General features: G+C 44.0%; 3 protein-coding genes across 3 annotated transcripts in view; 2 read left to right on the forward strand and 1 right to left on the reverse strand.

Annotated features, from left to right (window-relative positions):
• The first annotated feature begins 3367 nt into the window (after positions 1-3367).
• LOC121520530 (tissue factor-like) lies at positions 3368-25934 on the forward strand. Its single transcript, XM_041804023.1, has 7 exons — positions 3368-3550; positions 14707-14815; positions 18430-18519; positions 20196-20296; positions 22368-22546; positions 22808-22976; positions 25270-25934. Exons 1-7 carry the CDS (start codon positions 3484-3486, stop codon positions 25419-25421), a joined length of 867 nt encoding a protein of 288 aa, XP_041659957.1. The 5' UTR covers positions 3368-3483; the 3' UTR covers positions 25422-25934.
• A 13711-nt stretch (positions 25935-39645) lies between these two features.
• Positions 39646-64440, reverse strand: LOC121519842. The gene is made up of 10 exons (XM_041802871.1): positions 64237-64440; positions 51653-51814; positions 51018-51215; positions 49998-50156; positions 48756-48836; positions 48505-48664; positions 43447-43491; positions 42847-43314; positions 40871-42246; positions 39646-39844 (listed from the first exon to the last, which is right to left on the reverse strand). Exons 1-10 carry the CDS (start codon positions 64438-64440, stop codon positions 39797-39799), a joined length of 2901 nt encoding a protein of 966 aa, XP_041658805.1. The 3' UTR covers positions 39646-39796.
• A 4305-nt stretch (positions 64441-68745) lies between these two features.
• The window catches only part of LOC121519843 (glutamate decarboxylase 1-like), a 35203-nt gene continuing 31859 nt past the window's right edge, over positions 68746-72089 (forward strand). The window contains exon 1 of the mRNA XM_041802872.1: positions 68746-68767. Within this exon, the coding sequence (XP_041658806.1) occupies positions 68746-68767 (22 nt within the window). The remainder of the gene's footprint in view (positions 68768-72089) is intronic.

The raw sequence follows: 72089 nt of genomic DNA on the forward strand, positions 1-72089 counted from the left end.
ACATTTTGCCACATTTAACCCATTTTTGCAACCCTTTTGCCACTTTTCTGCCAATTTTGCCATTGTTCAGCTGTTTTTACTCCTTCTTTACCACTTTATTGCAACTTTAACTCTTTTTGCCACTTTACTGCCACTTATGATCTTTTTTGTGAACTTTTTGACACATTCAACCCAGTTCTGCCACATTTTTGACAGTTGTCACCCACTTTTGCCTTTGTTTGACCACTTTTTTTTTGCCTAATTTTGCCCTTTTTTTAATCACATTTAACCCATTTAAACACTTTTTTTAACAACATGTCAGCCTTTAGGCCGCTTGTAACCCATTTTTTGCCACTATTTGGCAACTTTCGACAAGTTCTTGCTCATTTTAAGCCATTATTTGGCCACTTTTTTTTTTTTTTTTACCAATTTTTGCCCATTTCTTACTTTTTTCTCCACTTTTTGCCCAATTTTGCCATCTCCATGATCTCCCCAGAAAGCTCTCCCCTTTATCTCACCCTCCAGGCCACCTTCACTGTAACATTATTTAAAAAGTCTATTTTGTAACGATTTAGATATGGTGTCCCTTGAGATTTTGGCTTAACTTTAGGTGTGCCTTGGGCAAATAAAGTTTGAAAACCACTGGTATAGCCCATACAACAATGTATGAGTAGACAACACAAGTACACTCGGTGCAAAGACCTGTGAGCTCTGCAGCTCCTCCAGTCTGCTGCTGGACAGAAGAACCTTCAGTACTTAGAGACAGCCGTGAGAACAGACAGGTAGGGCTGAGTCAGAGAGAACAGTAATGACATGATGATTAAAGAAAACTAACCTAACACATGACTGAAGGGAGGAGTTTAAAACAACTAAAGACTGTCTGAGTATAAAACCTGGACTTAGAAACTGAGTGGCCCAGAAGGTCATCATAATGAAACAGTCAGTATGATATGATGAATACACTGGATCAGCAGGGATTGAACTAAAGCGGGCTGGTCTGAGCCATGAAGCTCTGGGTTCTGATCTCTGTTGTTTGTGAGCTGAGGTCCAGAGAACACCCATGTGACTGTGATTATAACCAGCAGGTTTCTCCTAAATGACACGCTCTGTTCCCACAGTCTCTCTGACAGGGTTTCTCTGGAAAGAGGCTGTATAATGTTCTCTGAAGAACCCTGACTAACCCTTAAAATCCCACGTCTTTACCTTTACCAGCGCTGTTATGAGCAGTAATTATTTCCTGGTTAATTCCACAGACCCCCGCCTTCGGCTCTTTTTATAACTGCAGCATTCTTTGGCTTCTTTCCCTGCTAACTGAAAACAGATGTTGAACGAAAGAGTTTCACAATTCCTCAACTTAAAGCAAACAAACAGGACAAATAAACACCAATATTATGTTAACATCCTGTTCTCAGACACTAGAGTCACAGAAACGCTCTGTTTGGTTCATCATCAGACCTGCTGATATCTGAGAGTTTCATTGGTCAGCAGGCTGAAGCAGAAACACTGAAGATCAGGTCTTCACCTGCTGCTACGAATAATAAGCAAAGGAGGCTCCATGCTAATTCACCTCATGCCGTTGACTTTATATTAATCACACAACAGTTAACGTTAGTGTGAGCTGTGAACGCACCCTCAGGACTGTTCAGTTCAATCAAAAATAAACCGCTGAAATATGGATCACCTGAGAACAGTTAAACCAACCAACAAACCCAACAACTAACCAAACCACCAATCAATCAATCAATCAATCAATCAATCTATCAATCTATCCATCCATCCATCCATCCATCCATCCATCCATCCATTCATCTATCCATCCATCCATCCATCCATCCATCCATCCATCCATCCATCTATCTATCTATCTATCTATCTATCTATCTATCTATCTATCTATCTATCTATCTATCAACCAACCAATCATCAGTGAACCAATCAATCACCAACAGTATGAACAAAACAAAACAAGTGCATGAACACAAATAAAATGAAATCCAGTGAAATTAAATTAAGGTTTAATAATAACGAAGGACAACGGTGAGTCTTTCCACGAGTCTTCTCCAGGGCAGTCGAACTACATCAGGTCCAGGTCTATCTGTTGCTGATTGATAGTGTTCATGTGATCAATGTTTGGCTTCCATATCCTGATGACCCCCTTTAGAACCACCAGGGTCTAAATGATGATCCCCTTTAGAACTACCAGGGTCTAAATGATGACCCCCTTTAGAACCACCAGGGTCTAAATGATGACCCCCTTTAGAACCACCAGGGTCTAAATGATGACCCCCTTTACAACTACCAGGGTCTAAATGATGATCCCCTTTAGAACCACCAGGGTCTAAATGATGATCCCCTTTAGAACTACCAGGGTCTAAATGATGACCCCCTTTACAACCACCAGGGTCTAAATGATGACCCCCTTTAGAACCACCAGGGTCTAAATGATGACCCCCTTTAGAACCACCAGGGTCTAAATGATGACCCCCTTTACAACCACCAGGGTCTAAATGATGATCCCCTTTAGAACTACCAGGGTCTAAATGATGACCCCCTTTAGAACTACCAGGGTCTAAATGATGACCCCCTTTAGAACCACCAGGGTCTAAATGATGATCCCCTTTACAACTACCAGGGTCTAAATGATGACCCCCTTTAGAACCACCAGGGTCTAAATGATGACCCCCTTTAGAACCACCAGGGTCTAAATGATGATCCCCTTTACAACTACCAGGGTCTAAATGATGACCCCCTTTAGAACCACCAGGGTCTAAATGATGACCCCCTTTAGAACTACCAGGGTCTAAATGATGACCCCCTTTAGAACCACCAGGGTCTAAATGATGATCCCCTTTACAACTACCAGGGTCTAAATGATGACCCCCTTTACAACCACCAGGGTCTAAATGATGATCCCCTTTAGAACCACCAGGGTCTAAATGATGACCCCCTTTAGAACTACCAGGGTCTAAATGATGATCCCCTTTAAAACTTCATCATTTTTGGACTGTTTAAATCAGTTTTACTGTGGTTGTCGAGGTTTTCTGCTGAACTTGACCCTGGTCTTGAGTTTTATTTCTTGTTTCCTTGACTACGGATTGAATGGGTCCCAAGTGGGCCAGTCCCAGCCTGTGTGACCCCCATGCAGAGAGGTTTTTTCTCCACAGACCTGCAGAGGCAGAGCTAGAGTTTTTTTCTATCTGCTCTCTCTGACTAACACTCGAACAGACTGTCTCTCTGCAGCACGGGGCCTTCATGTTCTCAGAGAAGGGGGCGGGACCAAACATGAGCTATAGAGGCTTTATTCAGCATGCAGGAATGTGGGCGGGTTCAGCGGGGAGCTGAGCAGAACCTTAAACAGTCCCCCATCCCGGACTGAAACATCCCGCTGTGGATAGAGGGACTGAACAACAGTTTAAGGACTCGGACTCCTCCAGAGACCAGAAACTGTCTACAGGACTAAAGGAGAACTGATCCAGGACTGAAGGAGTACGGATCAACACTGACATGGCATCTGTGAGAACTTTCCTGTGTCTGGGTCTGAGTCTGAGCGCTGGAATCATCAAAGCTGCAGGTAGGACCTCAGAGGAGTAGGGTAGGACTACATGAAGATACTCTGATATGGGGGGTAGGGGTTGGCAGGGTTAGGAAGGGTTGGTTTGATCTTTATTTATCTTAAACATGTTAGACATTTTATTTAAACAAAGACAAAAAAATAGCCATGATCAAATCAGACTTCATAAACCAGGCGGAACAACCATGGCAGAGGTGGAATAAAGATTCTATAAAGTCTTATCTGATAGGAGAACATAGAAAGGATGGAGTGATGGATCTGTGGAGGTATAAATGTTAGAGCTAACAGCTGCAGAGAGATTTAATGAGTTAATTTATAACACCACCACCCAGCAACCACAGCATGAGTCAGTCTGGCTATATAAACATCCCTGTTTTATTAGAGAGATCTTCATCCAAGAGTCCAGATCACAATCAAAGTTTAAGTCCACATAGGAGGACTTTATTAGATCAACATTTATCAGCATAGAGAGGAACAGGGACCATAATATATGTGGAGGATTTAAGGCAAATATAGGATGAAACATGGGCTAGTAGGAGAGCTACATGTCTAATAAGTGCATCATAAAAAAGACACAATAATGTCTGATGATAAATTACGGGGTCAACAGAAGTACTGAGCCTCCTTTTATTGATTTTATAAATCAGTCATGGTCAATATCATTTGGCATTTTTTGACAAAAAACAAAAACAAAGAAAGCAAAACCAGATTTCTACGAAGTAACGTCAATGAAATAAAAACGTGTAATGTAAAATCAGTGACTGCATAAACATTCACCTCTTTAAAGTGACTGGTCTAATCCAGCAGAGGTCCGGACAGTTGGTGTCAGTAGTCTCACAGTTAGAGGTTGTAGTTTAAAGACACCTGTGTCTGGAAGGTCCAATCACTGGTTCATAAGTATTCCTGGCTACTATTACACCATGGAGACAAAAGAACACTCAGAGAAAAGGTAATTGAAAAGTCTAAGTCAGAGGATGGAGACAGAAACATCTCCAAGACTCTGAACATCCCCCAGAGTTCAGTTAAATCCATCATGAAGAAATGAAGGAATATGTCACGTGTAAATCTGCCTAGATCAGACCTTCCTCACTAACTGAGTGGGCGTGCAAGAATGAGACTAGTGAGAGAGAGCACCAAGACACCTATGACTACTCTGAGGGAGTTTCAAGCTTCAGCAGCTGAGATGGGAGAGACTCTGCAGACAACAACTGTTGGCCGGGTTCTTCACCAGTCAGAGCTTTATGGGAGAGTGGCAAAGAGAAAGACACTGATGAAGAAAACTGGGGATACTCCTCAGCAGCATCATGCTGCGGGGATGCTTCTCAGCTGCATCACACTGTGGGGATGCTTCTGAGTAGCATCATGCCATAGGGAAGCTCCTCAGCAGCAACATGCTGTGGGGATGCTTCTCAGCAGCATCATGCTGTGGGGATGCTCCTCAGCAGCATCACGCTGTGGGGATGCTTCTGAGCAGCATCATGCTGTGGGGATGCTTCTGAGTAGCATCATGCCATAGGGATGCTCCTCAGCAGCATCATGCCGTAGGGATGCTCCTCAGCAGCATCATGCTGTGGGAATGCTTCTCAGCAGCATCATGCTGTGGGGATGCTTCTGAGCAGCATCATGCTGTGGGGATGCTTCTGAGTAGCATCATGCCATAGGGCAGCTCCTCAGCAGCATCATGCCGTAGGGATGTTCCTAAGCAGCATCATGCCGTAGGGATGCTCCTCAGCAGCATCACGCTGTGGGGATGCTTCTGAGTAGCATCATGCCATAGGGAAGCTCCTCAGCAGCAACATGCTGTGGGGATGCTTCTCAGCAGCATCATGCTGTGGGGATGCTCCTCAGCAGCATCATGCTGTGGGGATGCTTCTGAGCAGCATCATGCTGTGGGGATGCTTCTGAGTAGCATCATGCCATAGGGAAGCTCCTCAGCAGCATCATGCCGTAGGGATGCTCCTCAGCAGCATCATGCTGTGGGAATGCTTCTCAGCAGCATCATGCTGTGGGGATGCTTCTGAGCAGCATCATGCTGTGGGGATGCTTCTGAGTAGCATCATGCCATAGGGCAGCTCCTCAGCAGCATCATGCCGTAGGGATGTTCCTAAGCAGCATCATGCCGTAGGGATGCTCCTCAGCAGCATCATGCTGTGGGGATGCTTCTCAGCAGCATCATGCCGTGGGGATGCTTCTCAGCAGCATCATGCCGTGGGGATGCTCCTCAGCAGCATCATGCCGTGGGGATGCTCCTGAGTAGCATCATGCCGTGGGGATGCTCCTCAGCAGCATCATGCCGTAGGGATGCTCCTCAGCAGCATCATGCCGTAGGGATGCTCCTCAGCAGCATCATGCTGTGGGAATGCTTCTCAGCAGCATCATGCTGTGGGGATGCTTCTGAGCAGCATCATGCTGTGGGGATGCTTCTGAGTAGCATCATGCCATAGGGCAGCTCCTCAGCAGCATCATGCAGTAGGGATGCTCCTAAGCAGCATCATGCCGTGGGGATGCTCCTCAGCAGCATCATGCTGTGGGGATGCTTCTCAGCAGCATCATGCTGTGGGGATGCTTCTGAGCAGCATCATGCCGTAGGGATGCTCCTCAGCAGCATCATGCCGTAGGGATGCTTCTCAGCAGCATCATGCCGTGGGGATGCTCCTCAGCAGCATCATGCCGTGGGGATGCTCCTCAGCAGCATCATGCTGTGGGGATGCTCCTCAGCAGCATCATGCCGTGGGGATGCTCCTCAGCATCATCACACCGTGGGGATGCTCCTCAGCAGCATCATGCTGTGGGGATGCTCTTCAGCAGCGTCACACTGTGGGGATGCTCCTCAGCAGCATCATGCTGTGGGGATGCTTCTGAGCAGCATCATGCTGTGGGGATGCTTCTGAGCAGCATCATGCTGTGGGGAAGCTCCTCAGCAGCATCATGCCGTAGGGATGCTCCTCAGCAGCATCATGCTGTGGGGATGCTTCTCAGCAGCATCATGCTGTGGGGATGCTTCTCAGCAGCATCATGCCGTGGGGATGCTCCTCAGCAGCATCATGCCGTGGGGATGCTCCTCAGCAGCATCATGCCGTAGGGATGTTCCTAAGCAGCATCATGCCGTAGGGATGCTCCTCAGCAGCATCATGCTGTGGGGATGCTTCTCAGCAGCATCATGCCGTGGGGATGCTTCTCAGCAGCATCATGCCATGGGGCTGCTCCTCAGCAGCATCATGAGTTGGGGATGATCCTCAGGAGCATCATGCCGTGGGGATGCTCCTCAGCAGCATCATGCCATAGGGATGCTCCTCAGCAGCATCATGCCGTAGGGATGCTCCTCAGCAGCATCATGCCGTAGGGATGCTCCTCAGCAGCATCATGCTGTGGGAATGCTTCTCAGCAGCATCATGCTGTGGGGATGCTTCTGAGCAGCATCATGCTGTGGGGATGCTTCTGAGTAGCATCATGCCATAGGGCAGCTCCTCAGCAGCATCATGCAGTAGGGATGCTCCTAAGCAGCATCATGCCGTGGGGATGCTCCTCAGCAGCATCATGCTGTGGGGATGCTTCTCAGCAGCATCATGCTGTGGGGATGCTTCTGAGCAGCATCATGCCGTAGGGATGCTCCTCAGCAGCATCATGCCGTAGGGATGCTTCTCAGCAGCATCATGCCGTGGGGATGCTCCTCAGCAGCATCATGCCGTGGGGATGCTCCTCAGCAGCATCATGCTGTGGGGATGCTCCTCAGCAGCATCATGCCGTGGGGATGCTCCTCAGCATCATCACACCGTGGGGATGCTCCTCAGCAGCATCATGCTGTGGGGATGCTCTTCAGCAGCGTCACACTGTGGGGATGCTCCTCAGCAGCATCATGCTGTGGGGATGCTTCTGAGCAGCATCATGCTGTGGGGATGCTTCTCAGCAGCATCATGCTGTGGGGAAGCTCCTCAGCAGCATCATGCCGTAGGGATGCTCCTCAGCAGCATCATGCGGTCGGGATGCTGCTGAGAAGCGTCAGACTGTGGGATGCTCCTGAGCAGCATCATGCCATAGGGATGCTACTCAGCAGCATCACGCCGCCGGGATGCTCCTCAGCAGCATCATGCTGTGGGGATGCGCCTCAGCAGCATCATGCCGTGGGGATGCTCCTCAGCAGCATCATGCCGTGGGGATGCTCCTCAGCAGCATCATGCCGTGGGGATGCTCCTCAGCAGCGTCACACTGTGGGGATGCTTCTCAGCAGCATCATGCTGTGGGGATGCTCCTCAGCAGCATCATGCCGTAGGGAAGCTCCTCAGCAGCATCATGCTGTGGGGATGCTTCTCAGCAGCATCATGCCGTGGGGATGCTTCTCAGCAGCATCATGCCGTGGGGATGCTCCTCAGCAGCATCATGCCGTGGGGATGCTCCTGAGTAGCATCATGCCGTGGGGATGCTCCTCAGCAGCATCATGCCATAGGGATGCTCCTCAGCAGCATCATGCCGTAGGGATGCTCCTCAGCAGCATCATGCCGTAGGGATGCTCCTCAGCAGCATCATGCTGTGGGAATGCTTCTCAGCAGCATCATGCTGTGGGGATGCTTCTGAGCAGCATCATGCTGTGGGGATGCTTCTGAGTAGCATCATGCCATAGGGCAGCTCCTCAGCAGCATCATGCAGTAGGGATGCTCCTAAGCAGCATCATGCCTTTGGGATGCTCCTCAGCAGCATCATGCTGTGGGGATGCTTCTCAGCAGCATCATGCTGTGGGGATGCTTCTGAGCAGCATCATGCCGTAGGGATGCTCCTCAGCAGCATCATGCCGTAGGGATGCTTCTCAGCAGCATCATGCCGTGGGGATGCTCCTCAGCAGCATCATGCCGTGGGGATGCTCCTCAGCAGCATCATGCTGTGGGGATGCTCCTCAGCAGCATCATGCCGTGGGGATGCTCCTCAGCATCATCACACCGTGGGGATGCTCCTCAGCAGCATCATGCTGTGGGGATGCTCTTCAGCAGCGTCACACTGTGGGGATGCTCCTCAGCAGCATCATGCTGTGGGGATGCTTCTGAGCAGCATCATGCTGTGGGGATGCTTCTGAGCAGCATCATGCTGTGGGGAAGCTCCTCAGCAGCATCATGCCGTAGGGATGCTCCTCAGCAGCATCATGCTGTGGGGATGCTTCTGAGCAGCATCATGCTGTGGGGATGCTCCTGAGTAGCATCATGCCATAGGGATGCTCCTCAGCAGCATCATGCTGTGGGGATGCTTCTCAGCAGCATCATGCTGTGGGGATGCTTCTCAGCAGCATCATGCCGTGGGGATGCTCCTCAGCAGCATCATGCCGTGGGGATGCTCCTCAGCAGCATCATGCCGTGGGGATGCTCCTCAGCAGCGTCACACTGTGGGGATGCTTCTCAGCAGCATCATGCTGTGGGGATGCTCCTCAGCAGCATCATGCCGTAGGGAAGCTCCTCAGCAGCATCATGCTGTGGGGATGCTTCTCAGCAGCATCATGCTGTGGGGATGCTTCTGAGCAGCATCATGCTGTGGGGATGCTTCTGAGCAGCATCATGCCATAGGGATGCTCCTCAGCAGCGTCATGCCGTAGGGATGCTTCTCAGCAGCATCATGCCGTAGGGATGCTCCTCAGCAGCATCATGCCGTGGGGATGCTCCTCAGCAGCATCATGCTGTGAGGATGCTCCTCAGCAGCATCACACTGTGGGGATGCTTCTCAGCAGCATCATGCTGTGGGGATGCTCCTCAGCAGCGTCACACTGTGGGGATGCTTCTCAGCAGCATCATGCTGTAGGGTTGCTCCTCAGCAGCTGGCCCTGAAAGGCTTGTAATGGTAGAGGGGAAAATGAGTGTGGAAAAATATAGGAAAATCCTGGAAGACAATCTACTTCAGTCTGACAGAGAACTACGGCTTAGAAAGATTTATTTCCAGTCAGACAGTGACCTGAAGCATCCAGAGAAAGCTACACAGAAATGTTTTAAAGACAACATGGGGAATGTTCTGGAGTGGCCGAGTCAAAGCCTAGACCTCAATCCAAGAAAGGATTAGTGTCTGGACTTGAAAAGGGCTGTTCAGCCCTATTCAGGAAGAATATTTATACAGTCATTACAGATTTTTATTTAAATCTGCATTACTTTGTAGAAATCTGTTTTCACATTGATATTACAGAGGCTTGTATATTATTTTGTTGTAAAAAAGCCAAATGATTTTGACCATGACTGATAAAATCAATAGAAAGGTACCACATCTACGAGGGTCAGTACTGTCAGGGACTGTACATCAGGAATCTGTTGACGTTAGTAGACTGAGAGTAGAATAAGAGATAGTCCAGGTCTGTTAACATGAAGGATCTTCCTCCTACACCCGTACCGTTTCTCTCCTGGTGTGTGGAGGTATTCCAAACATGCAGGAGGATCTGGTTCATGTAGTCCTGGATCAGAGCTGACCAGTCATGACTCAGCGTTTTTCAGCCAGGAATGCTCTGATACCGGTGTAGCAATCCAAATGTTACAAAACCTCCTTTAAACACAGAGAGGTGGGAAACCCCGACTCCTCCACCTCTCTGAGGACAGCAGCAGCTTCATCTGGTTAGGAAATGTGATTATGGTGGACAGGAACTCACCCTCTGTCTGCTGAACATGGGACTCTGTCTAAAAATGCACATGGTCTGGTCTGAGATGATCTCTGTGTATCAGACTTGACCAGAAAAAGGGTCTTACATCAACTGTTTACTGGAGTGACCTCACAGCTGAGCTAAAATAGTAAAAGGAGAACCTGTTAAACCCAGCAGGATGTTTGAAATGTCCTATTCTCATAAAGATGCTGCATGATGGATCAGTGGTTACAGCTGGCGCCTCACAGTAAAATCTCATTTTAAAATAGACCTGTGTGTTCTAACCTAACCATCACTGCCCACTTACTCACATGTCAGATATGTTAAAGAATGGCTCGCTAGAGGGCGCCGTCTCTCTCTGGTCAGTCCTCCTCTCTCTGGGATTTTCTGGTTGATAAAAAGCAAAAATGACCCTTGAGGTGACTAAAACCACCAGATCAAAACCAATAGGATTAACAGTAACAAGTTTTAAAGACCACTGAACTCCAGAGAGGACTGTGTGTGAAGCTATAAAATATAAATCCTTGTTTCTGCTGATGGGACTAAACTCTTAAGTTTGTAAGGATCCATTTATGTGAGAGAGGGATGGGAGGAGCATGTGTATCCTTTTATTTTGAAGGTCTAAAAGGTGGTCAAAACCAAGTTAACAAGATTTAACACTAGTAAAGTATTTACCTGGTTAATACCAGGTCTGTAACATTTAACACTAGTGTAGTATTTACCCGGTTAATACCAGGTCTGTAACATTTAACACTAGTATAGTATTTACCTCATTAATACCAGGCCTGTAACATTTAACACTAGTGTAGTATTTACCTGGTTAATACCAGGCCTGTAACATTTAACACTAGTATAGTATTTACCTGGTTAATACCAGGTCTGTAACATTTAACACTAGTATAGTATTTACCCGGTTAATACCAGGCCTGTAACATTTAACACTAGTATAGTATTTACCTGGTTAATACCAGGCCTGTAACATTTAACACTAGTGTAGTATTTACCTGGTTAATACCAGGTCTGTAACATTTAACACTAGTATAGTATTTACCTGGTTAATACCAGGTCTGTAACATTTAACACTAGTATAGTATTTACCTGGTTAATACCAGGTCTGTAACATTTAACACTAGTATAGTATTTACCTGGTTAATACCAGGTCTGTAACATTTAACACTAGTATAGTATTTACCTGGTTAATACCAGGTCTGTAACATTTAACACTAGTATAGTATTTACCTGGTTAATACCAGGTCTGTAACATTTAACACTAGTATAGTATTTACCTGGTTAATACCAGGTCTGTAACATTTAACACTAGTGTAGTATTTACCTGGTTAATACCAGGTCTGTAACATTTAACACTAGTGTAGTATTTACCTGGTTAATACCAGGTCTGTAACATTTAACACTAGTATAGTATTTACCTGGTTAATGCCAGGTCTGTAACATTTAACACTAGTATAGTATTTACCCGGTTAATGCCAGGTCTGTAACATTTAACACTAGTATAGTATTTACCCGGTTAATGCCAGGTCTGTAACATTTAACACTAGTATAGTATTTACCCGGTTAATGCCAGGTCTGTAACATTTAACACTAGTATAGTATTTACCGGGTTAATGCCAGGTCTGTAACATTTAACACTAGTGTAGTATTTACCCGGTTAATGCCAGGTCTGTAACATTTAACACTAGTGTAGTATTTACCTGGTTAATACCAGGTCTATAACATTTAACACTAGTGTAGTATTTACCTGGTTAATACCAGGTCTGTAACATTTAACACTAGTGTAGTATTTACCTGGTTAATACCAGGTCTGTAACATTTAACACTAGTATAGTATTTACCTGGTTAATGCCAGGTCTGTAACATTTAACACTAGTATAGTATTTACCCGGTTAATGCCAGGTCTGTAACATTTAACACTAGTATAGTATTTACCCGGTTAATGCCAGGTCTGTAACATTTAACACTAGTATAGTATTTACCCGGTTAATGCCAGGTCTGTAACATTTAACACTAGTATAGTATTTACCCGGTTAATGCCAGGCCTGTAACATTTAACACTAGTATAGTATTTACCTGGTTAATGCCAGGTCTGTAACATTTAACACTAGTATAGTATTTACCTGGTTAATGCCAGGCCTGTAACATTTAACACTAGTATAGTATTTACCTGGTTAATGCCAGGTCTGTAACATTTAACACTAGTATAGTATTTACCCGGTTAATACCAGGTCTGTAACATTTAACACTAGTATAGTATTTACCTGGTTAATGCCAGGCCTGTAACATTTAACACTATTATAGTATTTACCTGGTTAATACCAGGTCTGTAACATTTAACACTAGTATAGTATTTACCCGGTTAATGCCAGGTCTGTAACATTTAACACTAGTATAGTATTTACCTGGTTAATACCAGGTCTGTAACATTTAACACTAGTATAGTATTTATCTGGTTAATACCAGGTCTGTAACATTTGACACTAGTATAGTATTTACCTGGTTAATACCAGGTCTGTAACATTTAACACTAGTATAGTATTTACCTGGTTAATACCAGGTCTGTAACATTTAACACTAGTATAGTATTTACCTGGTTAATACCAGGTCTGTAACATTTAACACTAGTATAGTATTTACCTGGTTAATACCAGGTCTGTAACATTTAACACTAGTATAGTATTTACCTGGTTAATACCAGGTCTGTAACATTTAACACTAGTGTAGTATTTACCTGGTTAATACCAGGTCTGTAACATTTAACACTAGTGTATTATTTACCTGGTTAATACCAGGTCTGTAACATTTAACACTAGTGTAGTATTTACCTGGTTAATGCCAGGTCTGTAACATTTAACACTAGTGTAGTATTTACCCGGTTAATGCCAGGTCTGTAACATTTAACACTAGTGTAGTATTTACCCGGTTAATGCCAGGTCTGTAACATTTAACACTAGTGTAGTATTTACCTGGTTAATACCAGGTCTATAACATTTAACACTAGTGTAGTATTTACCTGGTTAATACCAGGTCTGTAACATTTAACACTAGTATAGTATTTACCCGGTTAATGCCAGGTCTGTAACATTTAACACTAGTATAGTATTTACCCGGTTAATGCCAGGTCTGTAACATTTAACACTAGTATAGTATTTACCCGGTTAATGCCAGGTCTGTAACATTTAACACTAGTATAGTATTTACCCGGTTAATGCCAGGTCTGTAACATTTAACACTAGTATAGTATTTACCCGGTTAATGCCAGGTCTGTAACATTTAACACTAGTATAGTATTTACCCGGTTAATGCCAGGTCTGTAACATTTAACACTAGTATAGTATTTACCCGGTTAATGCCAGGTCTGTAACATTTAACACTAGTATAGTATTTACCCGGTTAATACCAGGTCTGTAACATTTAACACTAGTATAGTATTTACCCGGTTAATGCCAGGTCTGTAACATTTAACACTAGTGTAGTATTTACCCGGTTAATACCAGGTCTGTAACATTTAACACTAGTGTAGTATTTACCCGGTTAATACCAGGTCTGTAACATTTAACACTAGTGTAGTATTTACCCGGTTAATACCAGGTCTGTAACATTTAACACTAGTATAGTATTTACCCGGTTAATGCCAGGTCTGTAACATTTAACACTAGTATAGTATTTACCTGGTTAATACCAGGTCTGTAACATTTGACACTAGTATAGTATTTACCTGGTTAATACCAGGTTTGTAACATTTAACACTAGTATAGTATTTACCTGGTTAATACCAGGTCTGTAACATTTAACACTAGTATAGTATTTACCTGGTTAATACCAGGTCTGTAACATTTGACACTAGTATAGTATTTACCTGGTTAATACCAGGTTTGTAACATTTAACACTAGTATAGTATTTACCTGGTTAATACCAGGTCTGTAACATTTAACACTAGTATAGTATTTACCTGGTTAATACCAGGTACGTAACATTTGAAACTAGTGTTGTATTATTGCATTAATACCGATTTAGCATTAATGGATGTCATTTTCTAAAACAGAGATATTGTAAACATGAGTATATCATAAATTTTACAATTAAAAAAATATCTAATATACATTAATAAATCAATTAGTGTGAAAAGAAAGGTATAGTAGTAAAATATCATAAAGTAACTGGTAGTTATCATGTCCACTGCAGTTCCAACAGTTTAAATTGACTTAAATCTTGTGTTAAGCTGACTAGTTTTATGTTTAAGAATATAAGTAGATCACTTGTATTTGTTCCTTCAAGTAAATAATAGATAATTGTATTGATCAAATCAGTCAGTACAGTCTGCAATAAAAAAAAAAAATCCCTCCGGCTGTGAGACTAGAATAAATGTTATACAATACAATAACCTTGTTTGAAATTATTATTATTATTATTATTATTATTATTATTATTATTATTATTTTAAATGTGGCAGTCTCAGTAACAGATGTGGGCTGTGCTGATGTCAAATTTATCCTAAACTAGAATATGATGCCAGGACAGAGTATCTCTGTGTTCCTTTTTCAGATCCAAACTCTAAAGCAGAAAATGTTCGTTGGACATCTCTGGACTTCAAAACCATGCTGAGCTGGACAACCAAAACACCAGAGCACTCCTACACCATACGTTACTCCAGGTGAGTTCACAAAACTCAGAAGATCAACCCTCAACTCAGAATATCAACCCATAACTCAGTAGATAGACCCTGAACTCAGTAGAAAGACCCTGAACTCAGGACATATAATCTTAACTCTGTAGATAGACTCTTCACTCATTAAAAAGACCCTTAACTCAGTAGATCAACCCTCTACTCAGTACTTAGACCCTTAACTCAGTAGATAGATCCTTAACACAGTAGATAGATTCTGAACTCAGTAGATAGACCCTTAACTCAGTAGAAAGATCCTGAACTCAGTAGATAGACCCTTAACTCAGTAGAAAGATCCTGAACTCAGTACTTAGACCCTTAACTCAGTAGATAGACACTTGGCTCAGTAGATAGACCCTTAACTCAGTAGAAAGATCCTGAACTCAGTAGACAGACCCTTAACTCAGTAGATAGACACTTGGCTCAGTAGATACACTATTAACTCAGTAGATAGATGTTTAACTCAGTAGATTGAACCTTAACTCGGGACATAGACCCTTAACTTAGAAGACAGACCTGTAACTCAGTAGATAGACCCTTAACTCAGTAGATAGATCAACTATTAACTGATTAAGTTAAACCTTTACGGACTAGATCTGTCTGTAGTCTGACTGATGCCTCTGTCTGTAGTCTGATGTCTGTCTGTAGTCTGATGTCTATCTGTAGTCTGATGTCTGTCTGTAGTCCGACTGATTCTCTGTCTGTCGTCTGACTGATTCTCTGTCTTTAGTCTGACTGATGTCTCTGTCTGTAGTCTGACTGATGTCTCTGTCTGTAGTCTGACTGATGTCTCTGTCTGTAGTCTGATGTCTCTGTCTGTAGTCTGATGTCTCTGTCTGTAGTCTGATGTCTCTGTCTGTAGTCTGACTGATTCTGTGTCTGTAGTCTGACTGATGTCTGTCTGTAGTCTGACTGGTGTCTCTGTCTGTAGTCTGACTGATGTCTCTGTCTGTAGTCTGACTGATGTCTCTGTCTGTAGTCTGACTGATGTCTCTGTCTGTAGTCTGACTGGTGTCTCTGTCTGTAGTCTGACTGATGTCTCTGTCTGTAGTCTGACTGATTCTGTGTCTGTAGTCTGACTAATTTCTATGTCTGTAGTCTGACTGATGTCTCTGTCTGTAGTCTGACTGATGTCTGTCTGTAGTCTGACTGGTGTCTCTGTCTGTAGTCTGTCTGATTCTGTGTCTGTAGTCTGACTAATTTCTTTGTCTGTAGTCTGACTGATGTCTCTGTCTGTAGTCTGATGTGTCTGTCTGTAGTCTGACTGATGTGTCTGTCTGTAGTCTGATGTCTCTGTCTGTAGTCTGACTGATTCTGTGTCTGTAGTCTGACTGATGTCTCTGTCTGTAGTCTGATGTGTCTGTCTGTAGTCTGACTGATGTCTGTCTGTAGTCTGACTGATGTCTCTGTCTGTAGTCTGACTGATGTCTCTGTCTGTAGTCTGACTGATGTGTCTGTCTGTAGTCTGACTGATGTCTCTGTCTGTAGTCTGACTGATTCTGTGTCTGTAGTCTGACTAATTTCTCTGTCTGTAGTCTGACTGATGTCTGTCTGTAGTCTGACTGGTGTCTCTGTCTGTAGTCTGATGTCTCTGTCTGTAGTCTGACTGATGTCTCTGTCTGTAGTCTGACTGATGTGTCTGTCTGTAGTCTGACTGATGTCTCTGTCTGTAGTCTGACTGATGTCTCTGTCTGTAGTCTGACTGATGTCTGTCTGTAGTCTGACTGATGTCTCTGTCTGTAGTCTGACTGATGTGTCTGTCTGTAGTCTGATGTCTCTGTCTGTAGTCTGTCTGATGTCTCTGTCTGTAGTCTGATATGTCTGTCTGTAGTCTGACTGATTCTGTGTCTGTAGTCTGACTGATGTCTCTGTCTGTAGTCTGATATGTCTGTCTGTAGTCTGATTCTGTGTCTGTAGTCTGACTGATGTCTCTGTCTGTAGTCTGATGTCTCTGTCTGTAGTCTGATGTGTCTGTCTGTAGTCTGACTGATGTGTCTGTCTGTAGTCTGATGTGTCTGTCTGTAGTCTGACTGATGTCTCTGTCTGTAGTCTGATGTCTCTGTCTGTAGTCTGATGTCTCTGTCTGTAGTCTGACTGATGTCTCTGTCTGTAGTCTGACTGATGTGTCTGTCTGTAGTCTGATGTCTCTGTCTGTAGTCTGACTGATGTGTCTGTCTGTAGTCTGACTGATGTCTCTGTCTGTAGTCTGACTGATGTCTCTGTCTGTAGTCTGACTGGTGTCTCTGTCTGTAGTCTGACTGATGTGTCTGTCTGTAGTCTGACTGATGTCTCTGTCTGTAGTCTGATGTCTCTGTCTGTAGTCTGACTGATGTCTCTGTCTGTAGTCTGATGTCTCTGTCTGTAGTCTGATGTCTTTGTCTGTAGTCTGACTGATTCTGTGTCTGTAGTCTGACTGATGTCTCTGTCTGTAGTCTGATATGTCTGTCTGTAGTCTGACTGATGTCTCTGTCTGTAGTCTGACTGATTCTGTGTCTGTAGTCTGACTGATGTCCCTGTCTGTAGTCTGATATGTCTGTCTGTAGTCTGACTGATGTGTCTGTCTGTAGTCTGATGTCTCTGTCTGTAGTCTGACTGATTCTGTGTCTGTAGTCTGACTGGTGTCTCTGTCTGTAGTCTGATGTCTCTGTCTGTAGTCTGACTGATGTCTCTGTCTGTAGTCTGACTGATGTCTCTGTCTGTAGTCTGACTGATGTGTCTGTCTGTAGTCTGACTGATTCTGTGTCTGTAGTCTGACTGATGTCTCTGTCTGTAGTCTGATATGTCTGTCTGTAGTCTGACTGATTCTGTGTCTGTAGTCTGACTGATGTCTCTGTCTGTAGTCTGATGTCTCTGTCTGTAGTCTGACTGATTCTGTGTCTGTAGTCTGACTGATGTCTCTGTCTGTAGTCTGATGTGTCTGTCTGTAGTCTGACTGATGTGTCTGTCTGTAGTCTGATGTCTCTGTCTGTAGTCTGACTGATTCTGTGTCTGTAGTCTGACTGATGTGTCTGTCTGTAATCTGATGTCTCTGTCTGTAGTCTGACTGATTCTCTGTCTGTAGTCTGACTGATGTCTCTGTCTGTAGTCTGATGTGTCTGTCTGTAGTCTGACTGATGTCTCTGTCTGTAGTCTGATGTCTCTGTCTGTAGTCTGATGTGTCTGTCTGTAGTCTGACTGATGTCTCTGTCTGTAGTCTGATGTGTCTGTCTGTAGTCTGACTGATGTCTCTGTCTGTAGTCTGATGTCTCTGTCTGTAGTCTGATGTCTCTGTCTGTAGTCTGACTGATGTCTCTGTCTGTAGTCTGATGTCTCTGTCTGTAGTCTGATGTCTCTGTCTGTAGTCTGATATGTCTGTCTGTAGTCTGACTGATGTCTTTGTCTGTAGTCTGATGTCTCTGTCTGTAGTCTGATGTCTCTGTCTGTAGTCTGATATGTCTGTCTGTAGTCTGACTGATGTCTCTGTCTGTAGTCTGACTGATGTCTCTGTCTGTAGTCTGATGTCTCTGTCTGTAGTCTGATGTCTCTGTCTGTAGTCTGATTCTGTGTCTGTAGTCTGACTGATGTCTCTGTCTGTAGTCTGATGTCTCTGTCTGTGATTTCAGTATTGATGGTGACTGGATTCACCCTGATCACTGTGACCAGCTGTCAGACCACTTGTGTGATATGACTGAAGAGCTGAAATATTATGACAGGTACGTCCAGCTTACCTGAGGCTCTGCTCAGGTTTCTGTTTCATCCTCATGAGCTTTAACTCCTTTCTCTGATTCTGTCAATATTACCAACACTAAACAAACAAAAACAAAAAAACAAAGAAGAAAAACAAACAAACAAAAAAAAGATTTCAATTTAAATTTATCCCACTCAAAATAAATATTCAAACATTAGATTCACATTAAATTCCCTGTTGAGTTAAATCCAAATTTTGATTTTTAACCCCTTCAGTATGTTGGAGTAAGGCTGTTGTGAACATGTGAAAACACTGACCTCTATGTGTGACTGAATTTGGGATTTAGACTGTTAGAAAGTTGATCATCTCTTTCTTGGTTTGGTTTTCTGTGGGAGGGGCTAACATTTATAAAGCAAAGATAACATGAGCGATTTTGACCTGAGTAATGATGATGTGCCGTTTACTGTGGATACCAGAGGATATTTGTATGAATCTGCGACAGGGCTCTCTCAAAAACACTCCTAAAGCTGTCAGACACACAGGAGTAGTCAGAAGATTTTAGTGATAGTGCTAGTTTGCATCCTTGTTTTATGACAAAAACAACGGTTCTAACATGTAAACTTACTTCTCAAATATAGATAAACTTAATATAAATGTGCATAGCGCTTGTTCACTTCTCTCTCACCTGCAAACATAACAGAAAGACAGTCTTGTTTGAGAACTGGCGTCTAGTGCTTCCTTATAGACTGTCTAATGCAATACAACTGAGCTTACTTCCTGCTAAGCCAGGAGAGCAGTGTCAGTTGACAACAAAACAGCGCGACTACTGACACCTACTGGCCAAAATGAATATCGCCCTGAAGGCACATTAGACTCAAGCAGGTGAGTTTATCCTGTTTAAAGTGACAAAAAGCATCCAAATAAATGAAATTTAACCAGAAGTATTATAGAGGGGGCCAATATGATAACAGAAACTGATGAACAACAATTCTGGGCTTTATCCTACTGATACAAATAACCAGGGTGCCACATTTGGTCCCTTTAACCATCAGACCTGATTGACATGAAGGCTCCTGTACCCTAGAATGACATCAACACCAACTAGTCTTTAAAAGGAAATATTTCCCCCTGTTTTCATGATTTGGTTCTCTTTGACGTGAGCAGACTCAGACTGTCTGAAAATATGAATCCCTGCTGGGTACCAGAGACCCCCGTGGAAAATACTGACCCCTGCTGATCCCTGGGGATGGCTGTGTACTTCCTTTTTCAGAATAAAAGACAGTTTAAGGGTTTTGATATGGGAAATGTGTCAGAGTAACGTTCCCTAACTCAAACAGGAACGAGTGAGAAAAAACACCCGAGGATGAAGAGTTTCTCTGTTTCTGTGCAGTCTGGAGAAAATCTAAAAACCAACAGATATCCTCTCCATGATGTTAAGGTTGGTACAGAGAGCCGACTACTTAGATCTGGCCTGAACACAGAGGTTAGAGTCTGCTCAGTGGCTCCTGTCCTCTCTGACATTCCCAGTTTTCCAGAGTTAAAGAGTGGATCCTCTGTCCTCAATCTCTCTCTGCATAAACATACCCATATAAGACTCAATGCAGCAAAGATTCAGCCATCATTTAAAAACACGAGTTAAATCTGTATAAACATTCATCATTAATAATGTAGTGTCACTGTTGTCCATACTCTGTGTGGCAGGGCGTTCATAGCTGACGTTCTAACCGACATCACAGATGACGACTACGACCACGGCGACTACCAGCACACCGAGTCTAAACCCTTCAACCCTTACAGAGAGAGTACGTACACATTTCACCTCCTTAAACCTGATGACCTCATTTCTAAACTAACTCATTAGATCTCTGATGACCTCATTTATAAACTAACTCGTTAGATCTCTGATTACCTCTTTTATAAACTAACTCATTAGATCTCTGATTACCTCCTTTATAAACTAACTCATTAGATCTCTGATTACCTCCTTTATAAACTAACTCATTAGATCTCTGATTACCTCCTTTATAAACTAACTCATTAGATCTTTGATTACCTCATTTCTAAACTAACTCATTAGATCTTTGATTACCTCATTTCTAAACTAACTCATTAAATCTCTGATGACCTCATTTCTAAACTAACTCATTAAATCTCTGATGACCTCATTTCTAAACTAACTCATTAGATCTCTGATGACCTCATTTCTAACCTAACTCATTAGATCTCTGATGACCTCATTTCTAAACTAACTCTTTAGATCTCTGATTACCTCATTTCTAAACTAACTCATTAAATCTCTGATGACCTCCTTTATAAACTAACTCATTAGATCTTTGATGACCTCATTTCTAAACTAACTCATTAGATCTCTGATTACCTCATTTCTAAACTAGCCCTTTAGATCTTTGATTACCTCATTTATAAACTAACTCATTAGATCTCTGATGACCTCATTTCTAAACTAACTCATTAGATCTCTGATTACCTCATTTCTAAACTAACTCATTAGATCTCTGATTACCTCATTTCTAAACTAACTCATTAGATCTCTGATTACCTCATTTCTAAACTAACTCATTAGATCTCTGATGACCTCATTTCTAAACTAACTCTTTAGATCTCTGATGACCTCATTTCTAAACTAACTCTTTAGATCTTTGATTACCTCATTTCTAAACTAACTCATTAGATCTCTGATTACCTCATTTCTAAACTAACTCATTAGATCTCTGATTACCTCATTTCTAAACTAACTCATTAGATCTCTGATTACCTCATTTCTAAACTAACTCATTAAATCTCTGATTACCTCATTTCTAAACTAGCCCTTTAGATCTTTGATTACCTCATTTCTAAACTAACTCATTAGATCTCTGATTACCTCATTTCTAAACTAACTCATTAGATCTCTGATTACCTCATTTCTAAACTAACTCATTAGATCTCTGATTACCTCATTTCTAAACTAACTCATTAAATCTCTGATTACCTCCTTTATAAACTAACTCATTAGATCTCTGATGACCTCATTTCTAAACTAACTCATTAGATCTCTGATTACCTCATTTCTAAACTAACTCATTAAATCTCTGATTACCTCATTTATAAACTAACTCTTTAGATCTCTGATTACCTCATTTCTAAACTAACTCTTTAGATCTCTGATTACCTCATTTCTAAACTAACTCTTTAGATCTCTGATTACCTCATTTCTAAACTAACTCATTAAATCTCTGATTACCTCATTTCTAAACTAACTCTTTAGATCTCTGATTACCTCATTTCTAAACTAACTCTTTAGATCTCTGATTACCTCATTTATAAACTAACTCTTTAGATCTCTGATTACCTCATTTCTAAACTAACTCATTAGATCTTTGATGACCTCATTTCTAAACTAACTCATTAGATCTCTGATTACCTCATTTATAAACTAACTCATTAGATCTTTGATGACCTCATTTCTAAACTAACTCTTTAGATCTCTGATTACCTCATTTCTAAACTAACTCTTTAGATCTCTGATTACCTCATTTCTAAACTAACTCATTAGATCTTTGATGACCTCATTTCTAAACTAACTCATTAGATCTCTGATTACCTCCTTTATAAACTAACTCATTAGATCTCTGATTACCTCCTTTATAAACTAACTCTTTAGATCTCTGATTACCTCATTTCTAAACTAACTCATTAAATCTCTGATTACCTCATTTCTAAACTAACTCATTAAATCTCTGATTACCTCATTTCTAAACTCACTCATTAGATCTCTGATTACCTCATTTACTGTGGAGATATTTCAAAAATAATCTTTGTTTCAATATTTTCAAACTACTACCAGCTGATTTACTCCTCTCCTCTTCTCCCTAGCTAACATCAGTGCAGTGGAGTTTACTGTTCATGCTGCAAATGAGAGCTCCATGTTGATCAACATCACTGACACACTGACCAGCGTGCATAAAGACGGGAAACAGCTCACCATCAGAGACATTTTCAAACATGACCTCTTGTATAAAATCAACTACCATAAGGCTGAAAGTACCGGAAAGGTAGGCTTTTAAACTCGGCTCTGAGTTTATGCAAATGAAGAGTTTGACTGAAATGCCTGCTTGAGAGAAGCAACACAGAGTTTCAGTCTTTATCTTTTATTAAACTTTTATTTTCCATCATACACTTTCATCACATTCAGAGTGTTTAGGTTTGATAATTCACTGCTGAATGACCCACTCCTGTTGAAACCCTGTACGCTGGTTTAACCAGAGCTGAATGCTCAGAGAGGTTCAGATCTGTCTTTATGTGTCTGTCCACAGAGAGAGAAGCTGTCTGAAAACAGTGCGGCCTTCGTGTATAGCTTGGATTCTGGAACCAGATACTGCTTCATGGTAGCAGCGGTCATCAAGTCCAGACCGCCGAACATGCAGCAGGGAGCGTGGAGCCGGCACCTGTGTCAGGAAACCGGCGGAGACCAGAGCATGCACGGTACACAAATCCACCACTACAGACCAGGATCAGTCTGTCATAGTCTTAGAGTGGGGCTGTCGAGATAAATTACGTTAATCACAGTTATACCATGGTGTCTGTGAATACTCAATTCTGATTGGCTCTGGGAATTCCACTGGTGTCCATTAACTTCTGATATATGGACACCGTTTAAACTTCACAAGTAGTTCTGGTCAAAAAATCATTACACTATTCCAAATTAATGCGCAGCAGCTGTTAGCCATTACTCCGTTAGGAGTAACTATAGCAACCTGAGACAGTCATAATCTCTGAGCAGGGAGTACGAAAGTATAAAATAATCATGGAACATTACGAGACGGAGATGTTTTAAAGCTAAATGCAAAGCCGGAACTACACTCCAGACATGGCTGCTGCACTGTGTCACTCCACCCAGTGGTTCACTCAAGAAATAGTTCAGAGTATTTGCTTCATGTGCTGTAATGTTACATAATTATACGTTATTATTTCATAGCGTGGTGAATGTACAGGTCACAACTTGTCCAAGAGAGCGTTTTGGAGTTGTTGGATTGTGTATTTGATGAGTTTGATGAGGGAAAGCCGGAATACCGTCTGCTTACATAAAGGACTAGGACTATTTTTTTTGTTCCGTTGTGACTTTATATCTATGGCCCGTCCTATTTACTGGAGTACTGAATAATGTTTACATTCCCTAAGAACGTTATGAGATTGGAATGGCTATTCCAGTTAATAGTCAAGCCCTCATGTGTTGCTAGGGGAAAGACGTTGTTTTAGTAAAACTTTCTATTTTGATCACAAAATGTATGAAATTATAAATTAGTAGTTTTATCAATTATTTTCGTTGATAAGTGACTATGGTATAAGCGGGTTAATGCCCCTTGAGGCAACCAAAAATAACCCTTACTTAATTTAGTCCACCACTGCGCCTTCATGTCTGATTTCACCTCAAAAACTGACAGACCGCTGAGTGGACAGGACAGAATGCATCAAACATTTACTTTTTTACTCCAAGGGTGCACTCACACTAGGCCATCCGTACCGTGCCATATTCTAACTGTGCTGAAGCCCCCCTCCCCTGTCCCTCCTTTGGCCCGCACTCACACTGCTCAACGCATCCAGGCCTGAGCACGGATATGTCACGCACCGACGTCATCACACGAAGCAGCCACTGTTGGTGAATTTATACGTGTTGATGGCTCAATATATCTAAGTGTTGTTTTTAGGCTGTAAAATAGCAACAGATGTATACGATATCTGATCTGACACCAGAGCTATTTCACCTGACCTGGGATCAGTAGCTACGTTAACTATACAGAGCCCAGTGAGAAAAGGGAGAGAGAGAAAATGGTTTATAGTGGAGAGTTATTGCTCACAGCATATAATCTGGAGCCTGATCAGAGTTCCAAGAACTTCTGCTGAATGAAACCCAGAGTTTTTAACTCATATGAGCCCCTACAGTCATTCTTCTGCTTGTCTGGCATCCCGTTATTTGCCATGAACTGTGCCATCTCTCTGAGTATGTTTGGATGACTTTCACTGCTGCGCCAAACAAGCTCTCATGTTACAGGACAGCCTGTGACCAGAGCAGGATGAAATGTTCAGTTAAAAGATTTTTTATTACAGTGATGAGAGCAATTTAACCATCTGATGAGAGCTGGAGGTGAAAATGCCGCAGGATTAATAAATGATATTCTGTTCAAATGTCAGCGCTCAAGATCACAATTTCACTTCTTGATGACATGAAATAAAATTAAAGGTAAATAAATTCAGTGGATGATAGTTTGGCATTATAATTTTATAATCAGAGAGGTTAAATCAGCCGTGAGATTAACCCCGGCACACACTTGTCGGCGTATTTGGCACTCTCATTTATGCACGGAGGATGAAAGGTGTGTGTTATCCTGTGAGCTGCTGTTTGAGACTCAGTCAAGAGAAGAAGTTTTATTTCACAAACCAAACAAACCTCTCACGGTCATTAAAGCCTGAGTTTGCTTGAAACTGGTCAGGAATCTGGACTGGACTGGGATCCATTAGAATGACATCATAGTGGAGCTGTGCGAAGTTAAATTCTTCAGCTCTGATAAAATCTTGTAATTTGTTGAAATGCAATGAGAGAAAATATCTAGTTCTCTCTCTAGAAAAATCCTGCTGTCTCTAGCATGCAGCTGCTGCCTGGTGTGCTCTTTGGGGGCTAGAACCCTCAGACTGAAAGAACAGTGTGGTTGTTTAGTCTGAAAGTTTGACGGCTCTAACCCTCAGACTGACGAATAACAGTCTCGTTTTGTCCCCGCAGAGCTGGGTCCGGGAGCCTGGGTCGGCCTCATCTTCATCCTTCTCACAGTCTTCATCATCTTCGTCACGGTGACCGTCCTCTGCTGCAGAAACCGCCGACAGAAAAACAACCCCCCTCAGACGCCACAGTCCCAGTCCTCAGCTCCAGTTTAGGGACTCTGCAGCCCTGCTTACATTATTGAACTTTTTTGGTCATTCATTCATTCATTCATTCCAAGTGTTTGAAATGAAGTCATCGATCTCCCTGAAGACCTGATACCAGAACTCTCTGACCCCCCTCTGATTTCAACAACTGCCCATCCATCATCATTATGGTTAGTACCTGGAGGAAAATTAGCCACCAGCTAATAGGATAGAGGAGCCTCTTTATCAGCTTTTCTCCCTCCTGTTGTCTTAAACATGTTTTAAGGACACACTGATACACTATAAAGACAATAAATCTGGAGGGTACTGGTTAGACTGGAGTGACAACTGGGGCCTTGACTTGTCTGTATGCAAAAGGAAAGGATCAAATGTTTTATTGGCTTTAACTACATCATCTCCAAAGGCAAGGATGGAATGTTTTATAAATTTTGATGACATCATCTTTAAAGGCAAGGATGGAATGTTTTATTGGCTTCGATGACATCATCTCCAAAGGAAAGGATAGAATGTTTTAGAAATTTTGATGACATCATCTTTAAAGGCAAGGTTGGAATCTTTCTAAGCTTTGATGACATCATCTTCGAAGGCAACGTTGGAATTTTAAAGATTTAATGCACCATCTTCAAAGGCAAGAATGAAATGTTTTATACAGTTTGACTTCATCTTTTTCCAAGGTACGAATGGATTGTTTAATACATTTTGATAACTTCATCTTCAGTGGCAAGGTTGAAGTGTTTTTAAGCTTTTATGACATCATATTTAAAAGCAAGGATGGAACGTTTTACAAGTTTTGATGACATCTTTCTCCAAGGCAAAGATGGAATGTGTTGTGGTTTTGATGACATCTTTAAAGCCAATAAGTCTTTAAAGACTGATGTCATCTTCAAAGGTAAAGGATGGAATGTTTTGACAAGTTTTGAAGGCATCTTTTTCCAACGCAAGGATGGAATGTTTTATAGTTTTGATGACATCATCTCCAAAGGCAAGGATGGAATGTTTTATACATTTTGATGACATCATCTTAAAAGGCAAGGTTGGAATGTTTGACAAGTTGTGAAGGCATCTTTTTCTAATGCAAGGATGGAATGTTTTATAATTTTGATGACATCATCTTTAAAGGCAATGATGGGATCTTTTATAGTTTAATGGCATCTTTAAAGCCAACAAAAGTCTTTCAATAATGATTTCATTTTCAAAGGGGGAGGATGGAATTTTTTAAAGCTGAAAATGTTGAGGCTTTTTTCCTTCTACCTTTGCGAAATAGTTGGCCATAGTTGTCAATTTTTCCAAAGGGACAGTCAACAGAGGTGGAGGATTGTTGGTATATCTGTCTTCTAATAGCGAGTCATGATGTGTCGTTCACAGACGAGCTGATCCAAAGAGCCGGTTCCTCTTTGAGAAACCTCTTTGAGACCCTGGCCTTGAGAAACTTTTTTCCATTTTTGTTGATTTAAAGACATTAAAAGTGAAACTGGTGTCAAACGTAGATCTGTTTGGGGGCAGAAGGACCAGCTGTAGTTACTGAGCTGAGTCAAATAATCCGATCTCTAAAATGCGCCAAAACCCTCATCAGTCTGAGAGACTGGATTGACCGAGGTAAACACATGATGTTAGTTTACTAGAGGACTACAGCAGACCGGGTCAGCTGACGGGGTGGTCTTTAGTGTTTTTAATGAGTCCACATAAACAGTCCACCCCAGATGAAGACCTCCCAGACCAGCTGTGAGTCATTTTGAACTCTCAGATATCAGACTGTTTCATTGAGGTAGTCCACATAAAGCATTAGATTACTAATCTATCTGACCATCAATAACTGATTTAAATCCTGTTAAGACCAGGTTTTTGTGGATTTGTAGGACCCTTTCTAATGTGGAGCTGGGCTCCCTTATTTCTTACATTCTCCGACTTTTACAGTAAATAGTTTTTACATGTCGGTGTTTGTTTACAGGTACGTGTTAGTTAGTTAGTTAGTTAGTTAGTTATTTAGTTAGTTAGTTAGTTTTGATCTCCACTCTTCTTCTCTGAGGCCCATTTGACCTCAGAGTTCTAAGTCAAGCTACCTTCAACTGAACCTAAAGTCCATCAACCCAGTCAGACAGAGTCTGGGTCAGAAAGGCTATCCTGGACTGGGACCATCACTAATTGGACTAGGACCATCACTTACTGGATTGAGAGCATCACTAAGTGGACTAGACCATCACTTACTGGACTGAGACCATCGCTAACAGGACTAGGACCATCACTGACAGGACTAGGACCATCACTAACTGGACAAAGACCATCACTAACTGGACTGACACCATCACTAACTGGACTGAGACCATCACCTACTGGATTGAGAGCATCACTAAGTGGATTGAGAGCATCACAAACTGGACTAGACCATCACTAACTGGACTGAGACCATCACTAACTGGACTGAGACCATCACTTACTGGATTGAGAGCATCACTAAGTTGATTGAGAGCATCACTAAGTGGACTAGACCATCACTAAGTGGACTGAGACCATCACTAACTGGACTGAGACCATCACTAACTGGACTGAGACCATCACTAACTGGACTGAGACCATCACTAACTGGACTGGAATCATCACAAACTGGACTGAGACCATCACTCATTGGACTAGGACCATCACTCACTGGACTAGGACCATCACTAACTGGACTGGAATCATCACAAACTGGTCCGGGACCATCACTGACTGGACTTGGATTATCACTGCTTGGACTAGGACATCACTAACTGGACTAGGACCATCACTAACTGGACTGGAACCATCACTAACTGGACTGAGACCATCGCTTACTGGACTGGAAACATCACTAACTGGACCGGAATCATCACAAACTGGTCTGGGACCATCACTGACTGGACTTGGATTATCACTGCCTGGACTAGGACATCACTAACTGGACTAGGACCATAACTAACTGGACTGAGACCATCGCTTACTGGACTGGAAACATCACTAACTGGACTGGAACCATCACTAACTGGACTGAGACCATCACTTACTGGACTGGAACCATCACTGACTGGACTTGGACCATCACTAAGGGGGTCAGTTGGTTTAACTGTGAGAATAAATGTTAACTTAGATGGGGTAGTGTCAGCAGGGGTGAGGGTTGTAGAGCTGGGGGCTAAACAGAGCTGCTGATTGGTCCTGGTCAGTGATGATCTCAGAGAGCTCTGCAGACGATCGTCTAGAATCATCTAGATCTTTTCTTTAGAAAACTGACTGAATATGAGTCTTTGTTCACATTGACCTCAAAGTACATCCCTAGATAAGTTAAAGAACGTATAAAGGTAAATACCACTCCAAAAGTCTCCTCTGGTGTTATTTTTGAGGTCTGTATTATTTTGGGTGTAATGTCTTATTTTTGGTGTTATGTCTTATTTTTGGTGTTTGTAATAATTTTTGGCGTTATTTTGGTGTTTATTATTTTTAATGTTTGGTCTTATTTTTGGTGTTATGTCTTATTTTTGGTGTTTATGATAATTTTTGGCGTTATTTTGGTGTGAATGATTTTTAATGTTTGGTCTTATTTTCAGTGTCGGTGATTGCAAATGTAAAGAATGTATTCAAACGTGTGACCACTGAGATGAACCCCTGTGAATGATCTTTTTATTCAAACCACTATCTATGAAATCTTCTGTTGTCAGACTCATCCATCCCTGTTTCTTTATGATTCTAACATTTTTTAAATAAAAATTTAAATCAAATTTGTGTAATTCTGTCCTGTGAACATTAAAATTTACTAATAATCTAACTTAATAATCTCAGTATTGTCCCATTGTCAGATTATCAGGTGTAATACTCAGTGGTTTAACCTTTTGCTTTCCACATTATTAATGCAAATGACAGTCAGAAAATTTTTTGAGTCATCAGAGCAAAATTCAAATGTTTTTGAACAAACTTCATAATGATAACCATTTTATTTTTTTTTTTTAAATAAAAACCTCAAAATACGCTGTTCCACACTATTATGCAAAACAGAGTTTTAAAAGATTTTATAGGTTGTAAAGAACTGGAAATGGTCATTCATTGAATTTGCAGCATTAGGAGGTTACTACTGTTATTACTGAAATCAAAAACTATTTTAATCAAAAACATCTTAACAGGCAATGTTACATGTTAACATAGAAGAAATTAGTGTCTGATTCAGAGCACAGATAACCTTGCAAAGCAGATGGACACGCCCGTTTCCTTGTTTTTCAATGGCGAATCCATCTTGTTAAGCACCCATCTGAAACGTTTGGGCCCGATTAGAAAGTGACAGGACCAATCAGCGATGAGGGGCAGTACTTTCAGGCACAGTAGAGTCGTGACGTAAACAAGCAGCAGCAAGAGCTGGTGGAGGAAGAGATTAGTGTGGATGCTGCTAAAGCGCCAGTTTTATCAGAACTTGACGACATTTCTTTGTTAAAAGAAGAACAAAGAACAGCGGTGAGTTGTTTTCTTTTCAAAAATGAAAATGGTCGCCATGTTTCGCGTTATTCCTCAGTAGCTGTGCATGCGGAGCTCGATAACTGCTACGTTACATGTTTTGTTGCTCTTATTGGCCCATAGAGATGTGACAGACAGAACATCCATGCAATCATACTCTGAGTTTTTTTCATGAGGAGAGAGCTGATAGACCCCTTTAGGGTCTCTGAAGGTGTGAAAATGACCTCAGCAAAGTATCTAGAGTTTCTGACTGACCACTTTCTTCCATGGTACAAAAAGAAGAACCGTGCCTTCTGTAGCAAAATGATCATGCACGACAATGAACCATCTCATGCTGCAGAGAATCCCTCTGTGTCATTGGCTGCTATGGGCATAAAAGGAGAGAAACTCATGGTGTGGCCCCCATCCTCCCCTGACCTCAACCTTGATGAGAACCTTTGGAGCATCCTCAAGCTAAAGATCTATGAGGATGGGAGGCAGTTCACATCAAAACAGAAGCTCTGGGAGGATATTCTGACATCATGCAAAGAAATTCAAGCAGAAACTCTCCAAAAACTCACAAGTTCAATGGATGCAGGAATAGTGAAGGTGATATCAAAGAAGGTGTGGTGTTTTATTTTGTATTGACTGCTTTATTTTGCTAACTTCCGGTTTCCGGAGTTGGTTGCTGGCTGTTAACTTTCCTCTTGTGTCTCCTGAGGCATTCACCCCGCCCCTCCCTGGTGCTGTGGAGAGTCACACCTGCAGCGAATCACTCATTGACTCTCGCTACTTAAGACCGGCTGCAGCTCTCTACAGCGCGTGAGTCTTGTCTACCTTACCACACGGTAAACGTCAGCTCCGGACTCCTCCTTGAGATCCTCCAGAGAAGTTTTCTAGTGCTCTTTTGATGATTTGTTCGAGTAATCTCCAGTGCTTGTATATTTTGTGCTTACCTCTAACGTGCCTCTCCTCCTTCTTCAAGTGCCTCCTGCTCAGATCACCACAGCCAGCTCCAGCACACTCTCACTCCCTCTTGGACTCTTGGAATCCCCCTCCCCTTTTCACTTACCTGCACAATAAAACTGTTTAAACTGCTCTCTGTCTCCGCATCCTGGGTTCAACCACCACACAAACATAACAGAAGGGCTCCTATGTTAACATGGAACTTGGTCTGTTAAGATGTTTTTGATTGAAATAGCTTTGATTTCAGTAAATATGACCTCCTAATGCTGCAAATTCAACACATGACCATTTTCAGTTCTTTACAACCAAAAAAAGTTTTAAAACTCTGTTTTGCATAATAATGTGGAACAGTGCATTTTGAGGTTTTTATTTTTAAAAAAATGGTTATCATTATGAAGTTTGTTCGAAACATTTAAATTATGCTCTAACGGCTGATGACTTGAAAAATATTCTGTCATTTGCATTAATATTTAGGAAAATAAGAGTGGTGTAGAGCTCCTGTAAAATCCTAATGCATTTTTCCTTAAGGACAAAAAATGTCCGCTTCGCAAAACCTGCTGTTAAAATATGACATATTCATAATTTTCTCCTTAAATAAGACAGTCCTTTAAATCTTCTTCAGTCTAATATACATGTCAGGTGTAAATGATATGCTTGTGGTTTTGACCCTTTTATACTACTCCACTGTTTTTAAGAGAAAACACACACACACACACACACACACTTACATGTCCATAAATACCTGACCTTTGACCCTGACCTAAGACCCTTGGGACCTCGACACCCTAATGTCCATTAATACCTGACTTTTGACCCTGACTGGTCCATGAATACCTGAACATTTGATCCTGATTGGTCCATAAATACCTGACCTTTGACCCTGACTGGACCATAAATATCTGACCTTTGACCCTGACATTTCCATAAACAGCTGACCTTTAACCTTTTGATGTCCAAATACCTGACCCTGACCTTAGACCCTGGCCTTTGCCTCTGACAGGTCCGTAAACACCTGACCTTGGACCCTGGCCTTAAACTCTCATAGATCTATAAACACCTGACCCTGACCTTAGACCCTGGCCTTAGACTCTGACAGGTCCATAAATATCTCACCTTTGACCCTGGCCTTAGACTCTGACAGATCCGTAAACACCTGACCTTACACCCTGACCTTAGACCCTGGCCTTAGACTCTGACATGTCTATAAACACCTGACCTCAGACCCTGGCCTTAGACTCTGACAGGTCTGTAAACACCTGACCTTAGACCCTGACATTAGACTCTGACATGTCTATAAACACCTGACCTCAGACCCTGGCCTTAGACTCTGACAGGTCTGTAAACATGTGACCTTAGACCCAGGCCTTAGACTCTGACATGTCTATAAACACCTGACCTTAGACCCTGGCCTTAGACTCTGACAGGTCCATAAATATCTCACCTTTGACCCTGGCCTTAGACTCTGACAGATCCGTAAACACCTGACCTTACACCCTGGCCTTAGACTCTGACATGTCTATAAACACCTGACCTCAGACCCTGGCCTTAGACTCTGACAGGTCTGTAAACACCTGACCTTAGACCCTGACATTAGACTCTGACATGTCTATAAACACCTGACCTCAGACCCTGGCCTTAGACTCTGACAGGTCTGTAAACATGTGACCTTAGACCCAGGCCTTAGACTCTGACATGTCTATAAACACCTGACCTTAGACCCTGGCCTTAGACTCTGACATGTCTATAAACACCTGACCTTAGACCCTGGCTTTAGACTCTTATAGATCTATAAACACCTGACCTTAGACCCTGGCCTTAGACTCTGACATGTCTATAAACACCTGACCTTAGACCCTGACATTAGACTCTGACAGGTCCGTAAACACCTGACCTTAGACCCTGGCCTTAGACTCTGACATGTCTATAAACACCTGACCTTAGACCCTGGCCTTAGACTCTGACAGGTCTATAAACACCTGACCTTAGACCCTGACATTAGACTCTGACATGTCTGCAAACACCTGACCTTAGACCCTGACATTAGACTCTGACAGGTCCGTAAACACCTGACTTGGACCCTGGCCTTAAACTCTTATAGATCTGTAAACACCTGACCCTGACCTTAGACCCTGGCCTTAGACTCTGACAGGTCTGTAAACACCTGACCTTAGACCCTGACATTAGACTCTGACATGTCTGCAAACACCTGACCTTAGACCCTGACATTAGACTCTGACAGGTCCGTAAACACCTGACTTGGACCCTGGCCTTAAACTCTTATAGATCTGTAAACACCTGACCCTGACCTTAGACCCTGGCCTTAAACTCTTATAGATCTGTAAACACCTGACCCTGACCTTAGACCCTGGCCTTAGACTCTGACAGGTCCATAAATATCTGACCTTTGACCCTGGCCTTAGACTCTGGCAGGTCTGTAAACGCCTGACCTTGGACCCTGACATTAGACTCTGACATGTCTGCAAACACCTGACCTCAGACTCTCAGAGGTCTTTAAACACGTGGCCTTTGACCCAGACCTCAGACCCTGACATGTCTGTAAACATTTGTGGCTAATGGAGGTGATGAGTAAGGAGGAGACGGAGTTATAAAGAGACACAGAGACATGGAGTCACTGGTAATGGTTTATGTTTCCTGATCAATACCAGGATCAATACAAGCTCTGATATTCTCTAAGATCGACCTCCACCACACATTCACAAATACAACATGTTTACAGGTTCACAGTGATGACATGCATCCATGGCCAACAGGAAGGAGGTAGGCGTCAAAATAAATATATATCTGTAGTGGATCATTATGGACTCAGTATAGATTTAGTATAGACTCATAGATTCAGTATAGACTCATATAGATTCAGGATAGACTCAGAATGTGCACAGGACACAAAAATAGTCTGTCATACACTCATAAGGACAAACCTTTACATCTATATTCACTGTATATGAAGATTTATTAGCAGGTGGACTCAGAATAACAGGATCTTAACATTTAATGAACAGGACATTTATGACAGAGTCATTCAGAGAACTGGACCAGTATTCTAAAATCTGAAGTCTGAGGTCAAAAAGGTGAGGAGGAGAGAAAGGTAGAATCAAAGGTCCATCCGAACAGTTTCACTTCAGTGCTTAGGATTTAGACTGACTCCATGTCTGCTTGTACCTTTAACTTCAGTTATTTTACATGAATAAATAAAGAGCTTCCTGAGACTGATGACTGATTCTTCCCAATCTTTCTCTAGAGGAAGAACACCCAGAACCACTAAACCCTGACTGGACCAGAGGTCATCAGGTGACCAGAGAACAGCCGATGACCTCGGAGTCCTGAACATGTCAACATGTCTACTTCCTCTTGTCACCCATGTGACTATGACCCTATTTTTTTAAATAGACTTTTTTTCTGCCACCAGGGGCAAAACTAACCCACCTCCAGTGTTTTGGTAGGATTGGTTCTGATATTGTCTTGGCTCCAAATCAGGTGAACATCTCACAAACAGCATGTTAGTCTGCCTGTAGACGATGGTTTCCTGTCCATTCACTTCCTGTTATGGTGAAATGTGATAAAGTGATCAAGAATTGGCTGCCTATGCATGGGGTTTTATTTTGAAGTTGAGCGGATGCTCTGTGTGTCGATGTGTTGGTCAGTTTGTGGTTGTTGGTCAGTAGGTGGTGGTTGGTCTGAAGGCTGTTGTTGGTCAGTAGGCGGTAGTCAGTCAGCAGGTCATGTTTGGTCAGTAGGTGGTGGTAGGTCAGCAGGTCATGTTTGGTGAGGAGGTGATGATTGGTCAGCTGGTCATGTTCAGTCAGGCGGTGGTGGATGGTCAGTGGGTGGTGGTTGGTCAGTAGGTCATGTTTCGTTAGTAGGTGGTAGTTGGTCAGTAGGTGGTAGTTGGTCAGTAGGTCGTGTTTTGTTAGAAAGTGTTGGCTGGTCAGGAGGTCATATTTGGTCAGCAGGAGGTGGTTGGTGAGCAGGTGATGATTGGTCATCTGGTCATGTTTTATCAGGAGGTGGTGTTCAGTCAGGAGGTGGTAGATGGTCAGTAGGTGGTGGTTGGTCAGTAGGTCGTGTTTTGTTAGAAGGTGTTGGCTGGTCAGGAGGTCATATTTGGTCAGCAGGAGGTGGTTGGTCAGCAGGTGATGATTGGTCATCTGGTCATGTTTTATCAGGAGGTGGTGTTCAGTCAGGAGGTGGTAGATGGTCAGTAGGTGGTGGTTGGTCAGCAGGTCATGTTTCGTTAGTAGGTGTTGGCTTGTCAGGAGGTCATATTTGGTCAGCAGGGGGTGGTTGGTCAGCAGGTCATATTTCGTTAGCAAGTGGTGGTCGGTCAGCAGGTCATGTTTCATTAGTAGGTGGTGGTTGGTCAGCAGGTCATGTTTCGTCAGTAGGTGATGGTTGGTCAGCAGGTCATGTTTCGTTAGTAGGTGGTGGTTGGTCAGCAGGTCATGTTTGGTCAGCAGGAGGTGGTTGGTCAGCAGGTCATGTTTCGTTAGTAAGTGGTGGTTGGTCAGCAGGTCATGTTTCGTTAGTAGGTGGTGGTTGGTCAGCAGGTCATGTTTCGTTAGTAGGTGGTGGTTGGTCAGCAGGTCATGTTTCGTTAGTAGGTGGTGGTTGGTCAGCAGGTCATGTTTGGTCAGCAGGAGGTGGTTGGTCAGCAGGTCATGTTTCGTTAGTAAGTGGTGGTTGGTCAGCAGGTCATGTTTGGTCAGCAGGAGGTGGTTGGTCAGCAGGTCATGTTTCGTTAGTAAGTGGTGGTTGGTCAGCAGGTCATGTTTGGTCAGCAGGAGGTGGTTGGTCAGCAGGTCATGTTTCGTTAGTAGGTGTTGGCTGGTCAGGAGGTCATGTTTGGTCAGCAGGGGGTGGTAGGTCAGCAGGTCATGTTTCGTTAGTAAGTGGTGGTTGGTCAGCAGGTCATGTTTTGTTAGTAGGTGTTGGCTGGTCAGGAGGTCATATTTGGTCAGCAGGGGGTGGTTGGTCAGCAGGTCATGTTTCATTAGTAGGTGGTGGTTGGTCAGCAGGTCATGTTTCGTTAGTAGGTGGTAGTTGGTCAGTAGGTAAGGTTGGTCAGCAGGTCATATTTGGTCAGCAGGAGCTAGTTGGTCAGCAGGTCATGTTTCGTTAGTAGGTGGTGGTTGGTCAGGAGGTGGTGTTTTTTTAGTAAGGGGTGGGCAGTCAGTAAGTTGAGGGTGGTCAGCAGGTCAGGGTTAGTCAGGTGGTGGTTTGTTGGTTGGCAGTTTTTCAGGGTCTGATCTTGGCAGTTAACGGCTGAATGATCTTGTGGTAATAGTTATTTTTCACATCCACTACCATGGAGTCTTCTGCTGAAGATGGCCAGAACATAGGTCATTTTATATTTTTATCTCATTGAGCTCTCAAAACCTCATACATGAGTTGTTTTATTTTAAATCTGCTGGCATTGTCTTTTCTAACATTCAGCAGGTTCAGTGGCAGTGTCTTCCTACTGAGTCACTCAGTTCAAAATGTGACTTTTCTTCATAACCCTGCTCCATCTTCTGAGCTGTGCTTTTAAAATCATGACGTGTCATGCTAAAAACCAAACTGTAAATTGTTGATTTTGGCAGTGGTATTTCTATTTTTAACAGTCTGCTCTAAACTGATTGAGGCCAGGCCAAGTGGGATGAAGCTAATGGATCAAATAGGCATGTGTTGATCTCTTTAAATGGCTTTTTTTGAGGGCGCTTTTACAGGGCCTCTTAAGGCCACAGTTATTTCGCTGGGCCAGTCAAAGCGTTTTAGCACTATTTAGATCCATAAAACAGAGATAACGTTTTCTGTCAGGTTATACTCAAGGATTATAAAAGTTTTGAGTGACAATATTCAGCTCATGAATGTGGGCGTATCACCAGGGGGGAAAAGACCCATACAAAAGAGGTGCTGTCGAGCCTGACCATGACTTCTGAGTGACATATGTGTCACGCTCAGCTCTGTTGGCTGTGGTAACCCCTGGAGACCAATGGTGGCACTCGGAATATTTACGAGGAGGGGCTCATGGCAACCCAACTACCAGCCTAAGCCCCTGAACTACACAGCCAACCCCAACGTTATTTTTTCAACAGACTATTTTCCAATGTCCCTGGTTATACGCCAGAGCACATCCAGAGACATTCAGAGCCTGAAGGTGCTCTAGGAGCTTTAGGACTGTCAACATGGAGCTTTAGGACTGTCAACATGGAGCTTTAGGACTGTCATCATGGAGCTTTAGGACTGTCAACATGGAGCTTTAGGACTGTCAACATGGAGCTTTAGGACTGTCAACATGGAGCTTTAGGACTGTCAACATGGAGCTTTAGGACTGTCATCATGGAGCTTTAGGACTGTCAACATGGATTTTTAGGACTGTTATCATGGAGCTTTAGGACTGTCAACATGGAGCTTTAGGACTGTCATCATGGAGCTTTGGGACCATCATCATGGAGATGTAGAACTGTCAACATGGAGCTTAAGAACTGTCATCATGGAGCTGTAGGACCGTCATCATGGATCTTTAGGACTGTTATCATGGATCTTTAGGACTGTCAACATGGAGCTTTAGGACTGTCATCATGGAGCTTTGGGACCATCATCATGGAGATGTAGAACTGTCAACATGGAGCTTTAGGACTGTTATCATGGATCTTTAGGACTGTCATCATGGATTTTTAGGACTGTCATCATGGATCTTTAGGATTGTCATCATGGATCTTTAGGACTGTCAACATGGAGCTTTAGGACTGTCAACATGGAGCTTTAGGACTGTCAACATGGATCTTTGGGACCATCATCATGGAGATGTAGAACTGTCAACATGGAGCTTTAGGACTGTCATCATGGAGCTGTAGGACCGTCATCATGGATCTTTAGGACTGTTATCATGGATCTTTAGGACTGTCATCATGGATTTTTAGGACTGTCATCATGGATCTTTAGGACTACCATCATGGATCTTTAGGACTGGGATCATGGATCTTTGGGACCATGATCATGGAGCTGTAGGACTGTCATCATGGATGTTTAGGACTGTGATCATGGATCTCTGAGACCGTCATCATGGAGCTGTAGGACCGTCATCATGGAGCTGTAGGACCGTCATCATGGAGCTGTAGGACTGTCATCATGGATCTTTAGGACTGTCATCATGGATCTTTAGGACTGTTATCATGGATCTTTAGGACTGTCATCATGGATCTTTAGGACTGTCATCATGGATCTTTAGGACTGTTATCATGGATCTTTAGGACTGTCAACATGGATCTTTGGGACCATCATCATGGAGATGTAGAACTGTCAACATGGAGCTTTAGGACTGTCAAAATGGAGCTTTAGGACTGTCAACATGGAGCTTTAGGACTGTCATCATGGAGCTTTAGGACTGTCAACATGGATCTTTGGGACCATCATCATGGAGCTTTAGGACTGTCAACATGGAGCTTTAGGACTGTCAACATGGAGCTTTAGGACTATCATCATGGATCTTTAGGATTGTCATCATGGATCTTTAGGACTGTCAAAATGGAGCTTTAGGACTGTCAACATGGAGCTTTAGGACTGTCAACATGGAGCTTTAGGACTGTCAACATGGAGCTTTAGGACTGTCAACATGGATCTTTGGGACCATCATCATGGAGATGTAGAACTGTCAACATGGAGCTTTAGGACTGTCATCATGGAGCTGTAGGACCGTCATCATGGATCTTTAGGACTGTTATCATGGATCTTTAGGACTGTCATCATGGATCTTTAGGACCGTCATCATGGATCTTTAGGACCGTCATCATGGATCTTTAGGACTGTTATCATGGATCTTTGGACCATCATCATGGAGATCTTTAGAACTGTCAACATGGAGATTTAGTACTGTCAACATGGAGCTGTAGGACCGTCATCATGGATCTTTAGGACTGTTATCATGGATCTTTAGGACTGTCATCATGGATCTTTAGGACTGTTATCATGGATCTTTAGGACTGTCATCATGGATCTTTAGGACCGTCATCATGGATCTTTAGGACCGTCATCATGGATCTTTAGGACTGTTATCATGGATCTTTAGGACTGTTATCATGGATCTTTAGGACTGTTATCATGGATCTTTAGGACTGTTATCATGGATCTTTAGGACTGTTATCATGGAGCTGTAGCACTGTCATCATGGATGTTTAGGACTGTGATCATGGATCTCTGAGACCGTCATCATGGAGCTGTAGGACCGTCATCATTGAGCTGTAGGACCGTCATCATGGAGCTGTAGGACCGTCATCATTGAGCTGTAGGACCGTCATCATGGAGCTGTAGGACCGTCATCATGGAGCTGTAGGACCGTCATCATGGAGCTCTTTGGAATCTGTTGGTGCTGCTGTGATTGTTGGTCAAAGACTGGTGAGTGTTTTGGCCACAGATGGCAGTGAGACATGGCTCCACAGCTGATTATAAGGGTAATCTTTTATGAGCACCTTAAAGTAAACTGTTGACATGGTACAGATCTGAACTGTCTACATCTCTGCCCACTGAACTAAAACTATGAATGGACTACTTCTAAACCACAGTAGACTATAGGACATATATACAGGTTTCTATCAGACATACGTGCCAACACTTCACAGAAGAAGGTTATTTTAGTACGACCTGTCCTGGTGTCACATGACTGTAGTAGCTATAAATGTCACTGTCCACCTGACTGACCACAGCCTTTCTAATTCATCATAGAGAGACTGAGCCAATCAGTGATGTTTCATCACCTTAAGGAGTCTCTGTTGATCTTAAAAACATTGCATTGTTTCTATTAATGTTTCTGTGATTACAGCAGAATAATCTCTCCCTGGAGTTAACCATCTTCCTTTACTCCCTGCACCCTGGCCTCTCCTCTTCATCTTCTTTTTCTTCTCCTCTCCGGTTCTTCTCTTGTGTTCCTGTTGTTTTGAAGAGACTCCTGCTGACACAGTTCTGCTGCTGACTTCTTGGTATTTGGAGAGACTTCACTTCAGATCGAAGCCCTGAGTCTGGGACTGAGCCTTCTCCTTGGCCTAGAGTAGAACCAGATGAGCACAGACAGCGATGAAGGTGATTAAAGATCGTTGGGAATAGATTCATGCTGTGATACTTCATGTAGAGCTGGAGTCCATTTTAATATCAGAGCTGTAAAAAAAAACCTTTAAAACCTGGTTTAATTCATGTACCACTGATCCTTTCTGTAAAACATCCAACTATATTTAACATGAATGTAAGCAAGTCTAAACAGAGCTAAACATAAGGAGCTGTTGAATACTATCATGTCTTTTACCAGTGACTTCAGACTCTGAGTCTAAGGTGAAGAAAGAAGTCTGACATCAGGGACTGATGGTCCTGAACATGTTAGTGCAGGCAGCGCTGCCTAACCATTGATATCAGCTGGCCCTTATCAGCCCATATCCATGAGCGACTCTATGCTTTCTATTGGCTAATCTCATGCTCGTTTAAGGTGCAGCAGCCCTTAGCTACCAACCTGTGGTCCATGGGGGGTTAGAGTCATGTAAGACTCCAAGGTTGGGGGATCCTAGAGCAGTCTTACAGCAACACAAATGACTGTAGACAACGTCCAAATATTAATAACTGCTGTTTCTGTTTGTTTCTTAATGGACTGGTCCTGACTTAGTTATTCATATCCTCCCCAACCTGGTCAGGGTTTTGGCCTTAAGCGCCAGGATCCAGGGGCCAAGTGCACCAGCTAGTCATACACCTGGGTGTAACTTTATGCCCAACTTAGGGCCAGAACTTATGACTGACTTAAAGTTCTACCCTGTGCAGCTGGACTCATGCTCTGTATGAGTGTGTGTAACTTCTACACCCAGGATGGAGTAGGCGTAACTTTAAATAAACTTTAAAAAGCTGGACTTAACCAGTGGATTATGAATGGGTATCACAAAGTGATGGTTATCAAACAAGGGAAACATGATTTAAGTGTACTTTGTTAACAGGTTTATCAGTGAAATGTGAAGTCAGTCTGAGCTACACCTGATCTTAATATAGACATCCACCACCAGAAGAAGACCACCACAGGAGGTCCACCTTACCTTGAGCGAGGGTCGGGGAGGCCTCACTGGTCTTACTGGTCTCGCTGGCTCTGGTTTGGGCTTTGGCTGCCTTCTGTCCAGAGGCTCGAGGTCATCAGCCACATCTGGACAGCCAATGTAGCCCCCGGCCCCAAACACTGAGCCCAGATCCCCCTCCAGGAGGTTCCGAGCAGTGGTGGATGTAGTGAAGTTCTGGCTGGCGGATACGTTCCTGACAGCTGCGTTGGCGTTACTGAGCTCCAGTCCCAGCAGGTCGTCTGAGGTCACATCACTGTCTGAGCTGTGATTGGATGGACTAGGCTCTACTTCTGGTCCCACCATACTCTGGTTATTGTTGGCTTCAGGTAAAACCCCCCGGTTGAACAAGTCCAGCACTTCCTGGTTGTCATGGCTACCTAGGTCTACTACTTCCTGATTTTCATTGCTACAGAGGTCCGGGACTTCCGGGTGACCATGGCTATCTGGGTAGAGTACTTCCTGGTTTCCCTTGCTGCTAAAGTCCAGCAGCTCCTGGTTGCCATGGTGATCTACATCCAGCACTTCCTGATTTTCAGGATGGGAGAAATCCAGCAACTCACGGTTACCAAGGCTAACTTGGTTCAGGTAGGTACAGGGTTCAGGTAGGTTCAATACTTCTTGGTTGCTCTGACTACATAGATCGAGGAGTTCCTGGTTTTTGTGGCTAACAACCTCCCAGTCATCGAGGTGAGAGGTTTCCAGGACCTCTTGGTTCCTGTTATGACCTGGGTCCAGCAGCTCCTGGCTGCTGGGGCTACATTGGTCTAAGACTTCCTGGTTTTCATGGTGATGAGGTTCCAGGACTTCCTGGTTGCTATAGTTACTTGGTTCCTGCTGCTTCCTGGGGTTGCAAAGGTCCAGGACCTCCTGGTTCTCCTCCTCAGGACTGAGCTTGAAGCCATAAGGGTCAAAGTCCTGCCCCGTCTGAGAGGAAGGAACCTCAAACCCAAAGGGATCAAAGGTCAGCTGGTCAGGCTGAGAAGAGGATGGCTCGGGGTCAAAGGTCAGGTCGTTATCATTGGGTTCTGGGCTGAGTTCGGCCTCATCAGGATCCAGGAGGGTGTGACTGGAATGTTCTGGACTGAGTTTAAACCCATACGGGTCAAAGGATGACTGACTTGTGGTTTCAAACTCAAAACTCAGTTCTTTGTTCTGATCCGAGTCTGGATGGTTCCCACAGTCAACAGAGTTCTGAGGGGTTGCTGGGTCTCGCCTTTCTTCGACTAAGCCGTTGTCCGAGGCTGCCACCAGGCTGGAGACCACATCAGCTGACTGTTTCTGCACTCCACTTTCCGTTACCCAATCTGCTTCTGACAGGACACCTTGACCGTGGTCCTGAGCTGAACCAGGGCACAGACCTTGAGGAGAAAGTAAGAGAGGGTGAGAGGGGTTGAATGAACTGAACCAGAACTTAGATCTACAGGGGGAGAGTCAGGAGAGGGTTAGAAGGGGAAAACTGAGCCGAACCAGAACTCAGACCTACAGGGGGAGAGTCAGGAGAGGATAAAGGGGGACTTTTGAACCAGAGAGACAAGACTTCAAGCAAGGTGGAAGAACCCAGACTCATATTAATGAATACAGAACAGTCCGCGCTATGTCCAGCTATTGGTCAGGGGTTTTTTTTCAGTCTTTTATTTTGGTAAGTTAAGCTGGGTCTGCCCTATCTACAGTTATTCTATTCATCAGGATTTTTTTTTTTCAAGGCTTTTATTTTGGTAAACTAAGCTGAGTTCAGACCTGTCATCAGCCATTCTATTGGTCGGTTTGTTACCAGGCTTTTATTTTGGTAAGTGAAGCTGGCCCAGAGCTTTAACAGACACACTTTTCTATCCTTAGCCTCAGTCTTTAGTAATAAACCCAGAACAGGAGTTCAGCCTGAGGTTGCTGGTTTAAGATGATCGATACCAGCTCACATGATTAATGCCTGTTTTATATGAACCAATCAGAGCCTTCGTTACCTCGCTCCTGTGGCCCCGCTGCCCCTGCTGTAGTCTCTCCAGCCAAAGATCCCAGACTGTGTTCTTCGATATCAGAGGGAGGGGAGACAGCTCCGAGGTCCAGCTCGTATCCATTAGGATCTGATTCCACAGAGTACTGACCCTGAGACCTCCAGCCCCGGATGGGCTCTGGCCCTAGCTCCTCTGATGAACTCTGGATGGGTTTAAATCCACGAGAATCCTCAGCCACGCCGATGGCATCCAGGTCCTCCCGGCTGTAGCTGATCTCGATGTCACTGTCTTCATCGGGGAACTCAGACTCGAAGCACTGCGTTCCCGTTGAGGCTTTGTTTTCAGCACAGGACAGACTGGTGTCCGCCTCATCTCCACCATTTCCAGCCCCGTCATTGGCTCCGACGTTCGCCTCCGGGAACAAAACATCTGCTGCAAAGGGGTCGCTGCCTTTGAAGGGGTCAGAGGCGAATCCGTCTGAGAGGGGGTCAACAGAGACAAGGTTGGATATGGGTTAAGCTGAATTTAGAAAAACTGTGATCATGTAAATACAGCCTTAAGATCTTCACCACTAACCATGAACGGTAAAATAATGTTTTCATTACTCACCAGATGAATCAGTTTTAGGGAACAGGTCCTCATTGAAGAGGTCGTCTGAAAAAGAGAACGTGATGAAGTAGGACACATCAGACTGACTATTTAAAAAAATCTGAGACTGCAAACGTTAGGAGGGTCAGTATTTAACAGTAAAATCCACCAGAGCAAGACAGCTGAGACTGGCTGTCCCGGTGATTCTAGGGTTAAGGGTAGGAGTCAAGGGATACAGGGTCAACCCTGGATGAGAGGACGGTACGGGAAGGGGGGAGATTTTATAATAATAATAATAATAATAATAATAATATCTTGAATTTATATAGCGCCTTTCAAGAAACCCAAGGACGCTTTACAGGAACTCATATACATGGACAAACTATGTGAGAGGTAGGATGAGTGTGAGGGGTGGTTTAGTGAAGACTGTAGGCTGTGGTGAACAGGTGGTGCTTGAGATGTATTTTGAAAATGTCCAGAGATGGAGCGCTACAGATGTCTGCAGGAAGAGTGTTCCAGAGGGTGGGGGCTGCAGCACTGAAGGCTCTGTCTCCATAGGTTCGGAGTTTGGTTTTGGGCATGGAAAGTAGGCCGGTGTCTGAAGATCGACGGTTGCGGGATGGTGTGTATGGATGGAGGAGATCAGAAAGGTTCTGGGAGCCAGAGCATGGAGGGATTTGTATGTGAGGAGGAGGACTTTGTAGTTGATATGGGACTTGATAGGGAGCCAGTGAAGGTGGATGAGGGTCGGAGTGATGTGTTGCCAGGGTCTAGTGCAGGTGAAAACTCTAGCTGCAGAGTTTTGGACGTACTGAAGCCTGTCCAGGGTTTTGCTGGGAACTCCAGACAGGACTCCATTACAGTAGTCCAGGCGGGAGGTTATGAAAGCATGAATGAGTGTTTCAGCCACAGAATCAGGGAGTGATGGTCGGAGTCTGGAGATGTTCTTGAGATGATAGAAGGCAGATTTGGTGACAGACTTTATGTGGGACTGGAAGGAGAGGGTGGAGTCCAGGATGACGCCCAGGTTTCAGACCTTGGAGGATGGACAGATGGAGATCCCGTCCACATCGAGCATGAGATCTCCAACCTTCTGCAGCAGCGCTTTGGGGGCCACCACCATGAGCTCTGTTTTATTGCTGTTGAGTTTGAGTTGGTTAGAGGTCATCCAGGCTTTGATGTCGTGGAGGCAGTTTACCAGGGAGTGGGGAGGGAGCTGAGTGGATGGTTTGGTGCTGAGATAGAGTTGGGTTTCATCTGCATAAGAGTGGAAGCTGAGACCGTGTTTGTGAATAATCTGTCCAAAGGGGAAGCATGTAGATGGTGAAAAGGAGAGGTCCAAGAACAGAGCCTTGAGGCACGCCCTGGTTAACTGGGGTGGGGGATGAGTGAGAGGTGCCGATGGCAACAAACTGTTTTCTTTGTGAGAGATATGAGTGAAACCAGGAGAGAGCTGTACCAGTGATGCCAAGATGGTGAGACAGGCGGTCGAGGAGGATGGTGTGGGATATTGTGTTGAAGGCAGCGGTTAGGTCAAGGAGAATGAGGAGGCTGATGTGTCTAGAATCTGCAGCTGTGAGGAGGTCATTGGTTATTTTGATAAGGGCGGTCTCAGTGCTGTGGTGAGTGCGAAATCCTGATTGAAGAGGTTCATGGAGCCCATGGTTGGACATGTGTTGCTGGAGTTGGGCAGCGACTGCTTTTTCGAGAATTTTGCTGATGAAGGGAAGGTTGGAGATCGGTCGATAGTTGGAGAGGTCCTCCGGGTCTGACACGGGCTTCTTGATGATGGGGGTTACTGAGGCAGTTTTGAAGGATGAGGGGACAATTCCAGATGATAATGAGGTATTGATGATATCTACCATGATGGGGCACAGAACAGACAGAGATGCTTTCACCAGTGGTGTGGGCATGGGGTCGAGGGAGTAGGTGGATGCCTTGGCCTTCTTGACCCATTCAGCCACTTGGAGAGTGTCCAGGGGTGTGAAGCAGGAAAGATGGCAGTGAGGCGGAGGATTGGTGTCCTGGTGTGAAGTGAAATCCTGAGGTGGAGGTCCAGATGAAAGTTGCTGCTGGATGGAGGCAACTTTATCCTGGAAAAACTGCAGGTGCCTAGTGCAGCTGTCGAAGTTGGCTGGGGGATGAAGGTTGTCAATGGGGCAGAGAAGGCGATTTATTGTGGAGAAGAGCATCCGGGGATGGTTTTGCTGGTCACTGATGAGGGATGAGTAGTAGCTGGACTTTGCTCTGGAGAGAGCTTCTTTGTAGGAGCGCACATGCTCTTTATAGGCCTCCAGATGGATGGTGAGGCCAGATTTTTTAGAAAGTCTCTCCAGCTGACGGCCAGAAGCCTTCATGGAGCGGAGTTCAGCAGTGTACCAGGGGGCTGGGTGGGGAAAGGAGACTGAGCGAGTCTTCAGAGGGGCAAGAGAATCCAGGCTGAGGGATAGTGTTGTATTGTAGTGATTCACCAGGGCATCAACTGTGGTTTTAAGGTGTGCAGTGGTCAGGTTGGTAGCTAACACGTTCTTGAGGGCTGGGATGCTTATTGACTTGAGGTTTCGGAAATTGATGTTGCGTTTTGTAAGCTGTCTGGGGAGGGGGTGGGGATAGAGAAGAAAACAGTATGGTGGTCTGAGATGGCTAGGTCCAGGCATTGTGGAATGAATGGGGTGAGACCAGTGGAGCACACAAGATCCAGTGTGTGACCTTTGGAGTGGGTGGGTCCTTGGACATGCTGTGTGATGTTGAAGCAGTCCAGTAGTGATAGAAATTCAGAGGTGAGTGTGCAGCTGGTGGAGTCAACGTGGATATTGAAGTCTCCAAGGAGAAGTATGGAAGAAGACCTGGAGCAGACAGAGGTGAGGAGCTCAGACAGGTCAGACAGGAGGGTGGTAGTTGCTTTGGGAGGCCGGTAGATGAGGACGATCTGAAGCGGAGCTGAACCAGTCAGAGAGATGATTAGACACTCGAGAGCTGAGGTGCTGGGTGCTGGTAGCTCCTTAACCTGGAAATCTTCTCTATATATCACGGCCAGCCCCCCACCGCGACCAGTGGTGCGAGGTTTTTGGATATACACATAGCCAGGTGGGGTTGCTTGATTTAGTGTGAGGTAGTCGTTTGGGCTTTGCCAGTTTTCAGTCAGACATAAGAAGTCTACTTTCCTGTCTGTGATGATGTCATGGATGAGGTGGGCTTTATTGTTTATGGACCGGGCATTTTGCAGCATAGATGTTGTGGAAATGTTTGAAGATGATAAGCAGAGGGGAGTGGGAGGGACGTTGGTGCATCTGAGAGGTCTCAGGTTACTGAGCTGTACGTGTGGTTTGTTGTGATGACGTCGTCGAGAGTGGGCAGGGCGTTGGTCCGACTGGACTGTGGGGACGGCGTGGCTGGAGTAAACAAACTTTAGTTTCTGTGCTCTGTGGATATAATGAGGGCGACGCAGAAGGCCGAGGGATTTAATGTCTGTAAGACAGGCTGGAGTGGAGAAACAGATGAGGTTGAGAAGCTGCTGGGGCGAGTATTTGAGGAGCACCATGTTAGCTGCGCAAGGAAGCAGTGGGAGCAGGCTGCTGCTAGCTAGCTAGCCGCTAGCCCACGGAGGCTAACAGCTGATCGGCGGCTAGAAGCTAACAGCTAATCCGGCTTCTAGCCAGGAAATCCCGATGGAAGATTCACAGGTGGTCAAGAGAGAATGCTCAAGATTCGGAGGGGAAAAGCACAGTCAGAGCTCCGGTGGGTCACTAGCTAAGCCAAGAGGCTAGAGGTTAGCCGGAGGACACTAACAGCTGATCGGCGGCTACGAGCTAACAGCTAATCCGAGAGGAATTACGGTTCACAGGCGTCTAGCTGGGAAAACCTGATGGAAGACCTACAGGTGGTCAGGAGAGAATGCTCAAGATTCGGAGGGGAAAAGCACAGGGATGTACCATCCTCTTAATAGTACTTCCTGGTCTGCTCTCATTGGCTAGTGTCTTCAGATGGGTTAGGGTTAGGGTTAGAGACTGATCCAGAAAAAAAAATAACAATCATCCTGTAGGAGGCTCTGACTAGACTGACTAGACTAGACAACCCTGACTAAGCTGGGAGTCCTGGATCAGCTCTGGAAGACTGCAAGACGGCACAGACCATGACGAAGGACGATGAACTGACAGATCCTCCCATACCTGACCTGAGCCAAAACCATGACAGAGGGAGGATGACGGGTCATGTGATACGTATGGTCGCCCTGACAGTGACAGAGGGACAAAGAGTCATGTGATACGTTCGGTCACTCTGACAGTGACATAAGGACAAAGAGTCATGTGATACATACGGCCACTCTGGCGGTAGACGCCATGACAGAAGGACGAATGGTCATGTGATACGTACGGTCACTCTAACAGTGACAGAGGGACGAAGAGTCATGTGATACGTACGATCACTCTGACGGTGACGGAAGGATGAAGGATCATGTGATGCGTACGGTCACTCTAACGGTGACAGAAGGACGAAGAGTCATGTGATACGTACGATCACTCTGACGGTGACGGAAGGATGAAGGATCATGTGATACGTACGATCACTCTGACGGTGACAGAAGGATGAAGGATCATGTGATGCGTACGATCACTCTGACGGGGACAGAAGGATGAAGGGTCATGTGATGCGTACGGTCACTCTAACAGTGACAGAAGGATGAAGGGTCATGTTATACGTACGGTCACTCTAACAGTGACAGAAGGATGAAGGGTCATGTGATGCGTACGGTCACTCTAACAGTGACAGAAGGATGAAGGGTCATGTGATACGTACGGTCACTTTGACAGTGACAGAAGGATGAAGGGTCATGTGATACGTACTGTCACTCTAACAGTGACAGAAGGATGAAGGGTCATGTGATGCGTACGGTCACTCTAACAGTGACAGAAGGATGAAGGGTCATGTGATACGTACGGTCACTTTGACAGTGACAGAAGGATGAAGGGTCATGTGATGCGTACGGTCACTCTAACAGTGACAGAAGGATGAAGGGTCATGTGATGCGTACGGTCACTCTAACAGTGACAGAAGGATGAAGGGTCATGTGATACGTACGGTCACTCTGACAGTGAGCGAAGGGGTCAGCCTGGTAGAAGTCCAGCTGACTGACAGGGTTGGGGTTGAGACCGGTCTCTTCCTTCTCTCTGTCTTTGTCCTGGTCGTCAAAAGCCTCCCCGTCATCAGGGTCGTCTTCCTCAAGGTCAGATCTGTCCATCTAGGGTCGGGGATCAGGAAAGGGGTTAAAGACTTTTCATGTATTAGAACCCAGATCAGGATCATTTGGGGCCTTTTTTAGTCTCCTTTACCTTAGTAGAGCTCGTCCCACTGTCATCGGCTTCTTCTCGGGTACCAACAAGATTATTGCAGAATGATGAGCCACTGGCCCGCTGGAGGACAGACAGGGAGAGGGAAGGGGTGAGGGATGGGGATTGAAACGGGGAGAGGGGTGGGGGGAGAGACATGGGGAGAGAGATAGGGAGAGAGAGACAGGGAGAGGGAAGGGGTGAGGGATGGGGATTGAAACGGGGAGAGGGGTGGGGGGAGAGACATGGGGAGAGGGACACGGAGAGGAACGGGGAGAGGTTCGTTAGAGACAGACAAAAAAAAAAAAAGAAGCACAGAAAAGGAGGAACACCCCCACCCACTGGAGGTCCAGCCCCAACCACTGGAGGTTTACCCCCACCCACTGGTGGTCCAGCCCCATTCCACTTGAGGTCCACCCCCACCCACTGGTGGTCCAGCCCCATTCCACTTGAGGTCCACCCCCACCCACTGGAGGTCCAGCCCCATCCACAGGAGGTCATCCCCCACCTACAGGAGGTCCAGCCCCACCCACAAGACCTTAACTCCTGCCCACAAGAGCCTCACCAACTGAGTTCTCCTAAGGTCTGCCCCTCTACACACGTATTTTATCTTGATGCTGTAGCACCCCCTACTGGCAACAGGAAGTGACGCAACTGGGCCTTTTTCCTCATTCCTATCACTGAATTGAACCATTTCAGCTCAGATTTGGTAGAAAGACCTTACTAGTTCTCCTCTACTCTGACATGTATTATTAAAGGAAGCCTTTCTGCCGATGGTGACCATTTCAACATCTCCCCATTTAAGACAGGAACTTGCTTTAACTCTTGTTTCAGACTTGCTTCAAATTTCATATTTATGCTCAGTGCCTGCCCCTTTACACATTTGATTATTGATTCCATAGCTTTGCTGTAGCTCCACCTACTGTGAGAAACCAGTAGCACCTCTTAAATAATGTCTTCTACCTTTGTTTTTGATGTTATAAAACTCCCTCACGCTTTGTCATACTGCCACCTACTGTTGACAAGCAGTACTACCTCATAAAAAGTACACTCTGAGTATGTGGGGTGGAGAATTTTCTACCGTATGAATTTTTGCATCTTGCATGTTTCCACAGAACCACTGAAGAAAAATAAAAATACAACATTTTTGATATGTTCAGGAGATAAATCGGCAATCTAGACAGGCCTACTTATGGATATTATCTTTAATTTTTTTACCGAGTTTTTACCCTCTCAGTGACCTACCATGATGAGGTCAGCATAGGCCGGCAGTGATTGGCTCCTTCCCCACGGCTTCAGAGGAAGTGGATCATCCTCGGTGGTGTCTGCTGGAGACGTAGACTCCTCCAGCTGGCTCTCTGGAGTCACAGCACCTCCTGACAGGGAGCACAGAGTGTTCTCCTCCTACAGGGACAAGAAGAATCAGAGAATCTTTCAGTCACTACGGCATGACCATGGCCATGACGTTTCAATGATGATGTCATCTTTTCAAGCCTCTGAAATATTCCATCCTTGCGTTCTTCAAGTCCAATCTTGCCCTGCCCTCTGACCCTGGTTTCTTGTCTGACCCCACTGTGATCTAAATCTACTGAGCCAACCAATTACCCTTGTCATGTGAGCCAACAGTACTGCCCAGAACTAAAATTATGGGGTACAGGCTGGGCACTCTACATCCCCTAACCCTGACCCTGTCCTCTATAGGGGGACAGTGATCAAATAAACAGTACTGCCATGAAGTAAAATCACAAGGTACAGGGTGGGCACTCTACATCCCCTAACCCTGACCCTGTCCTCTATAGGGGGACAGTGATCAAATAAACAGTACTGCCATGAAGTAAAATCACAAGGTACAGGGTGGGCACTCTACATCCCCTAACCCTGACCCTGTCCTCTATAGGGGGACAGTGATCAAATAAACAGTACTGCCATGAAGTAAAATCACAAGGTACAGGGTGGGCACTCTACATCCCCTAACCCTGACCCTGTACTCTATAGGGGGACAGTGATCAAATAAACAGTCCTGCCCTGAAGTAAAATCACAGGGTATAGGGTGGGCACTCTACATCCCCTAACCCTGACCCTGTCCTCTATAGGGGGACCACTGATCAAATAAACAGTCCTGCCCAGAACTAAAATCACAGGGTACAGGCTGGGCACTCTACATCCCCTAACCCTGACCCTGTCCTCTATAGGGGAACCACTGATCAAACAAACAGTCCTGCCCTGAACTGAACCATACTGTGATATAAACATGGACTCTCTTACCTGCAGGATCTCTTCATAGGACTGTCTAATGGAGTCCTGCAGAGGAGTGTTCCTCTCTCCAGCCTCCTCCACCTTCCTCTTGGCCTGCTTCACCTCCTCTCTGAGCCTCCTCAGCCTCCACCTTGCTCGGGCTAGTTCCCGCTCGTACTCCTCCACCTGGTTCTCCTTCTGTACCTCCTCCGTCTGCAGGGACAGGATCTGAGAGAAGACAGGTGTGCAATAAACCTTTATGTCTTTTTTTATGTCATTGAAATCAAACAGCGTGGTCTTCAGCTTTACAGCAGTGATCTGTGGTCGACGTGAAGAAAGATGAGGAAAGAAGAAAGCTTTTGATGACTGAGCTACATGGAGGGTATCATGACACATCAATTCTAATCCTCACCACTCCTTCAAAGGTTAACAACTATGGCCAACTGTTGGGAAAAAAAAGAAGAGAAAAAGCCCGCAACATCCCCAGCTTCACCATCAGTCTGTTCCCTACCTTTGAGAAAGAATGTCATCCTTTAGAACCTAAAAAAACATTCCATCCTTGACAGTGAAGATAAAGTCCCCTCTTAAAGCCTTAAAATAAAGTGCCTCCCTGTGTTCTTATACACACTGACAGTGAAAATGACCACAACAGCATCGGTAATTACCTTCTGGCTCTCCTCGTAGCACAGCTGTCTGGTTGTTTTAATCTGCTGAATCAGCTTATCTTTGTGTTTGTCTAATTTGACCAGAGTCTCCTCCAGCTCCTTGCGGTCCGACTGCTGCTCCTGAAGCTCCAGGTGCTCCACCGCCACGGCGTTCTCCAGCTCCTGGAATCAGACAGACACATGAGCACAGAGCCGGGCAGGAACTACGGGGTTTTCAGACGGTTGAAGCTCCACAGCTGAGTTTTTTAACAGGTGTAGTTTGTAGTTCAGACTAAATCAAACCTCCAGCCTACTGTTGGGACACGCAGCATCCTTGTAGGTGAAATGAAGAATTCTAAAAGCATTTACATAATGTAAGTTTGTTTATATGTGCTGGTCTGCAAATCTGTTTCTGCTGACTGCCAAATGAAACATCATCCTTCTTTGTAATTATTCATATTCTCTAAGGCATTGGTTCCCAACATGGGGTCAGGGACCCCCAGGGGGGGCGCCAAAGATCTTTCAGAGGAGCGAGGGGTTGTCTGCTCTGAGGCTGCAGAAATTAGATTTGCAAAAATTGACTAAAACCATGACAAAGCAGTTATTTAGTAGTTTATACAGATGTCTCTTGATAATAAAAACATGCGTAGACCCTTTTAGGTTTCATCAGTGAAACAATTAAATTCTATGTTGATTATTGACAGCATTGACATAAACTCCTAACTGTACCTAGACTTAACAGAGAGAGGTGTGTACTGAGTCCTGCAGAAGTCCAGTCTTTAAAACTGTGGTCTCATTCGTTGGTCGTAAATTCTGTGTCGGATGTAAACCATTTCATGATTTCTGCTGCCTTCATCAGGTTAAACTGCTGTAGGATTTTCCTCCAAGTTTGTATCAGACTAATGACTAATGGATCTCATGTTGGATCTCCAGTCATTGTATCAACTGGAAGTCCTTGTAACTACAGTCATGGATGAAAGTATTGGCACCCCTAGAATTTTTCCAGAAAATACACCATTTCTCCCAGAAATTGTTGCAATTACAAATGTTTTTGGTGCACATGTGTTTATTCCCTTTATGTGCATTGGAACAACACAAAAAATCAGAAGAAAAAAGACAAAATTGACACAGTTTTACACAAAACTCAAAAAAATCGGTAGGACAAAATGATTGTCCCCCTCTTAAAACTGTGGGTAATCCATTTTATTTCCAGCATGTGGTGCTCATTTAAACTCACCTGTGGCAGTAACATGTGCTGGCAATCTAGAAATCACACCTGAAGCCAGTTAGAAAGTCTAAAAGTTGACTCAACCTTTGTGTTGTGTGTCTGTGTGTGTCACACCAAGCATGGAGAAGAGAAAGAAGAGCCCAGAATTGTCTGAGGACTTAAGAAGCAAAATTGTAGAAAAATATGAACAATCTCAAGGTTAAAGATCATCTCCAGAGATCTAGAAATTCCTTTGTCCACTGTGTGTAATATAATCAAGAAGTTTATAACCCATGGAGCTGTGGCTAATCTCCCTGGACGTGGACGAAAGAGAAAAACTGACAAAAGAATGCAACGCAGGATAGTTGGAATGGTGGATAAACATCCTCAGTCAACTTCCACACAAATTCAGGCTGTCCTGCAGACTCAGGGTGCAAAAGTGTCAGCTGGGACCATACGTGGTCATCTGAATGAGAGGAAGCGCTATGGCAGGAGACCGAGGAGAACCCCACTGCTGACAAAGAGACATAAAAAAGCCAGACTGGAGTTTGCAAAAATGTACCTGAGTAAGCCTCAATCCTTCTGGGAGAACATTTTGAGGACAGATGAGACTAAGGTAGAGGAAAAAGCACGTCATTCTACTGTTTACAGAAAACAGAATGAGGCCTACAAAGAAAAGAACACAGTACCTACAGTCAAACATGGTGGAGGTTCAAGGATGTTTTGGGGTTGTTTTGCTGCTTCTGGCACTGGGTGCCTTGACTGTGTGCAAGGAATCATGAAATCTGGAGACCATCAAAAAATTTTGGGCTGCAATGTAGGGCCTAATGTCAGAAATCTGGGTCTGGGTCAGAGGTCATGGGTGTTCCAGCAGGACAATGACCCCAAACATTCCTCAAAAAGCACCAAGAAATGGTTGGAGACAAAGCTGGAGAGTTCTGAAGTGGCCAGCAATGAGTCCAGATCTAAATCCCATTGAACACCTATGGAGAGATCTCAAAACTGCTGTTGCAAGAAGCACCCTTCAAATCTGAGAGACCTGGAGCAGTTTGCAGAAGAAGAGTGGTCCAAAATTCCAGTTGAGAGGTGTTAGAAGCTTGTTGATGGTTATTGGAAGGGATTGGTTTCAATTACTTTTTTCCAAGGGTGTGCAACCAAATATTAAGTTGAGGGTGCAATTAATTTTGTCCAGCCTGTTTTTTGAGTTTTGTGTAAAATTATGTCAATTTTGTCTTTTTTCTTCGGATTTTTTGTGTTGCTCCAATGCACATAAAGAAAATAAACACACATATACCAAGAACATTTGTAATTGCAACAATTTCTGGGAGAAATGGTGTATTTTCTGGAAAAATTCCAGGGATGCCAGTACTTTCGTCTATGACTGTAGGTGTGCAGCAGCCTGTTGAGGGTCTACGCTGGGCTGCCTTAGGTAATCTTTCAGACTTGGGGGGGGGGCTAACCCCCCTTTGTGTCTTACCCTGGTCCTGGGCTTGTGTTTCTATTGTTTTGATAATTACCACAGAATCCAAAGCCTTCCTATTGATCAGCCTTTCATCTAGACTCATGGTAAAGGCCTTAACACAACAGGTCTGTTATTTTCGGATGTGTTTAATTCGGATCCGTAATCCAAAAAAACGTCATGCACTTGAACCTTGCACGCTGGGTCTGATGCGTTTTTATTTGCCTTTATGTGCAAAAGCTCGTAGAATGTGGGAAATTGTTTTGTATTGCGAGCATGTGGCTTTGCCACTTCTTTATAATCTCACTGGATCCATCCTGACAGAGAGCTTCAGACAGATCACGCTGATGTATCATAGCGCTGAGCCGGGTTGGAGAAATAGAGAGAGCAACTTTTTAATTCATCCTCTGTCATGACCTGTGAGTCGGCTACAAACTTCTGCCTTCATCTGTTATATTTCCATCTGATATCCACATAAGAAACCGGCAAACTACGGTGTTTGCAGAGAGGTTTCAAAGCAAGAGAGGGAGAGAGAAGGAAGGCTTGAGTGGGGGTGAGTGAGCAAGATAGAATAAAGCATCAGGCACTGATCTGAATCATTATCACCCATCTATCTGTTATAGTTTCATGGCTGATATCAACATAAATAAATGAGCAACCTTGGTTTTTAAAGTGAGGTGTCGGTGAGAGAGAGAGAGAGAGGGGAGAGACAGGAGGGGTCGGGCGGGGGTGAACAAGCGAGGAGGAATCAGTGGGCACTGTACTGAATCATCAGTCACCCATTTAAATGACTTGGACTGATGCGAAATTTTGCATAAATTTGAACCTGTTCCAAAAAAAATATGACGGACAAACATGATTATAACAACATGAGCTCCATTCTCCTTTCTAAAGTGTGAAAAATTCAGACGAAATAAATGGACTCAGTGTGCAAAGGCCTTAAGAGCTTGACTGTGTTTTGTGTTATAAATCTCACTATCTGCAAAGTTCTTCTGTTGTCTGGTTTGAATAAATCCTGTTTGGTCTAAATTTTTATTCTGTGGAAAGATCTTTTCTATTCTTTTAGCCAAGATGGAAGCAAACATTTGTAGTCAATATTCACTATACTTCTAGGTAGTGTTGTAGTACTCGAGACTGGGCTTGGTCCTGAGACCACGTTTTGAAGGTCTTGCTCTTGTCTGGGACTCAAGAGTATTTTCACTCAGTCTTTCACTGGCTGGACTTGGGATTTTGCAACAAGACCGGTCAGGACCAGCACTGATCTGCTATTCTTCAACTTCATTAATGTGATAATAACGAGAAGCACTCACTAAAACAACAAATAGCTTCAATTCACGTGTAATTTAACCCCCCTCCCTGTGATGACTGCAACCTTCCTGTTGTTGTGACTGAGGAACACCCCCCCCCCCCCCCCCCGCAGGAGTGGGAGTGAGAGGCGGGAGGCGACAGAAGGACGAGACTGTGAGCGAGGAGAGCCGGAGACATTTTTATTCTTCATGTACGCAGATAAATACTAAAAAGTGCTCCCAAACTTTACAGAAAGTCCTGTTTGTTAAAAATATGAGCCCAGTTAATTAGCAAACTTTATATGTTGAGTTCAGGTAACCTCAGTAAATTAGATGACTGTATCCTTTATGGTATGATATGCTAAAATGTCCCATAAAAGATATGAAAATTTTGTATTGACAAGGAAACATCAATAAATGCAGCTTTGAAAATGAGTAAATTGTTTGTATTTGAAGGATACAGGCTGGGCATATGATGTAATTTTCAGTTAAACTGTTCCTGATTATTTAATGTTGTTATTTGACTTAAAACCGCCGCCGTTAGCTCACTGATTGTTCTGTCTCCTTTGAAATCTTTTTGTGTGTCCATCTTATTTCTAGTCAGAAATACCTCTGAACACTTATTTTAGGCCTTCCTACCAGACAAATCTAGAGAAACATCTCATTTTCAGATTTCCAAATAATTCCAAATAACTTTTCTGTGGCTTTTAAATACATACAAGGATTTAACTTTTACAAGAAGTTCATAAAAAAAATAAATAACATCTGAGATTTTGCATGTTGTGCTTTGGCAGACACCTTGTTCTTATCAGTCAGTTTTATTAGAAAGAAAACTAAAATTAATGAGAGAACGCTCTTTAACCATTTAACCTTGGCATGCTTTCTAAAATGGATTTTCATGGTCTTGGTCTTGGCTCGTCTTGGACTCGGTCTTGACTCCCAAAAGTCTTGGACTTGTCTTGGACTTGGTGCACTCTGGTCTCGGGCAAGTCTTGGTCTCGGATAGTGTGGTCTTAAGTACAACACTACTTCTGGGTCAGTCTAACCGATCCTTTCCTGGTTTGGGGATGACAGATATTGCTGCTTCTCTCCATGACATCAGAATTTCTCTTTCCAACCCAACCCAGTGGAACGGTGTTCAGCTTTCATACCTGTCAACCCATGTTGTCTGCTGGGCATGAGCTTTCTCTCTATTTCTTGGCGCTGTATCTGGTTGATCTCATTCTTTTTTTAACCTTGCAAAGCAGATGGATACGCCCATTTCCGTGTTTTTCACTGTTGAATCCATCTTGCAAAGCTCCCGTCTGAACTGTTTGGACCCGGTTAGAGAGTGACGGGACCAATCAGTGACAGGGGCAGTACTTTCAGGAGCGGTGGAGTCGTCGACGTATGCAAGCAGCGAGAAAGGACTGATGCAATTATGGCGGAAGACATTAGTGTGGATGCAGCTATAGCTTATCAGAACTTGACCACATTTCTTGGTTTAAAGAAGAACAAAGAACAGCAGTGCGTTGTTTTCTTTAAAAAAAAAAAGATCTGCCCTTTCCCAAACGCTGTGTATGAGAGGTTTACCAGATGGATGTGTGAACCAACTCCATCTGGCATGCCAGGTTAGGTCTTGATGAGGTTTTTAGACCCTTGTTAATTTTGCCTCCTTTCATAGTGTAACTCAGTCACTGAGCCTTAAATTCTTCGAGTAAAAGATAAGTTTTTCCCCGGCTGGTACGGAGCTTGTAACTACTGCTGCATTCGGTCTCGTGGTCTCAGAGGACGCCGCCTGAAGTTTCCTATTTATCTGTTGTTTAATGATGTATTTACAGTCGGTCGCTTTCTTTTGTTTTTACTCTTACAGTGACTCTAATTATTACATCAGGACCAGGACCATAACGGAGCTCAGGAAGGACTGGGACTAAACCCTTAAAGAGATACAGCTGCAGCGTTAGTGGATGAGACTCCTACCAGAGCAGTTCTCCTCTCGTTTAAAGTAATAAAGGATGGATCTAGAAACAGCAGAAAGTCTGATCTCTCTAACTCTGATGGTTCAACTTCTCTCTCCCACCATGACAGCACCTTTTCATCAAAGTATCAAAGAATGCTCCTGAGATTTCTTTAAGACCCAGCTAATCTGCCAGGAGGAGTTTTTTTTAAGTATGGTGTCTGTGAACGGCCAAAAATAGACATGATTGGTCACACTTGGATCAAAATGTTGAAGCTGAAGTTTGGTTTGAAGTAAAAGCATGTAGAGAACACATCTGTCATTATCTTTGTTCAGATGTAGACTGCCGCTGTTGCTCTTCAGGACGATATTCAGTTAAAGCTACAGCAGCACTGAGCCTGTGGAGGGTTAAACCTGAACATAGTCCTGTCACTTTGACTGTAGAGGTCAGAAACCCTGGAATACCCCTCATACATCAGATGTGGTGGATATTCAGAGCCAGGGTCAGTCACCATGTTCCAGCTCTCTATATTAAACAGATATTGACCTGTGGATCATGACCACATTAACCATCCAATATGAACCATCATGTTTTAGATTTTAGCTCCATTACCAGAGTCTGGGACTGGGTTTACCCTCGGGAGGATCCATAACAGCCCATGAAATCAGTCCCATTAAAACCATCGTAGGCAGAGCTCTGATTCCTGATCAGACTTTACTGTTCTGGTGTTAACTCACCTCTAACTTTGACCTGGTCTGGATAAACAAGACGGTGATGATGTAAACAATCTGACTGTTCATTGGACGGTTGATCAGGAAGAGAAGACTTCTGATGGTGATTGAGTCACAGATGCTAGAAACTTAACACCGCCAGGTATTGAGTTTTATTTAGAAGTGGAACATGTAAACCTAAATACATGTCTGATCCAGAGTCCTGTAGTTAATGTGGTCCTTCAGCATTGAGATTTATATGTGGGCTGGTCAAGGTTCCTATTGTTACTGCCCCCTAACTATGATTGGCTGGTCAAGGTTCCTATTGTTACTGCCCCCTAACTATGATTGGCTGGTCAAGGTTCCTAGTGTTACTGACCCCTAACTGTGATTGGCTGGTCAGCGATCCTAGTGTTACTGCCCCCTAACTGTGATTGGCTGGTCAAGGTTCCTATTGTTACGGACCCCTAACTGTGATTGGCTGGTCAGCGATCCTAGTGTTACTGCCCCCTAACTGTGATTGGCTGGTCAAGGTTCCTATTGTTTCTGACCCCTAACTGTGATTGGCTGGTCAAGGTTCCTATTGTTACTGACCCCTAACTGTGATTGGCTGGTCAGCGATCCTAGTGTTACTGCCCCCTAACTGTGATTGGCTGGTCAAGGTTCCTATTGTTACTGCCCCCTAACTGTGATTGGCTGGTCAGCGATCCTAGTGTTACTGACCCCTAACTGTGATTGGCTGGTCAGCGATCCTAGTGTTACTGCCCCCTAACTGTGATTGGCTGGTCAAGGTTCCTATTGTTACTGCCCCCTAACTGTGATTGGCTGGTCAAGGTTCCTATTGTTACTGACCCCTAACTGTGATTGGCTGGTCAGGGATCCTAGTGTTACTGCCCCCTAACTGTGATTGGCTGGTCAGGGATCCTAGTGTTACTGCCCCCTAACTGTGACTGGCTGGTCAAAGTTCCTATTGTTACTGCCCCCTAACTGTGATTGGCTGGTCAAGGTTCCTATTGTTACTGCCCCCTAACTGTGATTGGCTGGTCAGCGATCCTAGTGTTACTGCCCCCTAACTGTGATTGGCTGGTCAGGGTTTAAGTATAACTCTCCCCTACCTGTATGAAAAAAAAATTAAAGGACTGTAGTTTACTAGATCAGGGTCTGACTGTGCCCTAAAGGACTTTAGTTTACTAGATCAGGGTCTGACTGTGCCATGAAGGACTGTAGGTTTCTGTATCAGGGTCTCAATGTTCCATCACGGACTTTAGTTTACTAGATCAGGGTCTGACTGTGTCAAAAGGACTGTAGTTTACTAGATCAGGGTCTGACTGTGCCCTAAAGGACTTTAGTTTACTAGATCAGGGTCTGACTGTGCCCTAAAGGACTGTAGTTTACTAGATCAGGGTCTGACTGTGTCATGAGGGACTGTAGTTTACTAGATCAGGGTCTGACTGTGCCCTAAAGGACTGTAGTTTACTAGATCAGGGTCTGACTGTGCCATGAAGGACTGTAGTTTACTAGATCAGGGTCTGACTGTGCCCTAAAGGACTCTAGTTTACTGGCTCAGGGCCTGACTGCGCCATGAAGGACTGTAGGTTTCTGGATCAGGGTGTCAATGTTCCATCATGGACTGTAGTTTACTAGATCAGGGTCTGACTGTGCCATAAAGGACTGTAGTTTACTAGATCAGGGTCTGACTGTGCCCTAAAGGACTGTAGTTTACTAGATCAGGGTCTGACTGTGCCATGAAGGACTGTAGTGCACCAGATCAGGGTCTGACTGTGCCCTAAAGGACTCTAGTTTACTGGATCAGGGTCTGACTGTGCCATGAGGGACTGTAGGTTTCTGGATCAGGGTCTCAATGTTCCATCACGGACTGTAGTTTACTAGATCAGGGTCTGACTGTACCATAAAGGACTGTAGTTTACTAGATCAGGGTCTGACTGTACCATAAAGGACTGTAGTTTACTAGATCAGGGTCTGACTGTACCATAAAGGACTGTAGTTTACTAGATCAGGGTCTGACTGTACCATAAAGGACTGTAGTTTACTAGATCAGGGTCTGACTGTGACATGAAGGACTGTAGTTTACTAGATCAGGGTCTGACTGACTTATGAGAACAGGGTCTGACTTTGAGACAACAAAACCTTTGATCCTAATGACATATTTATGTTTAGTCTCTAATGAACAATTATTGATCCCAATACTGACTGGGTATCTACACATACATTATTGATCTTATCAGACTGATCCCTACCCTAGCACCTTTATAGACTGATCCCTACCCTAGCACCATTACAGACCGATCCCTACCCTAGCACCATTACAGACTGATCCCTACCCTAGCACCATGACAGACTGATCCCTACCCTAGCACCATGACAGACTGATCCCTACCCTAGCACCATGACAGACTGATCCCTATCCTAGCACCATGACAGACTGATCCCTACCCTAGCACCATGACAGACTGATCTTTAACCTAGCACCATGACAGACTGATCCCTACCCTAGCACCATGACAGACTGATCTTAAACCTAGCACCATGACAGACTGATTCTTACCCTAGCACCATAACAGACGGATCACTACCCTAGCACCATAACAGACGGATCACTACCCTAGCACCATGACAGACTGATCACTACCCTAGCACCATGACAGACTGATTCCTACCCTAGCACCTTCATAGACTGATCCCTACCCTAGCACCATGACAGACTGATCCCTACCCTAGCACCATGACAGACTGATCACTACCCTAGCACCTTAACAGACTGATCCCTACCCTAGCACCATGACAGACTGATCCGTACCCTAGCACCATGACAGACTGATCACTACCCTAGCACCGTCATAGACTGATCCCTACCCTAGCACATTGATAGACTGATCACTACCCTAGCACCTTAACAGACTGATCCCTACCCTAGCACCATGACAGACTGATCCCTACCCTAGCACCTTTATAGACTGATCCCTACCCTAGCACCATGACAGACTGATCCCTACCCTAGCACCTTTATAGACTGATCCCTACCCTAGCACCATGACAGACTGATTCCTACCCTAGCACCTTTATAGACTGATCCCTACCCTAGCACCATGACAGACTGATCCCTACCCTAGCACCTTTATAGACTGATCCCTACCCTAGCACCATGACAGACTGATTCCTACCCTAGCACCTTTATAGACTGATCCCTACCCTAGCACCATGACAGACTGATCCCTACCCTAGCACCATGACAGACTGATCTCTACCCTAGCACATTGATAGACTGATCCCTACCCTAGCACCATGACAGACTGATCCCTACCCTAGCACCATGATAGACTGATCCCTACCCTAGCACCATGACAGACTGATCACTACCCTAGCACCTTTATAGACTGATCCCTTCCCTAGCACCTTTATAGACTGATCCCTACCCTAGCACCTTTATAGACTGATCCCTACCCTAGCACCTTTATAGACTGATCCCTACCCTAGCACCATGACAGACTGATCCCTACCCTAGCACCATGATAGACTGATCCCTACCCTAGCACCATGATAGACTGATCACTACCCTAGCACCTTTATAGACTGATCCCTACCCTATCACCTTTATAGACTGATCCCTTCCCTAGCACCTTTATAGACTGATCCCTACCCTAGCACCTTTATAGACTGATCCCTACCCTAGCACATTGATAGACTGATCACTACCCTAGCACCTTAACAGACTGATCCCTACCCTAGCACCATGACAGACTGATCCCTACCCTAGCACCTTTATAGACTGATCCTACCCTAGCACCATGACAGACTGATCCCTACCCTAGCACCTTTATAGACTGATCCCTACCCTAGCACCATGACAGACTGATTCCTACCCTAGCACCTTTATAGACTGATCCCTACCCTAGCACCATGACAGACTGATCCCTACCCTAGCACCTTTATAGACTGATCCCTACCCTAGCACCATGACAGACTGATTCCTACCCTAGCACCTTTATAGACTGATCCCTACCCTAGCACCATGACAGACTGATCCCTACCCTAGCACCATGACAGACTGATCTCTACCCTAGCACATCGATAGACTGATCCCTACCCTAGCACCATGACAGACTGATCCCTACCCTAGCACCATGATAGACTGATCCCTACCCTAGCACCATGACAGACTGATCACTACCCTAGCACCTTTATAGACTGATCCCTTCCCTAGCACCTTTATAGACTGATCCCTACCCTAGCACCTTTATAGACTGATCCCTACCCTAGCACCTTTATAGACTGATCCCTACCCTAGCACCATGACAGACTGATCCCTACCCTAGCACCATGATAGACTGATCCCTACCCTAGCACCATGATAGACTGATCACTACCCTAGCACCTTTATAGACTGATCCCTACCCTATCACCTTTATAGACTGATCCCTTCCCTAGCACCTTTATAGACTGATCCCTACCCTAGCACCTTTATAGACTGATCCCTACCCTAGCACCTTTATAGACTGATCCCTACCCTAGCACCTTTATAGACTGATCCCTACCCTAGCACCATGACAGACTGATCCCTACCCTAGCACCTTTATAGACTGATCCCTACCCTAGCACCATGACAGACTGATCCCTACCCTAGCACCATGACAGACTGATCCCTACCCTAGCACCTTTATAGACTGATCCCTACCCTAGCACCTTTATAGACTTATCCCTACCCTAGCACCATGACAGACTGATCCCTACCCTAGCACCTTTATAGACTGATCCCTACCCTAGCACCATGACAGACTGATCCCTACCCTAGCACCTTTATAGACTGATCCCTACCCTAGCACCATGACAGACTGATCCCTACCCTAGCACCATGACAGACTGATCCCTACCCTAGCACCTTTATAGACTGATCCCTACCCTAGCACCTTTATAGACTGATCCCTACCCTAGCACCTTTATAGACTGATCCCTACCCTCGCACCTTTATAGATTGATCCCTACCCTAGCACCATGACAGACTGATCCGTACCCCAGCACCTTTATAGACTGATCCCTACCCTAGCACCATGACAGACTGATCCCTACCCCAGCACCTTTATAGACTGATCCCTACCCTAGCACCTTTATAGACTGATCCCTACCCTAGCACCATGACAGACTGATCCCTACCCTAGCACCATGACAGACTGATCCCTACCCTAGCACCTTTATAGACTGATCCCTACCCTAGCACCTTTATAGACTGATCCCTACCCTAGCACCATGACAGACTGATCCCTACCCTAGCACCTTTATAGACTGATCCCTACCCTAGCACCTTTATAGACTGATCCCTACCCTAGCACCTTTATAGACTGATCCCTACCCTAGCACCATGACAGACTGATCCCTACCCCAGCACCTTTATAGACTGATCCCTACCCTAGCACCATGACAGACTGATCCCTACCCTAGCACCTTTATAGACTGATCCCTACCCTAGCACCATGACAGACTGATCCCTACCCTAGCACCATGACAGACTGATCCCTACCCTAGCACCATGACAGACTGATCCCTACCCTAGCACCTTTATAGACTGATCCCTACCCTAGCACCATGACAGACTGATCCCTACCCTAGCACCTTTATAGACTGATCCCTACCCTAGCACCTTTATAGACTGATCCCTACCCTAGCACCTTTATAGACTGATCCCTACCCTAGCACCATGACAGACTGATCCCTACCCTAGCACCTTTATAGACTGATCCCTACCCTAGCACCATGACAGACTGATCCCTACCCTAGCACCTTTATAGACTGATCCCTACCCTAGCACCATGACAGACTGATCCCTACCCTAGCACCATGACAGACTGATCCCTACCCTAGCACCATGACAGACTGATCCCTACCCTAGCACCTTTATAGACTGATCCCTACCCTAGCACCATGACAGTATGACAGACAGACACAGAGCCAATCACACAGACACACCAGGGAGAGATGCTGCGGTCTTCTTACTCTGATCTCGGCTGCCTTGGCTACGACCCTCTCATCCATCTCCATGGCGTCTGTTTCTCTGGGAGAGGACCAGCAGAGGAGACAGGAGTGTTTGAGCAGCGAGGACAGCGAGCACTCGTTCTTCTTCCATTCCGTCTTCTCTCCATCCGTCCCTCCTTCCCATGATCCCTCCATTTTATCCTGCTGCACTGCCGTCTCCTCCATGGCTGCTGAGGCTACACTGCAGAGGAGGTGGAGCTCCCTCCCTGAACGTGACTGTGAGTCTGTGACAGCGAGCCATGAAGCAGAATGCACCAATGTGAGAGTGAAGAGAGAGGGGAGGGGGGAGGGGGTGAGTCAGAGAAGAGCATGAGCAGGGTCTCTATAGGACCGTCTACCTCCTCCCCTCTAGTCTCCTCCTCCTCCTTTCTATTTTTTCTCTGAGCATCATGCTGCTCCTCTCCTCTTCACACAGTCCTTCCTCCTCCTCCTCTCCTGTGTCTCCTCCCCTCCATCTTCATCAACACCACTGCAGTATGCATCAGTCCAAACACAGGGATAAGGACCATTCATAAAAACCTACAGAGCTACTCAGCAGTCAGCAGTTAAACATTCAATACATTCCAATCAATCATCATTTATTCTCACTATGGGTCTTTGTAATCACTGTACTAGTAAAACAGCTAATTAATTAATTATAATCTATGTATGTATGTATGTATGTATGTATGTATGTATGTATCTATCTATCTATCTATCTATCTATCTAAAATTAAATACGGGTAAAAACCCCGACAAGACCAGACATGTTCGGCACAGAGTAAGCAGCTTGTAATGTCAAATTCAAACAAATACTGATCAATTTGATGAAAAACATGCACTTTTTATTCATAATCTCTCTTTTAAATTTAGCAACATGACAAAAGCACATACATAGGTGCATGCAAACACAACAAGAGAGCTGTATTTGAACATAACCTGATGTAGTAGCACGTCTGGTCTTCAACCAACCCAAGAGAGCTCATGTCACTCCTCTGTTCATCCCTCTACACTGGCTTCCAACTGCAGCTCGTATTAAACTCAAAACTCTTATCATTGCTTACGAAACAGTACCCAAAACTGCTCCTGTTTACCTGGAGTCCCTCATCCAGGTCTACACTCCTCCTCAAAAACACTCATCCATTGAAAGGAGCCTGGTACGTCCAGCACATCAGGCCCAACTCCATTCAATCTGCAGAGTCCCTCTCTACTTTCAAGAGAAAACTCATCTCTTCTCCTCTCTTTGAGAAAGCTGTGTCTTCAGAAAAGGACTAAGGTAGAGTGGTCTCTGTTAATTCAGTGGTAGAATGAGTCTGATCTAGACTATTCTCTCTGTTGTCTCAGTGGTAGACTGAGTCTGATCTAGACTATTCTCTCTGTTGTCTCCAGTGGTAGACTGAGTCTGATCTAGACTATTCTCTCTGTTGTCTCAGTGGTAGACTGAGTCTGATCTAGACTATTCTCTCTGTTGTCTCAGTGGTAGACTGAGTCTGATCTAGACTATTCTCTCTGTTGTCTCAGTGGTAGAATGAGTCTGATCTAGAATATTCTCTCTGTTGTCTAAGTGGTAGACTGAGTCTGATCTAGAATATTCTCTCTGTTGTCTCAGTGGTAGAATGAGTCTGATCTAGACTATTCTCTCTGTTGTCTCAGTGGTAGACTGAGTCTGATCTAGACTATTCTCTCTGTTGTCTCAGTGGTAGACTGAGTCTGATCTAGACTATTCTCTCTGTTGTCTCAGTGGTAGAATGAGTCTGATCTAGAATATTCTCTCTGTTGTCTCAGTGGTAGACTGAGTCTGATCTAGACTATTCTCTCTGTTGTCTCAGTGGTAGAATGAGTCTGATCTAGACTATTCTCTCTGTTGTCTCAGTGGTAGACTGAGTCTGATCTAGACTATTCTCTCTGTTGTCTCAGTGGTAGACTGAGTCTGATCTAGACTATTCTCTCTGTTGTCTCAGTGGTAGACTGAGTCTGATCTAGACTATTCTCTCTGTTGTCTCAGTGGTAGACTGAGTCTGATCTAGACTATTCTCTCTGTTGTCTCAGTGGTAGACTGAGTCTGATCTAGACTATTCTCTCTGTTGTGTCAGTGGTAGAATGAGTCTGATCTAGACTATTCCCTCTGTTGTCTCAGTGGTAGACTGAGTCTGATCTAGACTATTCTCTCTGTTGTCTCCAGTGGTAGACTGAGTCTGATCTAGACTATTCTCTCTGTTGTCTCAGTGGTAGACTGAGTCTGATCTAGAATATTCTCTCTGTTGTGTCAGTGGTAGATTTAGTCTGATCTAGGCTATTGTCCTCGGTTGTCTCAGTGGTAGACTGAGTCTGATCTAGAATATTCTCTCTGTTGTCTCAGTGGTAGACTGAGTCTGATCTAGAATATTCTCTCTGTTGTCTCAGTGGTAGACTGAGTCTGATCTAGACTATTCTCTCTGTTGTCTCAGTGGTAGACTGAGTCTGATCTAGACTATTCTCTCTGTTGTCTCAGTGGTAGAATGAGTCTGATCTAGAATATTCTCTCTGTTGTCTCAGTGGTAGACTGAGTCTGATCTAGACTATTCTCTCTGTTGTCTCAGTGGTAGAATGAGTCTGATCTAGACTATTCTCTCTGTTGTCTCAGTGGTAGACTGAGTCTGATCTAGACTATTCTCTCTGTTGTCTCAGTGGTAGACTGAGTCTGATCTAGACTATTCTCTCTGTTGTCTCAGTGGTAGACTGAGTCTGATCTAGACTATTCTCTCTGTTGTCTCAGTGGTAGACTGAGTCTGATCTAGACTATTCTCTCTGTTGTCTCAGTGGTAGACTGAGTCTGATCTAGACTATTCTCTCTGTTGTCTCAGTGGTAGACTGAGTCTGATCTAGACTATTCTCTCTGTTGTCTCAGTGGTAGACTGAGTCTGATCTAGACTATTCTCTCTGTTGTGTCAGTGGTAGAATGAGTCTGATCTAGACTATTCCCTCTGTTGTCTCAGTGGTAGACTGAGTCTGATCTAGACTATTCTCTCTGTTGTCTCAGTGGTAGAATGAGTCTGATCTAGAATATTCTCTCTGTTGTCTCAGTGGTAGACTGAGTCTGATCTAGAATATTCTCTCTGTTGTCTCTAGGTCTTTGTGAATGACCCAGCACTTGGTCCTTTGGTCAGTAGTTGTTGTCTTGATAATTTAATGAATGGTGATGATGAGAGATCTCACATTTTGTTGTCATCATTGCTGATGTTGATTTAAAGAAAAAGAAAAAAACCTTCTATACATTATGTGCTTTGCATGGCAGCAACTGCATCCAGTTGGACTGCCAGCACTTTGTGGCACTTTCTGATGTTATCAATATGACAGCTGTTGTTGTGGTGGGAATCCCAAATGTCTAGTTCACTATCAAATCAGCCATTGAAAATGTATTCAGACTAGAAACAAAAGTTGATAATTGGACATAATTTATCAAACTGAAGTAAGGTTTTATTAATTGATTTCATCATTTCTCTGTTGTTCTATTTTATTTATTTTAAGAGTTCATATATATATCCCTAAATATGAACATTAACCTGGCCTTTGCCATTAAAAAGTATTTTTGCTGTTGACTTTTATGGTTCTCCCTCTTAAAGCTTTTGACAATGCCACCATTTATAAACAACCCTATTTGTAAGGTTGGACAATCAGTGACTTCTGTTTAAATCTTTATTTCACACAGCGCCCCAACTTTTCCTGGAATTTGGGGCAGAATAAAAACTCAAGCTGAACCTTTTGTTTTGAATTCATCAACCAAACAAGTGCAGGTGTTGACTGAAATCCTGATGTTTTAGTTTGATTTCACTCAGTATGACATTAAACTAGGGTTTAGTTATAGCGCCCCCTGGAGGCTAGTGAGCCAGCTGCTCTCCTGAGATCAATCAAACCAGACTGAAACAGTTAAACCAGGACAGAAGAGGGACGGTCTTTGTTCTAAGCCTTTTCAACCAGATCAGAGCGTGGCTGTGTTACATAAGCGACGCCTTCTACAGGTGTTTGTTCTCACTGACAGCAGCTGTCTCCAGGCCACACCCCTCTGTATGTGGACAGGTTTTAAGGCAGCAGTCTGACTACAGACCATCAGATGCTCCATGTGGCTCCAGAGAGACTGGTGAGAGAGAAATGGTAGAAGACAAATCTAGATCATCACATTTGTTTAGAGCTTCAGCAGAGAGCCGACAGGATCTATCAGACATGGATCTGTTTCATTTACCAGGTAAGAACTCTAACACCTGAACTACAGGATCTATCAGACATGGATCTGTTTCATTTACCAGGTAAGAACTCAGGATCTATCAGACATGGATCTGTTTCATTTACCAGGTAAGAACTCAGGATCTATCAGACATGGATCTGTTTCATTTACCAGGTAAGAACTCAGGATCTATCAGACATGGATCTGTTTCATTTACCAGTTAAGAACTCAGGATCTATCAGATATGGATCTGTTTCATTTACCAGGTAAGAACTCAGGATCTATCAGACATGGATCTGTTTCATTTACCAGGTAAGAACTCAGGATCTATCAGACATGGATCTGTTTCAGCTGGAATTACCATGAATTCACTCCCTCATCTCATCTCCTCTCATCTAATCTCATCTCCTCTCATCTCATCACATCTCCTCTCATATCATCACAGCTCCTCTCTTTCTCCTCTCCTCACAACTCCTCTTAACTCTATGATCTCATCTCCTCATCTCTCATCCCAGCCCCATTTCCTCTCATCTCATCTTATCTCAACACATCTCCTCTCATCTCATCTCTTCTTCTCTTAACCATTACATCTGCTCTTATCTAATCAGCTCTACTCTTCTCTCATCTCATCAAATCTCCTCTTCTCTCATTTCATTTCATTTCATCTCATCTCCTCTTATCTCATCACATCTCCTCTTATCTCATCTCCTATCTCATCTCCTCTTATCGCATCACATCTCCTACATCTCATCTCATCTTCTCTTATCTCATCACATCTCCTCTTATTTCATCTCATCTCCTCTTATCTTATCTCCTCTGATCTCATCTCCTATCTCATCACATCTTCGCTTATATTATTTCATCTCCTCTTATCTCATCTCATCATATCTCCTCTAATCTCATCACATCTCCTCTTATCTCATCACCCCTCCTCTCATCTCATCTCATTTCATCTCCTCTCATTTCATCACATCTCCTCTTATCTCATCTCCTATCTCATCACATCTCCTCTTATATCATTTCATCTCCTCTTATCTCATCTCATCTCCTCTTATCTCATCACATCTCCTCTTATCTCATCACATCTCTTATCTCATCTCATCTTCTCTTATCTCATCTCATTTCATCTCCCCTCATTTCATCACATCTCCTCTTATCTCATCTCATCTTCTCTTCTCTCATCACATCTCATCTTATCTCATCTCATCACATCTCCTCTTATCTCATCTCCTCTCATCTCATCTCCTCTTATCCCATCTCTTCTTATCTCATCTCCTCTCCTCTCATCTCTTCTCCTCTTATCTCATCTCCTCTTATCCCATCTCTTCTTATTTCTTCTCCTCTTTTCTCATCACATCTCCTCTTATCTCATCTCATTTCCTCTTATCTCATCTCATCTCCTCTTATCTCATCTCATCTTCTCTTATCTCATCACATCTACTCTTATCTCATCTCCTATCTCATCTCCTCTTATCTCATCACCTCTCCTCTCATCTCATCTCATTTCCTCTTATATCATCTCATTTCCTCTTATCTCATCTCATCTCCTCTTATCTCATCTCATCTCCTCTTATCTCATCACATCTCCTCTTATCTCATCACATCTCTTATCTCATCTCATCTTCTCTTATCTCATCTCATTTCATCTCCCCTCATTTCATCACATCTCCTCTTATCTCATCTCATCTTCTCTTCTCTCATCACATCTCATCTTATCTCATCTCATCACATCTCCTCTTATCTCATCTCCTCTCATCTCATCTCCTCTTATCCCATCTCTTCTTATCTCATCTCCTCTCCTCTCATCTCTTCTCCTCTTATCTCATCTCCTCTTATCCCATCTCTTCTTATTTCTTCTCCTCTTTTCTCATCACATCTCCTCTTATCTCATCTCATTTCCTCTTATCTCATCTCATCTCCTCTTATCTCATCTCATCTTCTCTTATCTCATCACATCTCCTCTCATCTCATCTCCTCTTATCTCATCTCCTATCTCATCTCCTCTTATCTCATCACATCTCCTACATCTCATCTCATCTCCTCTTATCTCATCACATCTCATCTTCTCTTATCTCATCACATCTCCTCTTATCTCATCTCATCTCATCTTCTCTTATCTCATCACATCTCCTCTTCTCTCATCTCCTATTTCATCTCCTCTTATCTCATCACATCTCCTCTTATCTCATCATATCTCCTCTTATTTGATCTCATTTCCTATCCCATCTCCTCTCCTCTCATCTCCTCTTATCTCATCACATCTCATCTTCTCTTATCTCATCACATCTCCTCTCATCACATCTACTCTTATCTCATCTCCTATCTCATCTCCTCTTATCTCATCACATCTCCTACATCTCATCTCATCTCCTCTTATCTCATCACATCTCATCTTCTCTTATCTCATCACATCTCCTCTTATCTCATCTCATCTCATCTTCTCTTATCTCATCACATCTCCTCTTCTCTCATCTCCTATTTCATCTCCTCTTATCTCATCACATCTCCTCTTATCTCATCACATCTCCTCTTATTTGATCTCATTTCCTATCTCATCTCCTCTCCTCTCATCTCCTCTTATCTCATCACATCTCATCTTCTCTTATCTCATCACATCTCCTCTTATTTCATCTCATCTCCTCTTATCTCATCACATCTCATCTTCTCTTATCTCATCACATCTCCTCTTATTTCATCTCATCTCCTCTTATCTCATCTCATCTCATTTCCTCTTATCTCATCATATCTCTTCTTATCTCATCTCCTATCTCATCTCCTCTTATCTAATCTTCTCTTTTCTCATCTCATCTTATCTGATCTCATCTCATCATATCTCCTCTTATCTCATCTCCTCTAATCTCATCTCCTCTTATCTCATCTTCTCTTATCTCATCACATCTCCTCTTATTTCATCTGATCTCCTCTTATCTCATCTCATCTCATCTTCTTATCTCATCACATCTCCTCTTATTTCATCTCATCACGTCTTATCTCATCTCATCTCATCGTCTTATCTCATCACATCTCCTCTTATTTCATCACATCTCCTCTCATCTCATCTCATTTTCTCTTATCTCATCACATCTCCTCTTATCTCATCTCCTATTTCATCTCCTCTTATCTCATCACATCTCCTCTTATCCCATCACATCTCCTCTCATCTCATCTCCTCTTATCTCATCTCATCTTCTCTTATCTCATCACATCTACTCTTATCTCATCTCCTATCTCATCTCCTCTTATCTCATCACCTCTCCTCTCATCTCATCTCATTTCCTCTTATATCATCTCATTTCCTCTTATCTCATCTCATCTCCTCTTATCTCATCTCATCTCCTCTTATCTCATCACATCTCCTCTTATCTCATCACATCTCTTATCTCATCTCATCTTCTCTTATCTCATCTCATTTCATCTCCCCTCATTTCATCACATCTCCTCTTATCTCATCTCATCTTCTCTTCTCTCATCACATCTCATCTTATCTCATCTCATCACATCTCCTCTTATCTCATCTCCTCTCATCTCATCTCCTCTTATCCCATCTCTTCTTATCTCATCTCCTCTCCTCTCATCTCTTCTCCTCTTATCTCATCTCCTCTTATCCCATCTCTTCTTATTTCTTCTCCTCTTT

The sequence above is a fragment of the Cheilinus undulatus genome, linkage group 13 (genome assembly GCF_018320785.1).
Source record: "Cheilinus undulatus linkage group 13, ASM1832078v1, whole genome shotgun sequence".
NCBI classification, from domain to species: Eukaryota; Metazoa; Chordata; class Actinopteri; order Labriformes; family Labridae; genus Cheilinus; species Cheilinus undulatus.

Excerpts from the sequence above, each read along its gene's own strand:
- LOC121519842 (XM_041802871.1), bottom strand. The coding sequence starts at position 64,440 with ATGGAGGAGACGGCAGTGCAGCAGGATAAAATGGAGGGATCATGGGAA. Across the intron at positions 51,216-51,652 it reads GCTACGAGGAGAGCCAGAAG|ATCCTGTCCCTGCAGACGGA; the intron begins GTAATTACCGAT and ends GTCTTCTCTCAG. Across the intron at positions 42,247-42,846 it reads AGCGGGGCCACAGGAGCGAG|GTCTGTGCCCTGGTTCAGCT; the intron begins GTAACGAAGGCT and ends TTTCTCCTCAAG.
- LOC121520530 (XM_041804023.1), top strand. The coding sequence starts at position 3,484 with ATGGCATCTGTGAGAACTTTCCTGTGTCTGGGTCTGAGTCTGAGCGCT. Across the intron at positions 18,520-20,195 it reads GAGCTGAAATATTATGACAG|GGCGTTCATAGCTGACGTTC; the intron begins GTACGTCCAGCT and ends TCTGTGTGGCAG. Across the intron at positions 22,977-25,269 it reads CGGAGACCAGAGCATGCACG|AGCTGGGTCCGGGAGCCTGG; the intron begins GTACACAAATCC and ends TTGTCCCCGCAG.